This window comes from Vigna unguiculata, chromosome 11 (genome assembly GCF_004118075.2).
Source record: "Vigna unguiculata cultivar IT97K-499-35 chromosome 11, ASM411807v1, whole genome shotgun sequence".
Classification (NCBI taxonomy): domain Eukaryota; kingdom Viridiplantae; phylum Streptophyta; class Magnoliopsida; order Fabales; family Fabaceae; genus Vigna; species Vigna unguiculata.
This window is the reverse complement of record NC_040289.1, coordinates 22680263-22752351: the sequence shown is the minus strand read 5'-3', so window position 1 is coordinate 22752351 and position 72089 is coordinate 22680263. Positions and strand designations below refer to the sequence as shown.

At 35.1% G+C, this 72089-nt stretch overlaps 1 long non-coding RNA gene and 2 pseudogenes across 1 annotated transcript; 1 reads left to right on the top strand and 2 right to left on the bottom strand.

Moving 5' to 3' along the window:
* Window positions 1-8565: 8565 nt before the first annotated feature.
* LOC114170262 lies at window positions 8566-9773 on the bottom strand (annotated as a pseudogene).
* Window positions 9774-33314: 23541 nt separating this feature from the next.
* LOC114169798 lies at window positions 33315-46840 on the bottom strand. The gene is made up of 3 exons (XR_003601007.1): window positions 46721-46840; window positions 46543-46614; window positions 33315-33652 (listed from the first exon to the last, which is right to left on the bottom strand). It is a non-coding gene; the product is annotated as an uncharacterized LOC114169798 (long non-coding RNA).
* Window positions 43894-59577, top strand: LOC114169796 (annotated as a pseudogene).
* Window positions 59578-72089: the final 12512 nt, after the last annotated feature.

Sequence of the window (72089 nt, the reverse complement as noted above, 5' to 3'; positions counted from 1 at the left end):
TACTTGTTTTCCTTTTTGACATGCATCACATAGTTTATCTTTTTCAAACTTTATTTTTGGTAATCCAATTACTAATTCTTTGGAAATTAGTTTGTTTAATTGTTGCATGTTAATATGAGCAGCTCGTTTATGCCATAACCAAGGATTTTCTTCTTTAACAACCAAACAAGTTATATCACTAGATGATGCAGTATCAAGATCAATCAAGTAAATATTATTGTGTCTCATACCTTTTAATGCTACTTCTTTGGAGTCCTTTTGATGAATAGTGCAGTAGTCACTCTCAAATATTACTTTGAGTCCTTTATCACATAATTGGCTTATACTGAGAAGATTGTGTTTTAGTCCTTCCACATACAGTACATCCTTGATCTCCAAAGTATTTCCTCCACCTACATCACCCGTTCCAAGTATCTTTCCTTTGTTGTTATCCCCATAAGTGACAAATCCTTGTTCCTTCTTTTTAAAGTTCTTAAACTTCTTTTTATCTCCAGTCATGTGTCTTGAACACCCACTGTCAAGATACCACATTGATCTTCTGGATTTAGAAGTCATCTGCAAAAAAAGGAAACAATTCATTTAGGTCCCCAACAACTTGTTTGGGTCCTTGGGGTTAGAAAAAAAATATCTACTTATGAACAGGAACCCAAATATATTTCTTATTAGGAACACCAAGATGTTTGATATTGCATTTGTTTGAAGTATGACCCTTTTTCATGCAATAAAAACATGTAGTAGTACATGCATATGTATTTCTAGAATGATATGTTCCTTTTTCTATCCAAACTCTACGAGTTCTTTTAGTCTTATTTTTAAAACTATGATTATGAGCATGCTTGGTCCTATTTGGATTTTTCTTGATTTTAAACTTTTCACAATTTTTATGTTCTAAAGCATCTTCGAGATGTTTTTCCAAAATACATATATCAAACATGTAACTTTTGCATGAAGCACATTCAACAGTTTCTTTATTTTCTAAATTTGAAATTTTATCTTTCAAAAATTCTTCTTCTTCAAGAGATTTTTCAATTTTACTTTGCAAATCTTTAAAATCAGATTTTAACTTTTTATGAGCAGTATCCAATTTACTAGATTTAATAAGCAGTTGTTGAAAGGCGTCATACAAATCATCATAATCATTTTCGTGGCAAGTAGAATTTACCTCACTATCGGAATCATCATGATTGGCCATCAGACATAGATTTGCTTCTTCAATTTCAGAATCGCTAGAATTTGATGAACTTGAGGCATTGTCTTCCCAAGCTATATATGCTTTCTTTTTGAAGAATTTTCTACCCTTCTTTTCTTCATTTTTCTTTGAATTTGGGCAGTCAGCTTTGACGTGTCCAGATTCTCCACATCCATAGCATTTGAAATTTGAGGATGATCCTTGATTATCCTTCTTGTTGCTCTTGAATTGATTTTTATCTTTGGCCTTCATGAATTTTGTAAACTTCTTAATCATGAGACTCAGATTTTCATCATCATCTGAATCTTCTTCTTCCTTTTGTCGTTTGCCTTTAACCACTTCGGTTTTAAAGGCTATGTTCTTCTTTCTTCCAATATCTTCTTCATCATTTAATCTGCCTAGTTCAAGCTCATGTTCTCTTAGTTTTCCAAACAGAGCCGCCATCGTCATTGTTGCAAGATTTTGTGACTCCGTGATGGCTGTCACCTTAGGCTGCCAAGTCCTGTTCAAGGATTTAAGAATTTTTATATTTAATTCATCAGTGTCAAAAGTTTTACCTAGACCTTTGAGATGATTGACAATATGTGTGAATCATTTCTGCACATCGTATATAGTTTCTCCTTGCTGCATCCGAAACATTTCGTATTCTTGGATCAAGGAGTTCTTGCGTGCTCTTTTTACATCGTCTGTTCCTTCATGGGTTACACGCAATATTTCCCACATTTCTTGTGCACTGGTGCATACTGAGATCCTGTAAAACTCATCTAGGGTTAAGGCAGATGAAATTATATTTCTAGCTTTTACATCATATTGGGCTTTTCTATTTTCGTCTGCTGTCCATTGCGAGAATGGCTTTGGTTCCTGCACATCATCTACAATATTAACAGGAACAAATGGACCATTTAAAACAGCATCCCAAATACCCCTATCAACAGATTCCAGAAAAATTTGCATCCTAACTTTCCAGAAAGGATAATTTTCACTAGTAAATAGAGGAGGTCTGTTGATAGATGCACCCTCGGCAAAGGTTTGATTTTGTCCCACCATTTTCGAAAATTTTGAATAACTATCAAAGCAAGCTCTGATACCAATTGTTGGTATCGCGCAGCGGAATGTTTGAGCGTGCGAACAAAACCAAGAGGGGGGTGAATTGGTTTTTGAATAATGAAATTAATACTTTAAAATTTTTCCAAAATTTATCAAGTAGATCAATAAATAATTTCTTTATAACAAAATAATGGATGAAATAAAGAGATAGAGAAGAAGATTGAACACAAGTATTTATACTGGTTCGGATCAAAAGACCCTACGTCCAGTTGTTAATCTCTTAAAAATAAGATTAACTAAATCACTAACAAGTAACAGATTTACAATCAGATATTTAGAGTGTAAGGAAAGAAAACACCTCTCTTGAATCACACAAGAGATGAACACCTTTCTCTAAATCACACAGAGAACCTTGACCTTAGCTTTCCTAGCAACAGCAGCAGCACTCAATCTCCTAGAACACCTCTCAGGAAAAGTTATCGCTCTACCCACACTAGGTTTTTCAAAGCTTCAATTGAGAACACTTCAGAGAACTCTCTTGCAGTCACAGCACTAGTACTCTAGCTTCTCAAAAAGGTGATTGAGAAGTAACTCTGAAGTTCCTTAAAATAGGGGTTCCAGAAATTAGGTCAAAAAGCTGAACAGTCGCGCCCAACAGACCAGGATAATCGATTATCACTAGTGATAATCGATTATTCCAGTGTGGTTTATGAAAAACAAATTTTTGAGCAGATAATCGATTATCAGAAGAAATAATCGATTATTCCAGTGCTTTCTTAAAAAAAGTTGTTCAACTCAGGATAATCGATTATTCCAGGTGATAATCGATTATCATTTTGATATTTCGAGAAATACTAGAATTTACTTGTACAATACTGCTTCTAACTTAATCTAATTACAATTTACAAGATAGCTTTAAACATTATAACATGTAGTCTTCAAATTGTCTTCCAGATGGCTTTCAGGCTTCATTTATCATCATCAAAATCTTGCTTCAGCATTTAGACTTGTATTGCTTTTGCCAACAGTGATAGCGTTTCCTTGTCGAGTCTGGGTAGTGAGCAGTCAGGGGGGAATTGAAGTAGTCAGTTAACTAGTAGTGATAGGGAGCAACCGAGAGGTGTAGGGAGGATCCTAATGGAGATAATGGTTCATGTTAGGGAAGATCCGCCATAAGAGTTGGCGGAAAGCAACTGGCCGGTGAAAGCAGGATGTGAATGGTTTGCGATGGATGTCCGAACACAATACTCTATATCCTGGTAGTAGCGGCTGTTGAAGTCGTGACTGAATTGTACTCCCATATTTGAGAGGGCGCCCGAAGGGACATTGTGCCATCGGAGAGGGTTAATGTTGTCGAATGTGTATGTCACGACCGAGAGGGAGTTGCTGAGGAGTCCTTATATATATATATATATATATATATATATATATATATATATATATATATATATATATATATATATATATATATATGTGTGTGTGTGTGTGTCATTTTTCGCACTGCATATCAGGCTACCGTTTGATGAGTTTACCATGAGGGTGTTACGGTTGCTGAACGTCGCTCCTACTCAGCTGCATCCGAACAGTTGTGCGGGTTTATTTGTAAAGTGTTACTTTGTGCCCCACGGTGGGCGCCAATTGTTCTTGCAGAGAACAAATAAGAGATGTCAGATACAAATATCACCTTACCTCAATCCGCAATCTGCTGGTACTTTAGCTTGGACCCATGAGGGGTTACCTGCGGAGAAGACTCCAACGATGAAGTCAGCCAACAAATACTTAACAAGTCAAATCTCGTGATTAAGGCATTAATGAATGCGTATCTTTAATTGCTGGGTCCATACATATTTATAGATCATTAATTATGTTTGACCATGTCATGGGTTGGGGGTTGCAGGTGGGTCTGGGCGTAGGCCAGGCCCTTTGGTTTGATAATTGTTGGCTCTAGAGGTCTTGCTTGTAGTACCTTAAGTCTAGAATAGTTGACAGGTTCTCGTTTTATCTTCTAATGTAGGCGTCTTGGGCCGCTTACGCCTACTTGATTGATTCATCTGATATCTATTTGCATGTTTTGCGGGAATTCATGTAGACAGGTTTCATCGTGTAGTTGAATGGGACCGCGTAGGTGCGGTACACAATACCTCATGTCTTTTGGTTTAGATAGATTTGATTCATCCACTTTCACATTAACAAAGTTTTTCCTTTTTATTGATTATAAGTTTCTTATTAACTAGAAATCTGTCAATCATGATGGAAAAGGTAGTGGCATTCATTTTTCCTTGACACCTTATCCTGCACTACATGATGTGAATTATATGAACCGCCCTCATAATGTGAAGATGTTTCGTACTTAAACCTTAAACCAACCCTGTTTAGGGAGATGATTTAAGCGCGATACATCTATGAATAAACTTGATATTCTCTAACTTGTATCATTTTGAAATAACAGTATGAAACCATCTATATTTGTTCCTAAGCTTACCATCTTTTATGTTGGCACTGTGAATGTGTTTGATGATATCACTTCTGAAAAGGTATTTTCTGTCATGTTTTGCTACATAATGAACCAAATAATTTAGATGAAGAGGAGCATATATCTCATTGACCATTTTTCTTTAGACTCAAGCAATCATGTTGATGGCTAGCATATTAGTTGCTTCTAATGTGACAGTGCCTAATGTTCATGCACTCAGACATAGTAAACCCATACCACTCTTCAAGTCCTTTATCCGTTTCTTCACATAGTAGTGCAAAGTCAGGGAGTGTTTCAAGTATTAGTGATGAATTTCTGACAGCTAAAACATCTGGTGGCACCCCTACTTCTGTTAACAAAGCAAAGACTCCTAAAGTAGTAAACACAAACACCATGCTAGCATTAGGTATGGTAGCTTCTTACTGCTCAATGTATCTTTAGTTCTTCACATACTTGTTCATTTGGGGTAAGATAAATTTACTTTATAGTTAAGAAAAAATATTTGTTTTTGATCATTGCAAGTGTTTATACTCAGTGTTTAAACAAGACATAAAGGAAGTCTTCCAAAAAGGTTCTCAAAGAATGGGACAGATTGAACACCTAACTACACAACAACATCACCTTCTACCTAATCATGATCAAGCGGTGCTTCCTTATTTGCTCACGCCAATAATGGTGATCACCGCAAAAAGAAAAGCCAAACAATCACAAAACAGAAATAGAAGGGTAAGCTAGCGTATTTAAACATTCATACATAATTATAAATACACAAGTACATCACCCAAGAAGTACATACATGGACAAAACAACATCAACTCATAAAATCATATTCAATTTAAACACCCAACTGACTCTTGACTAGATTATCTGGATTATGCACTTGGTATAAAATTCTATGGAAGTATGCACCTATGTTGATTTCTAAACTCTGCAGAGTCTAATCGCAAGGGGTTATCACCCAATCAATCAAAAGGTTAGTCCCAAAGTGTCTCAGGCTAAAACACCTCCTGAGACTAGGACCTCCTGCCCCCACACCACGTAATCACTCTACTGTATGTGAGTGTGACTGATTATTAGAGTTCAGAATACCTTCATGATATAGATATCTCTTATATCAAGACATACACTAACCACACCATTACCAAGAATTTCCCTTGAAACTCTTTCATTATCCACATTCCACGTGCTATCTCAAAATCATTTCCATCACATACTAAGTACTTCAAGTACAGACTTAAAACACCACGTAACATATGGATAACATCATACTACATACCTTTAGGATACAATTAGTCTTTCACAGAAACAATCAAGCAACTAAAACAATTTTGAACCAGTCTCGCTCAAGCTATATAAGTCCTTGCTCAGGTGAAAGGTGTTCTTTCGCTCAAGGGAGATATTCTCGCATGGGCGATAACTCAAACAGTGGCCATTGTGAAAATCTACGAGTTCTCGTTAAGCGAGAACTTCTCAACTGAGCAAGATTGCTCTTGCTCAAAACTGAAGCTCCTCACCTAAGCTACTACTCAAACAAAGGTAAGGATGGGTTTTCTGCTATTCTCACTTAGGCGAGAGCTGCTCGCTTGGACGAGAATGACAGACTTCCCACCCACTCACGCATGCAAACCCAAAAATTCAAAACCAAATAACAAAAGTTTATTTCCACACAATCACACACATCAATAAGCATTTTAAAATACGATTCACAACAAAAATAGGCCAAACACTTCAAAAGTTTTTTATTTAAATCCTAGCTTCCCTTACCTCAAAAATTTTACTACTCTTGATGGGAAGAAAGCTCTAGGTGGAGATGAACACCAAAACCCCGAAACATCCTAGTGAGCTAAAATACAAGAGCATATGGAGACGAAAATTAGGCTCTAAACAAGACCCCAAAATAGAACAAACACTATAGAACTGGAAAAGAAAAAGGATGAAGGTTTGAAGTATTAGACTTACACCGAGATTAAATACGTTTGGTCAGTTCTGAGGAGGATTCCATAATAGCCCTTGCCCAGCTGATGAGTTCATATTTATGCCCTCATTTGATATTTAATAATGGAATTTTAATCAATTTTTGTACTGAAAAGATTTATTTAATTGTGATTTCTTATAATTGGGCTTATTGAGCGTGAGATACAAAAAGATGTTAAAAATCGCTTTTTAGTTGCATAAATGTTCTTTGGATGTTTTGAAGTGTGTTAGTGTAGCTACAACTAAGTTGAACTCATTGAGGTGTGGAAATAAATTGCTTAAACCTTCATGACACCTTAAAGATAAATCCAAGAATAGGAAATTATCAAAATCACAAAAATCCAAATCAAGCATTGCATTAAGACGACAAGAAAAGCTTGAAAAAGTGAGAAGTTTGGCTAAGCCAAGAAGAGGGAACGAGCAACAAAAATTGAAACTTGTGATTTTCTCTATCTTTTTCCAGAAGAAGGGCTTTTTGATAATTCATAAATATCTATGACAAAAGATAATTTGGCAAAATATATCTTTAGATATTTTATTTGATATTTTTAAATAATTATCTTATTTAATTATATCATAAAATATCAAAAGATAATAACTACCAAACCTTTTTAAATATGGCAAGATCTTCTTCAATCTTTTTAGATCTCCATAAAGAACAAATATATCTTGAAGATATTGTATTATTTAGACGATAATTGGAGGATATTATAAGAGGGGTATAATTGGAAATTGGATAGAAATTAAGTTGTTGAATAATTAATTAAAGATTTTTTATTCCTTATTTCATTTGATTAGCTTTTTTGTATAGTTTTTTATAAGAACTGATTTGTTATAAATCAATTCCGTGTTTGTTGGAAGACGACTTAGGATTACTTTACCCTTTCTATTTTCTTGACTATTATCTTAGTAATACTAAAACTTCTAGAGTTTAGTAGTATTAATTTGATCACGTCAACGACAGCGTTATCACCCTCCTCTATTTTCAAGAGAAGAGAGGAGTGAGTTGTTTCTGGGTTGAGGGGAAAGTTGAGAGAAAAGGTAAAAAGGGGAGCTGAAAGGGTTGGGGAAAAAGTGGACAAGTGGACTACCCTCCTTTTTATTTTACTGAAACACAAATAGTTCTTAAAAAAATAAAAAGAAATGAATTTTACAAGTAATGTTACTATTATTATTATAATTAATATTTCTCCTATTATTATTATTATTATTAATTATCCATAAGATTTAATAACAAATGAAAATAGAAAGGTTAAGGGTGTGGTTAAAGAAACACTTAATTAAATTTGGTCTTGACTTAATATTGTCTCTTCCTATTTTCATTATATGTTGCTTTTATTAGCAACGTTTTCCTTGGTTTCTTTCTTTACAACAGTAAATAATACAGTAAATAATACTCTAGAGTTATTTTTTTTATTCATTTCACTGTGTTACTTTATTTTCATTATTTCTATCACTACAGATACCTCATTTAGTTTTTGGTTGTTGCAAAGATCTAATAACTCTACCACTTTGCTGGTGGTATTGTTGGTATAAAATTGTGCATATATAAAAACTTAGAGCAAAAGGAAGATAATTTGGGTTTTTAGTTTATGTTTTTCTTACGGTGTCGAGTGCATTCACAAACATTTAAAGATTGACGAGTTTGTGTTGTAATAGTTAGAAAATATAAAGACTCATATCCATGCCTCTAAATACTCTTTAAAAATTCTCTAAATCATTCAACGACTATTAAATAAAAATTGACAGCAGATCTGGTACACAAGAGACTATCTATCACAAAGTTGACCAAACATGGTGTAACTTTTGGTGTAATAAACTAAAGGACCAATTTGGTTAAAAAAGAGAAACCTTAAGGAAACAAAAATAAAACTAGTAAAACTTAAAAGGAACACACCGAAACTTGCTGTTAAACAAAATTCAATATTGTATATCCTAGATAAATGTGAACATAACAAAATTTTATAATTAAAAACAATTGTACCTTGTTATTGGACAGTATTTTTTGTAGATCCTTGCAGCTCCACACTCTGCTCCAATTTCTTGGCTCTTTAGGTGATATTTCACGAACAATAGACTGGCCCAAATCGATCAACAAGCGATGCATTTTAATTATCCCGTCCTCAATGATCAAGAGTGATTTATTTGTGAGAACTTGCAAGCCATAGTCGGTATAAAATCCACGAAAATTTAGAATTTCTACTGCATCTTCCACTTTATAATTATGGAGAAAGCAAGAAATGTCTAGAAATATTTCCTTGTTTGTAGAATCCAACGCTTCAAAACTTATTCCCAGCACATCCATAATCTTTTTACTTTTATTTTCTCTTAGCATAGCTAATGCACTTCTCCATTGTGATACAGTTAGACCAAATAATGTTGAACCCAATATTTCAAGTGCTAAAGGATGACCTTGAACATGCCATAGTACCTCATTTGTCATCTTTTCATAATCACTCATAATAATATTAGCTTTGAAAGCATGTCTACAAAATAATTGAAGGGCCTCTTCTTTCTGTAGTGGTTGAACTTGGTGAACCTTATCTACTCCATGTATCCTCAATATTTGTTCATCCCTAGAAATTATGATGATTATGCTCCCTCTACCAAGACAATCACGTAACATAGTGTCTCGATTCCCACTAAAAACCTTTAATTGTTCAACTTCATCAACATTATCGAGAACTATGAGTGCCTTTTTACGTTGTAGCCTTTTCCATATCAAATAAGTTCCTCAGAAACATTGCAAATCTCTTCATATTTTTCATTTAGAGAACAAGAAAGCAATTGCTTTTGTACACCTAATGTACTAGAATCTCCATATATCTGGTTCACATCATCGATATAACAAGTAAAATCATATTGATGACAGATTCTTTCATATAAAGCACGAACAAGAGTTGTCTTTCCTACTCCATCCATTCCACTGATTCCAAAAACTCTAACTTCATTACTTGACTCCGAATATAAGAGTTTTTCTAATTCTTCAACACGAAATTCCATCCCAACTAGATTATCATTTAGAAGACTAGAAAATTTATGACCCAATATATCTGTCACCATTTGAACAATTACTTCAATCCCTTTCATTCTGCCCCATTTTCGCAAGACAGCCCCTTCCCCTCACACATTCTTCTCTCTTTTCAGAGCTCTGCTAGGTTTTGAGCTAGTTCCTCCGCTGGGAGATCGAACTCTACCGGGTAAGTAGAACTCTAGACCCTTGTTCCTTTTACATTTCTTATTCTGTTTGGAAACTCTGTTTCCGTTGTGACCTCAGCAAGGAATATCAGCTTCGTCCTCCTTGGTCGTTTTTCCAGTTCCGCAAGTTGCCACGTTCCGTGGTGCTCTTCTTCTAGTGTTGGCACGGATTTGCTAGCATTTTCCAGGTAAGGGAAGCTAGGGTTTATGTTTTTAAAGTTATTTTTCCAATTTTTGGTCTATTTGTATGGTTGTGATGCTTGAATGAGGTTGTTGGTCGAATAAAAATGTATGGTGTGCAAGTATGTTTGATTGATGTGGCGCTACTCTTTGTTTGCACTGCACACTTTTTGTAAAATGAAGGTTCCTACTACCTTAACCGTTGGATCGAGCTGAAATTTTAACATTTGATCCTTAACACATAGTTCTTGACTGTGCCTGGTCGGATTTTGAATCGGAGCTTTGTAGCGAGAGCAGTTTTAATCGCAAGATCACTGTAGTTTGGTTGTTGACAACACTGCACACTTTTCGTAAAGTGAAGGTTTCTACTTCGATAACCGTTGGATCGAGCTGATAGTTTAACAAGTGATCCTTAACACATAGTTATTGACTTTGACTGTTCTGATCTTGAATCGGAGCTCTGTAGTGAGAGCAATTTTTATTGCAAGATCACTGTAGTTTAGTTGTTGACAACATTGACCTTTGTTGCTTGTTTGGTGCATAACTTTCTTTATAGTTATTCAATTAAATTAGGTCTTGTTTCATTTGGTTCTTGATTCAATCATATTTAATTTGAATATAAATACAAAATTTTTGGAGCTTTACACAAGCTGCAATTTTATTTCTAAAATCGCAAAATCGTTTGCATCATGTGTTGTTAAGTTGGATTGCTATGTTAAAGCATGAGATGAGTGAATATACATGAGTAAAATGGTTTATGGGTTGTGAATGATGAGTTTGGCATGATCTTTGCGTGTAATGAGTATGGGATGGTTGGTTATAAAAGTGACATGGAATTGGTATGAGCAATAATGTTATATTGATTGATGGAATAAGATGTTGGTGTGGTCAAGACGTAATTCCACGATAGTTTCGTGGTGGTGCCTCATTGGTTAGGGCGTAATTCCATGAATCTCTAGGTGAGATCTCTTGGTGGTGCCTCATTTGGTTAGGACGTAATTCCATGACCCCTGTTAGTGGGCGTTCATGGTGGTGCCTCATTTCTATAATTTAGTAACGATTCAAGGTAAGGATTGCATCCTGACACTCTAAAGAGTCAGTTAGTCTCACATAAAGCGTACTAACTCAAGTGCAAGCATCCGCTGAATCCGACTAATTATATGTATCCAGATAAGTCATGTCTTGAGTCTTAGTGTATTGGTTACGAGTCATCACATGTTTGGTTGAGGTATCAAATTGCATGTAATGGTATGATAAATCATTTTCTACATTGGCTTACCCTTTCTGCTTGTTGTATGTTCTGTGTGTGTGATTTTCTCTTTTTGCGATGATCATCAATTTATTGATGCGAGCAGATGCGAGAACTCCTCGGGGTCAACAGGGTAATGGAGATTCCGCTGCCTAGTTCATCTTGGATCAGATCCTACTTGTTTGAGTTTCCTTTAGGGTTGTAGCCCATGTACTGCTAACTTCTTTAGCCATTTATTTTGAGTATTGTTCAACTTTTATTTTGTCTAGTCATTGGCATTGTGGTGTGCCTTAGACTTTTCTCAATGTATCTGGGATTTTTGTAAGGTGTGATATTTATACTCCATTACTTTGCTTCTTATGTTATTCTGTGTGACATTTCTTTTAATTAAGGTAATTAATTAAATGGGGTGTTACATTTATAGTATCTGAGCAATTCGTCCTTAGGACAACCTAAGGGTTGTGGATTTGTCATGTCTCTCGGTTTTGAATATTCGATTTTAGTTGAGTTTGTCGATGAAACCAAAAGTTTTAAGAACAAAAAAATGTCTTGATGAAGTAATGAAGGTGCACACTCATGACTAGATTAATGGTGGTTTTCCTTTCTTAATTCTAATGGTTTGGGGAAAGAAGGGGGACAAACAAAAGGTTTGGTTGTCTGTAGGTGAGGAAGTGTCATTTCGTATGTTCTAGTTTGTCTTGTTACGCCTTTGTGCTTTTTGTCTGGTGTCTATAGAGATAAGGGAATGCAGATCCAATTTCAACTTGGCCTGCTCACCTTTACAAGTGTTGCTAAGACGAATTCTTGCCTCAAGGATAGGAAATTGATGTATGATGTATATCGTCGAGCAAGGAAAGCTAAGTTTTGGGTTAATAGACTAGAGGAGATGCTAGGGTTCATAAAACAACATTTGGTCAGAGGGAGCTTCCAAGATAGGTTTTTGGAAACAGATACTACAAGTTTTTCAGAATGAGTCGAGCTCAAAAGGTTAAAATAATGGAAGATGTCAGTGCATGCAAGTGTAACATCGTTTGAGGAAACCAACTTGATTCTACATTCTGGCAATGTTGAGATTCGGAACTATGTGGATACACAATGTTAGGAGAGGTGTCATCGGATATAGCCATATGGCCATATCTAGTGCTTTCTTAGATTGGTGGAAGAAGCGAAGTTTGCAAATCCTAGGTTGTAGAAAGTGGTGAGATTGCTTAGCAGTGAGAAAGCTAAGAAAGGAGAAGGTCATGAAGTGCAAAAAGACGACAAATCTCTAGTAGAAGGCTGAGATGGATAAGAGTTTACAGATCAGTCAGGTAAGATGATGTTTCCTAAGTAGGGAGAAAAACAATTTGTGGATAGGAAAGAAGTGGCACAAAGGTTCCATACCAGGGTCAATAATCAGAGGGTGATGAATGATCTTTTCAAATTTTTATTAGGAGGTTTCAAGGAAAAGTAGTTCCCATGAGTAGAACATTTGACCTAGGATATATGGTGGAAGGTTTCGCGTACCAAAAGGAGAGAAAAATCTTTAAACGATTCTTGTATGGAAGGACGACCCAGTTGATGTCGAAGCGCAATGACGGGGGAAATGAAAAGAAAAGTTTTGAGTTGTGGACATGGTGTCTACAATGGGTAATGCTAAGGTGGTTAACACGAATACTTTCATTCAAAGATGCAGATTATGAAGGTGATGCTTGGACTAAGGGTCAGTTTTTCTTGGGGTCATATACCTCTTGGTGTCGCCAGTATTATGAACAAGTCAGGGTCATATGCAAAAGGGAGTAAGAATTAAAACAATGGTTTCGCAACAGTTATAATCAAGTAAAGACTGCTCAAGTCTGTGGTTTGCCCTATGGTGATCAAAGGATTCAAATTCAAGTTAATTCGAATTGTTCCCTTGGTAAGGGTGGAATATAACATCAAGGATGAATTGGTTGTTTTCCAAATCTCATTCCTATTGGATGTGATACCCAACGAAGTGATGTTTTTCGATTCAAGGAGACAAGTTAGTAGTTTTGTATCAAGTGAGGGACGAGTTAAAAGCTGGAGACATAGTGTCGTGCGAATCAGAGGATTTTAACAAAGGCAAGGGAAGATTAGACACAAAGGATCTCAACTATGGAAAAGTTTCTAAATGTGGCTTAAAAACAGGTACTGGAATTTCCACCAAGGAAGGGATGGTGTTCACTAAAGCGTTGGTTTTTGAACCAGATCAATGCAATATATTTCCCAATTAGATATTCATGCTTAGAGTGTGAAGTAAAAGGAGTAGGTAAAGAGTTGTTAAGGATGTAATGACATGGACTCAGTAGGATAACCTGATTATCTACAAGTTTGGTAAATCTTAGGGGAGAGGTAGTGGTAGGATAGACTGTTCAAAGGAAAATATTGGATAAGGGAAGATTGACTTTACGATCCTATGGTTTTAAAGAGTGGAAATATGATGAACGTAAGAAATTTCAAATAGGTTGACGGTATCATCAAGGTTTAGCGGCAAGTTTCCCAAGTGCAAAGAGAGTCTTCAAAATGTTCAAGAAGTGTATTGACTAAGGTTGGAGTGGCTAGTAGGACATATGGTTCTAAATAGGGTGGGTACGATGTTGAGAAAATGGGAGTTTAAAGGGTTTTGAAAGTTTCATCGATGTTTTAGAGGAAGGTTTCTTAGTGATGATTGCTTCCTCGTCATGGTAGACATGAAAGGAGCATCATGTTGAGTAAACAAATAAGTGACTTTGTTTGTGGATCAGAGTAGTGCAGCAGAATGGTGACAAGTGATGCTTATGAATAGTAAGAGGTGCTTGTGAAGAACTATCTTATTCACAACCTAGAGGTTACTACGGTAGTCAATCCTTTCAAAAACAGCGAAGGTATCTTTCTTATGAGTATTAGTTAAGGGTGTTCAATGATCATTCAAGGTTGGAATCGTGGAGTTACTCCGAGGAAGTTGGCAAGAGAAGTAGGAGATGCTTTGAGTTATGATTTCAATTTAGGGTGCCAACCTGAAAGTAAGAAAGTAAGAGTAGGTGCTTAGCCAAAGAAGGAAACTCAAGATCTGGGTTTGACGAGGTGAGAGTAAGGAGTTGGTGGAGAAGTAAGTGTCTGAGTTGGGAGGAGAAGATGTGAAGAGATTTCATTGGTCTAGTCATTCGACTAGGACGGGCGAGTTTCTCAAAAAGGGTTGGGAAAAAGCCGAATTGGGCAATCTTATTTTGAGGTGTATCGTAGAGTTGCTTGGTACGAACCAAACTAGAAAATTGAAATCAAGGAAAGTTATGGTTATAAGGTTTTCGTGGAATGATGGTTGCAATTTGAAGGACCAAAATGAAGTTAGGATGCCAGAATGAATATGGTGGTTGAAACAGTTGAAAGTCTTAAAGTGGAAATGGAATAACTCAATAGTGAACTTTGTTCCCTTGGTTGAAGCCAACAAAGGAAGAAAGATGTATGGGTGTCTCTATACATAAAAGTGGTCGAGATTGTTGAGGGTGGGGCTGTAGGCCAGACCTCAAGAGTGATCTAGTCGACAGAGGGATGCTTAAAGGAAAGAACAAGGTGATGCGAAGAGATAATTAACATGCTTTAGTTTGAGACTTGAAGTCATTTGAGAAGTTAGTAAAAATTTACAAGGGTAGTGGAGAGCATATGGTAAGGGAGTCAGTATATCAGATACAAGTTGGTTGGGCAGGTATGAAGGAGCATTCCAATTTTATGGTTGGAGGTTGGGAGTTGCTTCGAGAGTAGTGACTAAACCAACCTACACATTTGAACACATATCGCTTAGCACAGAGGCTGATTTTCTAGTGACTATAGGTGTCAGAGTTATTTTATCAGTCATGTCTAAGTGGTGGTTGTTAGAGAAAATGAGTAAAACGTAGTTTTCTTCCTACCTTGTGGGTGAATTTTCGAGGTCGAAAATTTTTGTTGTAGGGTAGAGTGTAAGACCCACTTATTTTCTACCCTAAAAGTTTATGGGCCTTGCCCCATCCGTTGGGCCTAAGGCTGGGCCATAGCGTGTCCAAAACCCCTAAACCAGCCCTAACCCTCTCATTCTGCCCTATTTTCGCAAGACAGTCCCTTCCCCTTACACACTCTTCTCTTTTTTCTGAGCTCTGCTAGGGTTTGAGCTAGTTCCTCCGTTGGGTGATCGAACTCTACTTCCGGGTAAGTAGAACTCTAGACCCTTGTTCCTTTTACGTTTCCTATTCAGTTTGGAAACTCTATTTTTGTTGTGACCTCAGTTGGGAATATCAGTTTCATCCTCCTTGGTCGTTTTTCCAATTCCGCAAGCTACCACGTTCCGTGGTGCTCTTCTTCGAGTGTTAACACAAATTTGCTAGCGTTTTTCAGGTAATGGAAGCTAGGGTTTATGTTTTTAAAGTTATTTTGCCGATTTTTGGTCTGTTTGTATGGTTGTGATGCTTGAATGAGGTTGTTGGTCGAATAAAATGTATGGTGTGTGAGTATTTTTTATTGATGTGGCGCTACTCTTTTTCTGCACTACACACTTTTCGTAAAATGAATACTCCTACTATGTTAACCGTTGGAATCATAACTCTGTAGTAAGAGCCGTTTTTATCGCAAGGTCACTGTAGGTTGGTTATTGACAACATTGCACACTTTTCGTAAAATGAAGGTTTCTATTTCGTTAACCTTTTGATCGAGTTGATATTTTAACAGCTTATCCTTAACACAAAGTTATTGACTTTGACTGGTTCGATTTTGAATCGGAGCTCTATAGTGAGAGCAGTTTCTATCACAAGATAACTGTAGTTTGGTTGTTGACTGCATTGACCTTTGTTGCTTGTTTGGTGCATAACTTTCGTTATAGTTATTCAATTAAGTTGGTTCTTGTTTCATTTGGTTCTTGATTCAATCATATTTAATTTGAATATAAATACAAAATTTTTGGAGCTTTACACAAGCTGCAGTTTTATTTCTAAAATCGGAAAATCGTTTGCATAATGTGTTGTTAAGTTGGATTGCTATGTTAAAGCATGTGATGAGTGAATATGCATGAGTAAATGAGTTTATGGATTGTGAATGATGAGTTTGGCATGATGTTGGCGTGTAATGAGTATGGGATGGTTGGTTATAAAAGTGACATGGAATTGGTATGAGTAATAATGTTATATTGATTGATGGAACATGATGTTGGTGTGGTCAGAACGTAATTCCATGAATCTCTAGGTGAGATCTCTTGGTGGTGGCTCATTTGGTCAGGACGTAATTCCATGAATCTCTAGGTGAGATCTCATGGTGGTGCCTCATTTATATAATTTAGTAAGTATTCAAGGTGAGGATTGCATCCTAGGACTCTAAAGAGTCAATTAGTCTCACGTAGAGCGTACTGACTAAAGTGGTGAGAGTAGAAGGAGGCTCAGAACACTTTAAGGCTAACCTTGTGCGTGGGGGGATGAAACACGGTAACAATTAGCCCGGTAGAGTAGTAAAGGCCACCACAAGTGCAACCATCCGCCAAATCTGACTAATTATATGTATCCATAATTGTGTCTTGAGTCTTAGTGTATTGGTTACGAGTCATCACATGTTTGGTTGAGGTATGAATCTTTGGATATCAAATTTCATGTAATGGTATGATAAATCATTTTCTACACTGGCTTACCCTTTCTGCTTGTTGTATGTTCTGTGTGTGTGGTTTTCTCTTTTTGCAATGATCATCAATTTATTGATTGAGAAGATACGAGAACTCCTCGGTGTCAACAAGGTAATGGAGATTTTGCTGCCTAGTTCATCTTGGATCAGATCCTGCTTGTTTGAGTTTCCTTTAGAGTTGTAGCCCATGTACTACCAAGTTCTTTGGCCATTTATTTTGAGTAAAGTTCAACTTTTATTTTGTCTAGTCAATGGCATCATGGTGTGCCTTAGACTTTTCTCTATGTATATGGAATTTTTGTAAGGAGTGATATTTATACTCCATGACTTCACTTCTTATGTTATTCTGTGTGACATTTATTTTAATTAAGGTAATTAAATAAATAGGGTGTTACATTTTCTATTAACCGTTTTTTCCATAACTCCCTTAAGTTCTTTGCCTCCCATAACTCCTCATCTAAGTTAGTCGGAAGATAACTTGAAATTTTTGCCTCACCAACTGATAGGGCAAACAGTAGGTACAAAAACATTCAAGACATATTCTGACAATGTGGTAGAAGACGACCAACACTCTATAGCAATTGAGGGCCTTTCGAGAGAACTTCACTCTCCCCAATTCCTTTCCTCCTTTACACTACCAGCTAACCCTCAACAAACTACACGAAGACTATTTATAATAGTCTGCTACACATGAAAACATCTCAAGAGGTTATAACGGACACAATTATTTTTTTCTCCTTTTATACACTATTCCAAACCTATCAATACTTCTCCCATGAAGATATATTCACATTGTTCTCAAGGTGAAATTCTTGAAATTCTTTATTGAGAGAAGCACCAAATTCCCAGCGATTCTCAAGGTCGGGAAGTTGATGCCATTTAAGACAACATAGGAGGCAAAGTCTGGGATGCTGACATTGCAGTGACTGCATGCTTGAGTAATGACACATGGAAAACTGGATGGATGCGATTGTATTCAGGGAGGAGCAACTTATAAGCAACTTGACCAATTCGTTCTAGAATATGATAAGGGCCATAAAACGAGGACTTTACTTCTCATTAATTAGGTTTCCTTACTAAAGATTTGAACTTGTGCGGTGGATCTTTAGAAAAACTCAATCTCTTACTTGATAAGTCACCTTTCTTCTGTATTTGTTGGTTGATGTTTGTTTTGTTCTTATGCCTTGCATAAATTGCATAGACAAATTTTTGCCTATGAAGAGGTAAGTTATTTGATTATGGTCCATGTTCATATGTAAATAAGTTGTGGTATTGTTTTATTGTTGTAGTTGTTGGGAGTTTTAAGCCTGAAAATTTGATGTTGTGCACATGATGTTAGAGTTGAATGTTGTGAATTTATATGTCAAATTGGTAGGTGCTGGATATTTTGGTGCAAGGTGGGTTTATGCTATGAAGGATTTTTGGTAAGTTTATTCTTAGGCGAAGTAAGCATGTGTATATATGGTTTTTGTGATTGTAAGAATTTATGCAAGATGTGTCTACTTGTGCATGAGGATATTGGTAAAAGAAGTATTTCGATGTGTGTATTTTATTCCGAGATGGTAATGGAAAGTTTAGAATTTTTGTGTGCATGTTTATGGTTGTCGGACTGTGTGAAACAGGTACCTTATGCGTCAAATCGATGTTTCTCATTAATTTTTTTCACAACGTTGAGCGCTAAGCATTGGACCCTAGTGTTGAACGTTCTGTTTTACGAGGCATTAGGCGTTGAGTGCTAGTTTTGGACATTGGGCGGTGGGTTTACGAGACATTCGACGTTGAGCATTGGGTTTTCAGACACTGAGCGGTGGGTTTACTATTTTGCTAGGTTTTAATGATATTGAAGGTGCTAAGGTGATAGTACATGTATATTATGGATGTCGTGATATTCTATGACGAATGTATGACATGATATGATGAAGATGTGTGGTTACTCATATGGTGATGTGATTATATGTAGCATGATATGATGTCATTGCATGATGAGTTTAGGTATGTTGATCTTGTGATAAGATGTGGTTTGTATGTGTATTCATATGTGATAGGACAATATGAATTCTTTGATAACCGTTAAACAAGGATAATTCTTTTATCTAAAAGGGTTTGTTGAGTTAGGGTAAAAGGGTTTCTTTCGCTCATAAATCTTTAGCATGAGCTTAACAAGAGTGCTTTTACCCAAGCTTTTGTTGAGTAGATAGAGTTGTTGCTTGTAAATCTATGGAAAGCAGGCGAAAGATCCTTTCAAGAGGTGTTGTTGTGCAGGAATGGTAGAGCGGTTGGTTATGGGAGAATGTTTTATATTACTTGGTGATAATATGTTGATGATTACATGTTGTGATGTGGGAACATGTGGTAGTTGTTATTTAGTTGAGGTCATGAATAGATTGTGATAATGCTAGATGAGTTGTATATATATATATATATATATATATATATATATATATATATATATATATATATATATATATATATATATATATATATATATATATATATATATATATTCTATGTGATCTTTTACATGGTTAGCTTACTATTGTATGTTTGTGGTTGTGATACCAAATGTAATATCCTAGGCGGATATTACTTAACAAAAGAAATTTATAATTAAAAATAAATTCAAAACATATTTATTATTCCCTAAACACGGGAAATTATAAATTCACAATGGTGGTAAATTTAAAATAAGTTGTAAACAATTTATTACAAGTTCGAAATCCAAAGTCAACTAGTAATTAAAAATTACATGTTTATAAATCATGTCTTTTATAAAACCCCAACCTTTACCCCCGGATTTCATCTCGATGTCGAACCACCACCACCTAGATTATCACCTGCTTCCGTGTGACACGCATGAACACATCCTGTTATGAACCTTCCCGTTCATAACATCCTCAAGTGTGAGCACGGAACATACGAATACACCAAACTAATGTATGCTTGGCCACTTTCAAACACCAGTTCACCAAACTCTGTTGCTTCAAGATGGGGCCAACAACCCTCAAGATACACTAGTATCCACCACTTCAAGCAACACAACACACTTGGCCATGTTCACAAATTTAGTGCCAATCCAACCACATCAGCTAATCATCTGCAGCTTCACCAATTTAATACGAGACAAAAATCTTCAAAAATCTTCACCGAGTCATTTTCGTAAACACCTTGTATGCATTATTAACTCTGCTTTACTCAACTCCAATCAACACAGTTCAATTCTCTACTGCGGCGCATCTACCAAAACCTCCAATCAAAGATGAAATTGTTTTAGCAACCAACTTGTGAGGTTTAGAAACCCACAACTGAACCAAGAACAACTACTCGTGGCAATTCACAACCACCAAAGACCACAGAATGGCCGCTAGGACAAAGTAATTTTGAATACCACAAAATTGCGCCGCTATGGATAAACAAGCACTTCTAATCACCAATCCAAAAGCAAGCCAGACGAAGAGTTACGAATATGACCCACAACGTAAAGATGAACGAGAATACAACCGTAGAAAAACCAAAACAATAGGAAAATTCGAAACGAATACAAAAATCCGAAATGAGGAGGTTCCAAGATAAGTGAGGAAGATCCGCCACTCTGAATCGGAGATTCAAAGATATGGATCGGTGGTTCTGAGAAGAACCTCGAGACTTGAGAGAAAACTCACTTTTTCATAAAACTCAAATCTTAATACAAATGTTTCTCACAAGGGCTTATATACTATGGGCCAAAACACCAAAAGGCCTAACATAACTAAAGGTCCAGTAAAGCCCAAACATAAACATTACAAAAATTATAAGAGTTCATATTCTACGATTTAAAGCTAATATGAGATCTCTTTGAAGGTCTTGGGCATGATCCCATAAACTGCTATGAAATCCTTGTGACGATCCTTAAAGGTCTTGGAGATGCTCTCTTTCTATTTAATGCAACTATCCCTTTCGTGCTTATGTTTTTGTTAATCTCTCTTGGTTTGGGAAGAGAAGAAAGAATGGTGTTGCATGTAAGACCCAAGAAAATTAAATAAATAATAAATATTTAATTAATAATAATTATGGATTAGAGGTACCTCTTAGAGAATTATATTGCCAAGTCTTAAAAAGGATCAATGATATCTTAAGTTGTTAAGCGTGTGAGGTGGTGTTAAGAGGACTTGGGTTCAAGTCCTGTGTATGCCATTAGTGTGTCTATTTAATTATTTAATTATTTTGCATGTGTGCATGACCGTGGAGTGTGATAATATAATCATAAATGTGCACAAATTATCATGAAACATGGATTGGTTTGTTAGTTATGCATATGCTTGGTAATTGGGTCTTGGTGGTGAAATTTTGAGAGCTCTAAACCTGACCTAAAGCATTGAAGTAGAGGCAAAAGGAGATCATTAACTAAGCAAGATAAGGGGAGTTACACTTATATGTTTATTCAATGAATTATATGTTTTACATGCGTACATGAGCTTGGGGTGCAAAATTCCACTCAAAATTTTCTAGGTTTTCGCGTTTCAACCCAGAAACTGCCTGGCAGTATTCTTGGCCCGCTAATTATTAAAAAATGATGTCTTAAATTACTTTTTTGAGATAACTTCAATATATGTGGAAGAAATGACTTAATTTCTGATACTTTAAAATCTCAGTCGTACTTTTCTACTATAAACCATAGCATACTCATTACATTCACAAGCTTTCATTAATTTGACAAGACAACATACCAAATATTTGTAGGATAAAAATAATAAAACAATTTTACTTTCGCGCCATTACATTGTTTATAGAAAATGAAGTTACTTCATCCATATATAACTAGAAAAAAAATTATGCTTGCAAGTTATTTTTTGTTGATATTAATTAATAGTAAATCGTTAAATAATATATTTTACTTCATTATTGACTTTATTGAGTTGTGTTACCTAATTCTCTCATGTATTTCATTATTTTATTATAGTTACATTTACTAGATATTAATTATCAAAGATATGATTAAACATGTCGTCCTACGTTTCTTCTACAAATGCAAGATAAAAAAGAAACATGTTGTTAAAACAGAGGAATATGAACAACAAAAATCTAGAACAATGCTCGAGTATAATCAGCAACCAAGCTAAAAGAAGAATGTTCACCCCACTTTCTGATGTTAAAACAAGACAAAGAGAAATCGCTTGACAATTAGATAATGGTTTTGTTTTAGAATTCAAACAAGACAAAACAAAGCACAAACATATCAAGTGTCTGTTTCAACAATTTGAGGTAGACGGTTAAACTATGATAGAGTCTGAAAGACTATCATTTGTTAGGAACAACCAATCAAAGCTAAGAGTGGATAAGTACAACAATCTTCGTCAACCAACTTCCACTACAGAGCAAGAAGGATCAAACAAAGGGAGAAAAGTTGTCTTACCCTCGACTTTTGTTAGAAGCACTAGATTAATGAATCAACTATATTTTGATGGAATGACTATTTGTAGTCATGTTGTTTTTTCATATCTATTTGTAACTTTTACATGCAATCCCAAATGGTCTGAAACAAGAAGGGTACTATCTAATCTGAATTCGACAGCATCTGATAGGCATCTGATAGGCCAGACATAATCTCAAGGCTTTTTAGAATTAAATTTGATCAATTATTTTCATACCTAACCAAGAATCACTTGATTGGCAGGGTTATTGCATGTAAGTATATATCCACATTCTATTATTATGAGTTAATTATTTTGTATATGTATAACTTAATTGTTTTTTACTTTCAGATATGCATACAATTGAATTCCAAAAACATGGTTTACCACATGCAAATCTACTATTGTTTCTCCACCCCAATAGCAAATATCCAACAGTAGATGACAGTGATAGGGAAATATCAACTGAAATACCATTCCCTATAGAGAACCCAAAGTTACACAAATACGTGAAAGAACATATGATTCATGGCCCATGTGGAATAGCAAATAATTCACTACCGTGCATGAAAAATGGTAAATGTTCACGGTTTTATCCTAAAAAATTTCAAGTCAAAACTACTATTTTTGAAGATGGTTTTCCTCACTACCATAGGAGGGGTAATTCCATAACTGTTATAAAGAATGATATTTCTTTAGACAACTGTTTTGTTGTTCCATACAACCTGAAGTTCTTACTTAAATATCAAGCTCATATAAATGTTTAATGGTGTAATAGAAGTACTTCTATCAAGTACTTATTCAAATTCATCAACAAAGATTATGATAGGATTACAACAACCATAGTCAATAATGATAATGAATCTTCTACATTACATGACCATGTAGATGAAATCAAACAATATCTCGATTGTAGAGATATATCTCCAAGTGAAGCATGTTGGAGAATATTTTCATTTCCCATTCATGGAAGGAATCCAACTATAGAAAGACTATTTTTCCATCTTCTTGGAGAGCAGTTTGTCTACTTCAAGGATAATGATCATATTGAGGATATAATAGGGAAAACACCTATTGTCGAATCCATGTTCACAAGTTGGGTGGAATGCAACAAAATACATGAAGAGGACAAAAGTTTAACTTATCCACAAATTGTTTCCAAGTTTGTATATGTCAAAAAAGATAGATCACGGAAACCAAGGAAAATGGGAAACACAATTGGAAGACTAATACGAGTGAATGCTAACAGTAGTGAAAGGCCCATTGTGTAACGAAGATATTAGGATAGTCAAAAATAAAGTCTACCCAACTTTTAGAGATGCCTGTGAGGTATCCAGATTCTTAGCAGATGATAATGAATATATAGAAGTAATTAAAGAAGCAAAAGATTGGGGATCTGGACAATTTCTAAGGAAAGTATTTGTAACCATGTTATTTTCTAACAGTCTAAATAGTCCACATCAAGTATGGGAAAAAATTGGGATTGGTTGTCTGATGGAATACTATACAGAGAAAGAATAATAGATGGCAATCCAGGTACAAACTAACTTTCATAGTAAATCATTTATTTATTATGAAATTGTGTGTTAATAAATTCAAATATCATTAATGCAGAACTACAACTAAGCAATGGGATCATGAAAAATTTAACTTTGTGGGAAATCAAGTAGCTTCTACAAAGTAATAGAAGAACCTTGAAACAGTTTAAATCTATGCCTTATCCTGATGGATTCGTTACAACGCATTATGGCAATAGATTGATATACTCTGAACTTGATTATAATGTTAGGGAAGAATATAATTTATTCCAAAGGAACTTCAATTACATGACAAGTAAATCGTTCTTATCCACATGATTTTGATCATAGTATTACTAACTAATCACTATAATTGTACATGTGAACAGAAGAAGATATTTGAAAAGATCAACAAGGAATTGATAAACAACATATGAGGAATGTTCTTTTTGTACGGCTATGGGGGAACAAGAAAAACATTCATGTGGAACAACATACGATCACACGGGAAAATTGTACTAACAATTGCATCAAGCGGCATAACATCTCTTTTAGAATTTCAATTCCTAGACTAGAAAATTCAATTTGTGGCATCAAATAGGGTTCTAATGCTGCACAACTATTAAAACAAGCTCATCTTATAATATGGGATGAAGCCCCAATGGGACACAAATTTTGTTTTGAAGTTTTAGATAGAACTCCGAATGACATAATGAAAGACCAAACAAAATGTAATCCAATTTTTGGAGGAAAAGTTATATTCTTTAGTAGTGACTTTAGACAAATTCTACCAATCGTTCCTAGAGAAACTCGATCAGACATTGTCCATGCCACCATTAATGCATCATACATCTGGGACCATTGTTAGGTTTTAACATTAACAAAGAATATACGATTATTACAATCAGCATTACAAACATCTACAACATCAGAAATTCAAGAGTTCTTAGATTGGATAGTTAAAGTTAGAGATGAAAAGTTATGCGAACCAAATGATGGAGTTCTTGATATTGAAATTCCACCAGAATTCTTGATTTCAGAATCCAATGATCCCATTGAAGCAATAGTGTCATCCACATACCTTTAGCTACTTCAAAACTACACAAATGAAAATTATTTGAAGACAAAAGTAATATTAGCCAGCACGATTAAAACAGTGGATGAAATCAATGAATATGTATTATCCTTGATTCTTGATATATACGTTCATATTTTACCTACTTCTATATATATATATATATATATATATATATATATATATATATATATATATATATATATATATATATATATATATATATATACACATATATATATATATATATATATATATATATATATATATGTATATATATATATATATATGTATATATATATATATACATATATATATATACACGTATATGTACGTATATGTATATGTATATGTACATATATGTATATATATATATATACATATATGTATATATATATATATATATACATATATGTATATATATATATATACATGTCATACCAATCCTAACTATTATAAATATTATTATACAGGGGAAGTCTAAAATATCTTAGTGCAGACTTAATAGATGAATATGAAAAATTAGCAAGTGATGATATAAATTTCATTACTTCAGAATTTTTAAATTCATTGGCTACCTCAGGAGTGCCCAATCATAATATAAAACTGAAGATTGGAGCACCTATAATAATTTTGAGAAACTTAGATCAATCAAAGGATTTATGCAAGGGAACCAAATTAATTATCACAAGAATGGAAAATCATGTCATTGTTGCAAGGGTTATTACAGGAAACAAAAATGGAAATAAGGTATAATACCACGAATGTCTATGTCACCATCCTAGTCTCCATGGCCATTAAAGCTAATAAGAAGCCAATTTCTAGTTATGTTATCTTATGTCATGACTATAAACAAATCTCAAGGGCAATCCTTAGGTTTTGTTAGATTATTGTAACATCACTAATGGAAATTACTTAATTAAATAAATAGATAAATAATAATTGAAAACAATACGACGAAATTTTATTAACGCCCAAACGCGGGAAAAATTTAAAACATTGTTCAGCGCCCAAAACTTAACACAAGCTAAACAATAAAGTAAAATACAAGTTTCCGAAATCCAACAAAATGCATAAAACCATAATAAAATTCCTAGCTCAAATCCCAAGCTAGTCCCTCTCTCCGTCTCATGCATCAACAACATCACCTGTAGCATCAACTGCTCCCGTGTAAGGAAATACACGATCATCGCCAAGCACAAACAGAAAGGGTGAGCTTATGAAAAAAAAAAAACATATAACTTAAAAAAATAAAATCAATACACCTAACTGATCCCTTCAAGTTAGTTCTTGGCCAAGTCCCTAATTCTCCAAGGCTTCTCAACCTTCCAATCATATAACATAGTTAGCCTTGGACTCAGGACTTTATGATGCTCACACGAACCTTCACGTTCGTGGTCTTGCTTCTATGAACCTCCTCGCTCGTAGTCCTACTCTACGGACCTACCCACCAGTAGTCCAACACACGTGATCCACCAGTTACATACCTCCCCGCACGCAACAACTCTCAAGTGTGAGCATGGAACATACGAACCTACCTCGCTCGTATCCCCACACGAGAGTAACTGGATATGAACCTCCCCGCTCATATCATCACGTGTTCACCACCATCCATGGACCTTTATGGCACAGCATCCCATGATCCAAGTTCGCATCAATGCGTACAAACAACACACACAAACTATAGTAATCTGGCTTAGGCTATAAGCCTTAGCTCAAGTGACCAGGCATGTCTCACTTAAGCTAAACCTTCTCGCCTAAGTGAGCGTGCTACAATGGCTCACAACGAAGTCTCGCTAAGCAAGCCTTTTCTCGCTTAAGCAGAACATAAAACCTTCTACGATTTCTCGCTTAAGCGCGAACCACTCGCTTGAGTGAGTTGCTCCGTCGTCCAAAATAGGGCTCTCCGCCTAAGCGAGGTGCTCAAGCAGAACCACAAAGTATTCACAAGTTCTCACCTAAGCGAGACACGCTCGCCTAAGCAAGATACTCGAATACCACCAGACTCGAGTTTATGCTATTTTCGCCTAGGCGAGCCTTGCTCGCTTGAGCGAGAATAGTAGGCATTCTCCCTGACCTGCACGCAGACACCAACATAAATGCCCAAATTCCACATTCAACATTACCAAAGCAATTCATCACACATCACCAGTATTATGAACATGACATAGACCCTAAATTGGCCCCAAATGCGAAATTGAATCATAACCCACATATAGTGCAGAAACCCTCATTCCTATTTTGCTCTTTCCAAAAGGTTTAACTCTCCTCTCAGCCCAAACTCAATTTCCCCTATGATTTTCGTCCTCCTCATAGCCCTCTAGGTTTTCGGTCTCCAAAATCCCTATATTTGTTTTCTTTTGCCTTTTTATTATGGCCCTTAATTATGGTTAATGGCCAAAAACGAAAATTTAATATTACTCATGTAGTTAATTGCTATTCAAGTTCATTGCGGCTATTGTCTAGTCCTTATGGCTGCCACTATTTGCAGCTAGGGTTTTCTCTACCCTGTCATATTGACACTAAAAAATAAAATTAGCAAAAAGAAAGTTAAATTCGTTCTTAACAAGGCTTGAACCCACAACCATTCAATAACAAGCAATTGAACAACCAATTCAACCAATCATATTTCATGATAATTCCTATAATTTTAGGATTACATTATCACTACTCACCTTCAATCATAACCTTAAAACAATTCACAAAATAAAACATCATGCAATTGACATAAATAGGACTCGAACCCAAGTCCTCTCACACAATTAAGTACTCTCAACCACTTAAACTAGTACTTTTCCACTTCACAACAATTAATATTAAATGTCATAAAGGCTTCTACTACCCGCATTGATTAAATAATTATTTATTTAATTATTTAAATTTTCTCGGGTCTTACAATTATACTTACCAACTCCAATCTTTAGCCATGGACAATTGTATGTTGTTGTTTCTAGGGTTCAAAGTAAATCATGATTAAAGATCTTAATCCATGATAATGAAAAAAGACATCTAACTTCTACAACAAATGTTGTATTCAAAGAAGTGTTCCAAAATGTATAACATATTTGAACTCTCTTAACTTCAAAATTTCAATATTCCATGATTATTTATTAGATACAATTTTCTATATTTGTTCTAACTATATATAATCAATAAATAATAACCCTATATGTGTGCTTCACCTATGAACATTATCTTTGCATAACAATGTTAAATAATAATTCCTCCTGAAAAATCATATCGAACAATAAAATATCTCAAAAAAATAAATATAAACAATGTTAAAAAGAATATTTCAAAAAATAAATATAAACATTTCATTCAATTTAAAAAAGAATCCCAGGAAATTAAAATTAATTACACAATAGAAAAACAAAAATAACACTTACTTGCAAAATTCCAACCAAAATCAAATTAAGAAACTACGGTTTCTTCATAACTTACGTACAAAGCAACGATATTCTCCCTTGCCCACCTTCCCTACTAAGCCATTCTAATCTCACAAACCATGCATTATATTCTTACCAAAAAAGCACCCTTATCATTTAAAATAGGACCAACCAACACCCCAACAAACACAATAATTGTAAATAAATGATTTTTGGACCCCACTAATAAATTATGTTTTTCTATCTACACCTCCATAATTCAATTATAACTTTGTCTAACTGAATCCAGACACCAATAACTTTGACACGTACATATATTCAATTTTCATTTTTTTTATAAAGAAAACAATTTTAACATAATGCAATTTCTCCAAACCCCAATCAACACAAGATACCTAACCTACACAACAACTTCATCGACCCAATTTTTTTTACATGTTAACTAATGACACTACTAAAATCATTTTTTTAAGTATGTCATGTATTGTTCTTACCAAATAATAACACCATCAATATGTTTTAATTAAAAAAAAGTAATTAAAAATACACAACATTTGTCATTAATACATAAACCATTATAAGTGTGAAATAATTACAATTAAATTCAATTATAAATAACGAACAAAATAAATAATACATGAAACGTACGTACTCATAGTAATCAAATTCAATTCTTTAATGTATTCATTTGATTTAAATAACTATATTTTTCCTAATATTATAATACTTAAATGAATTTTATATAATAACTTACATTTTTTGACATTCTTATAATGCTTATTCTATGATTCTCAACATTCATTACTATAAAACATTGTTCAAAGCAAGATAAAAAATAAAAGAATATAAATTATACAGACATTTTATAAAAATTAACATATGTTTCACATATAGTACTTATTAAACCATAAAAGCCATAATAATATCATTAATATATGGTCTCCACTTCAAATACTACACACATTTTCATAATTGCAAGGGGAAAATAAACAAACATTCCCATAGCAAAACAACACAATCTTCTGACTACAGACAATTACAAACATTCTAAACTTTGTTAACATGGATAATCTTTCCATACTCTTTACCAACCTCAAACTTTATGGAATCCACCGCAACTAATAAATTATCCTTCACGAATCTTTTCCATCCAAAGTTGAGATAACATTCGGTTGGAGTTCTTCCAGGCCATCTGATTGAGCATGGCAATACATTGCATTCCCAACACACAGTAGGTAATTCTTCCTTGACTTCGAAAATGCAGTAGCAACAAAGCACGATTTCAGGTACTGAAATTGAAAAAAAAATAGTTAATCAACCAAGCATTACAATATAACACAAACACAAATTTCCAAAAATACAATTAATAGACAAAGACAATTACCAATGAGGAACCTTCAACGTCATAAGAACTTAATTATTTAATCAATGAAACATCACTATCATTCTCGATGGTGTTTATAGGATAATTCACAACACCAAAAGAAGATCATGTACCACCAACATAATCCAACTCCATACCTTCTAAAGAAAATATTGTAAGACCCATGAAAAATTAATTAATTAAGTAAGTAATTAATCAATAAATGCGGGTAGTGGGAGCCTTTATGACATTAAATTTTGACATGTATGATGTGGAAAAGTACTAGCTCAATTGGTTGGGAGTACTTTGATTGTGTGAGAGGACTTGGGTTCGAGTCCTATGTATGCCAATTATGTGTTGTTTGATTTACTATTACTTTTAATAATATGATTGATCATGTGGAGTGATAATGTAACTTTATATTTATAGGAATTGTAATGAAACATAAATTGGTTGAATGGTTGGGCATTGAATTGGCATTGGCATGACTACGGGTTCAAACCTTGGTGAACCCAAATTTAACTCTATTTTTGCTAAAAAAATTAGTGTAGCGGGAATATGAAAGGGTAGAGAAAACCCTAGCACAGGTTAGGGGAGTTGAACCCGTAAATTGTATGTTTTGATAATATTGCATGATTTGGATGATTCTATGCCATGAATTTCGTGCTGCATATGAGGTGAATTAGGGGTTTGGGTGTTTTGGTATTGTTTTATTGAAATTCTGACGCAAATGTATGAATGTGATGGGCTTATGCACTATATATGTTGTTATTGTGCAAACTTGGAATTTTTGAGGACCATATTGTGTCTAAGTTATGTTCATATGTTTGTTGCATTGTTTTCAAATGATTGGTATGAATTGGAGTGTGATTTGGGCACGTTTGTTGGAGCTTGCGTGCGTAACCAATGTAAGAGTCTGCAATTCTTGCTGAAGCGAGTCAAGCTCGCCTAGACAAGATTAGCAGAGACTCGAACATTGTCTCTGCTCGAGCATCTCGCTTAGGCGGAGGATTCTGGTTTTGGGCGATAGGCCATCTCGCTTAGGCGAGTGTGCCTCGCCTAAGCAACAACTCGTGAGTGTTGGGTGTTTTTATTTGGGCATCTCGCCTAGGCGCGAAGCCCTGTTGTGGGCGAAAGAGTGTCTCGCTCAGGCGAGAGTCCCTCGCCTAGTCGAGAATTCGAGGAATGATTTGATGTTTTGTATAACTCGCCGTCTAGGCGATAGATTTGAATTCTGAGAAAAAGGTGGTCTCGCCCAAGCGAGTAAGGCTCGCCTAAGCGAGAGTTCGAGGTTTGTTTTGTTCGAGGTTCTCGCTCAAGCGAGGTAACCTAGCTTAAGCGAGGTAGGCTTGGGTGCTTAGGCGAAGGCTTCAAGGTTAAGCGATGGAGATATTGTGTGTTTCAAGGCAATCAATTATGTTGTATTGGATTGGTTGGTGTTTGAATTGTTATGCGTGGTCTATAAGGCTTCTAAGATATCTCAAAGGTGAGCTTGCTAGTATTCCTTGAGTTGTGGCTTGAAACGTGATGGAGCTTGGTGGAAACATGAAGTTCCAAATGCAGCGGAAATGATGGAGGAAGCATGGAAGAGTGGAAGGCAAGTTTGTAGGCTCTTGCTTGTAATGGATAGGTGAAAGGGTGAGTGATTTAGAGGTAGCTCTAGCTTAGGAAGGGGGCTAGAGGTAAAGAGAGTAAGCTCTCTAAAAGATGACTCTCAAGTGGCAATAGTGAGGAGTGTTCTCAACTCAAAGTGTCTATTGCATAAAAAATCAAGAGTGAGTACAATGCTGAAAAATTAAGGCTTTTATACTCAAGCCATTACACATGAGGAATCTTGACCCTTGGATGAGAAGGAGAAAGCATCTTGGCCTTTGATGCTAGCTTGGAGAAGAAGGCTTGATCTTGGCCATTGCATGATGCCTTAGAAAAGAAGGAAGCATTTCTAACCCTTGAATGCTTTGGATCCATGAGGTGTAGGAAGAAGTGTTGACTTCCACTTAGTCCACCTTGGCTGTTTTGATAGCTCATGGCCAAATCTCCTATTGGGCTTAGTCAAGCCCAATTTTATCAATTCAACTACTCATTGTTTGACTTATTATTCTAGAAAGCAAAGCCTAAACAATGGGCCAATATTATTGCTATTCTATTGTTCTTTGAGACACCTCTTCAAATCTTCACATCTTCTTTGGCTCATGTGAAGAGTATGAGAAGTCTATGTAGGTTTGGGCCATCTTGAATGAAGCCCAATTTGATCTTTTTTAGCATGCCCCTTGTTATTGGGCCTCTTGATGGGCTTGGGCTTGAAGGTGCATGATGGCCATGGATCGGGCCTTTAGCATGATTTGGGCCTAGGTATTGCCCAAGCTATAAGCCTTGTTGGGATAACATCAGAACGTATCCCTTGAGTTGTGGCTCGGGATAGGGGTTAAGCACGTGGCATTCTCTAAGTTGTGGCTCAGAATGACGTCCCTTGAGTTGTGGCTCGGGATACCGGATGAACACAAGGAACTCTTAAGTTGTGGCTCGGGTTGGCGAGTGTTACCGGTGTGAGTGTGCTGGTTGTGGCTAGTACGGATGGGTCTAGATAGATTGCTCTCCTCAGTAAATAGCTGACGAGTTTGGTAGTCTTGGGACGTTACATACTATGTTGGTATTGGGAACTCCACTTGGCGTTACGGTGTGTGATTCGTAGCATGGTTTCCCGCATATGCTCTATCGGTTGTGGTCGATAGGTATGGTAGCAAGACATCTTGAGGTACTCACAAGAAGATGTAGAACACAGTCAACATGGTTGTGGCCATGTGGAAGGAAATGATGAGATTCCTTTGATGTTTCTGGATATCAAATCATGGTTGTGGCCATGTGAGATCAAAGGGTGGTTTTTCCTTTGATGTGCTTATGATATCAAAACATGGTTATGGCCATGTGGAATGCAGGAAGGGAATTTTCCTTGGTATAATTATTTGGATATATAATTGTTTTATTTACATATGATTGTTTGATATTAGTTCACCCTATCTGCTTGTGTTTGGTGATGATCGTGTATACGGTACACGGGAGTAGATGGTATTACAGGTGGTTCTGGTGAGGCTTAGCAACGGAGCGGGGATAGCTTGGAAGTTTTGATATGTTATGATTTGGAAATATATTGTAATCGTTTTATTACTCAACTTTTGGATATTATATTAGTGATTATAATTATGGTTGTTGGAATATATTTGATATAATAAAAGATTTAAATTTCCTGCGTTTTTGGGAAATGGTGTTTATTAAATGAATTTATTTATATTTTCTTTATGATATTAATTAAATTCATAATATCTGGGTAGGATGTTACAAATATCCTATACAAGAACACATTCTCTGAAACATAGTTCAAATGTAACTAAACTTCATTCGTCAGATTATAGTACTTAATCATATCTTCAACAACACCACTTAAATGAAGTCTACCACTAGGGTTTACAAAATACTGAAACTTAAACCTTTTCATAGTAGGATCAATCAATTCCATCTCCCTACCATTTAGAATCTTCTTCTCCCATAATATGTAAAAAAATGCATCCAGTTTGATAAGTAATTATATTCATATCAAACAAATACACGTAATAGGAAAAAGTCAATAAATATCAATTACAAAAACTAACCTTTGTTGGACATAACTTCACCCTCAATGAAGACAAAAATCAAGACCATACCAAATTTTCCTCAACAACAACAACACTTGCTAAGCAGGGATATCGTATTTCATCCCAACCCATATTAAAAATCCTTAATCGGAAATATCAATCTCCCCAAAATAGAGTACATATATAATGCACGTCATCTAGATCATAGAACTCTTCAAAATCAAACGATATACAAAACAATTTGTTACTAATCAACCCTTCCTCAAACTCCATATAAAAAACATTCACCATTGGATCTGTAAAGTAGTTCATCCCAAATGACAATTTTGATCCCCATTCAACCATAAAACCTTCTTCGAAAGCTAGATATTCCTAAACACATTTACACACAAAGATCATTAGAAATAAATTACATGCAATCAAAGATATAAAATTTATTATCCAAAACAAAATTTATAAGGTATAAAAATACCATAATAGTAAGTGCAATCAAAATCAAGCACAAAACCGCATCACAAAACAAACGAATGAACGACATAAACAACACCATTAAGTAAAATGAAGAAGGATTTTAGGTTACTTCACCAGGATGTAATAAGGAAATTGAATTCTGAAATAGATTCGTGAAACTATTTCTATCACTCGAAGAAGAAGACATATTCCTTTCCAGAAAAGGATTAACTTTTCTTTATTATACCCAAAAAATAGAACCAAGGATTGAAGGTAAAAACACACACAACTTTGTACTCTATTCAAAACCCCTTCTAAAAAATGCTTTTACACACTATGTATAACCTGACAAATAAACTTTTACATAACCCAAAAACTTTATTCTGACATCCGAAAAGACATTTTGCATCAGTTGTTACAGGGATATTTTACATTTCATTTCCAAAACAATAAAGCAATACTAAAATAATAATTACATAATAAGGCTACCTAATAATCATATATTAACTGATTAAATAATTATATATATATATATATATATATATATATATATATAAAGTTACTTAATAATTTAAACGATGATAAGGATGAGATGGGTGTTACAGATAAGTGGTGTTGATTTGATTGCTTCAACTACAACAAATTTGATAATGATGTTGTTGACACGACGAAAATTAACACTACTAAATTATAATAACTTCAGTATTGCTAAGTTAGTAGTTAACAAATTAGATAGGGTTAAGATAACCAAAGTTGTTTCCCAACAAACACGAAATTGATTCTTAATAAATTAGTCCTTGTAAAGGCAATACAAAAGGGTTAGTCAAATAAAATAAAAATGATAGAAGAAGGTAAAGATAAAAAAATAAATAAGATATTAGATTATAAATTAATAAAAGAAATAAAGAAATAAAATTGAAAAGATATAAAAGATGTAAAAACAATTACAAAGAATATCTATAGGTTATTACTCAATTGATTATTATCCTAGATTTTCACATCAATCAATGTAAAGCCTAATTAATTTGTTAACATTCATATTTTTAACCAAACTACAGTCTCAATTAACAATAAAAAGTTTTAGATTATCCACAGTGAATTCAACCAAAGTACAGTCTCAATTAAATTTTACTATGCCTAATCATGTTTATTCCTTTGTGTCCTCGCCAAATAAAAGGCTTAATCACTCAAAGTAAAGTCTAGACTAATTCTAGTTAAAATGATTAACTTTAATCAAAGTAAAGTCTCAGTTATTGGTAAAAACTTATTTAATCACATGAAAGCTTCTAAATTATTAGCTTTAATCAAAGCAAAGTCTCAATTGAATTTAAAAACCCTTAAACTTATATGACTAGCATGCATATAGATTTAAACACTTCACTAAAGCTAGAATGTAAAATCTTTACTTTTTATTTGATTTAGAAACAAAAGACATAGATAAATTGAAACCAAAACAATAATAAAGAGAACAAATAAATTATTTTAATCTAACATCATAATACATAATGAAATTCAAGTGGAACAAATCTTAGAAGCTTAACACGCCATGGAATGTAGAAATAACATTAAAATATAAAATAATGGAGGGCAAGATGTGATTAAGTCCCTTAACAGGTTCCTAAGCTCTGAACTTCAATTTTTTGCTTCCCCTTGCTGGTCTCTTCTATAGAACTTGATTAGGTTTTGGGTCTGACTTTTCTATTGATTAAATATACTTTCTTCACATATCTTTTAAATAATAATAAATATAATTTATCTTTGTTGTGCTTATAAATATCAAAAAGGATTTGGAGACATTTAGCTAGTTTTAAAAATATTTGGCAAATATTGTTTATTGATATTTACTGATATAATTAAATAAATAAATATTTAAAAATATCTGATAAATAATCAAAAACTAATTTTTGCACTAATTTCCCAATTCTACCCTTGTAATTACACAATCCAAATTTGTATTCAAAGATATCAATATTTGCATCTTAGCCCCTCTTGCTTTTTCCATTTTACCAGACTTAGATACCCTTTGAATTTTTTACCAAACTTTGACCATTTGACTCGTTGACTGTCTAATGAGGGATTGCCACGTGGCAGCTCCTCTTTCTCTCAAAATGAGAATTTTCTTCCATTAGGTTAGAGTTGGTTTCTATACCGTGTAAAAATTAGTGCAATAGTGTCATTTCCACTTCTTTTAATTTAATAAAAGCTATTAACTTTAACTAATGCATTTAAATTGATAGTGTTTTACTTCTCTTTTTTTACTGTTGTAAAAGCCCTATTCGAATGAAATAGTGTTTTGTAGTTGTTTTTCGTTTCAAAGTTTCAGGTAACTATTTTGTTCTTCTGCTTATTAAAAATCTAAAATTAAAGCTTAAATAAGATCATAAATATGCATTTATCAATAGGGATGGGTTTTATGGATGGTATGGGGATATAGACAAGGTAGATATGTACATACTTATCCCCACCCCCATACCCAATTGAAAAACTTGAATATTACCCCAACCTATAACTGTACCCAATCAACGTGAGGATTTCCATTGAAACAAGGACGAGTCTAGGCAATACCCAAAGAGTATGTTTATTTGTCGTCCGTAATACACAATGTTAGTCACATCATAACAAAATGGTGTGTTAGAAAGGCATAATTGAACCTTAATAGATATGGTTGAAAATATGTTTAGTAATTCATATTTACATGTATTATTGTGGATGTATGCTTTAAAGAATGCCATATATTTTTTCAACAAGGTTCCTAGTAAAGTTGTTCAAATGAATTTTTTTAAGTTATGAACTAGTAGGAAACCCAATTTGAGAAACATGCATGTTTGGGGTTGTTAGGCAGAAGTAAGAATATTCAATTCACAAGAAAAAAAATTGGATGCAAGAACAATCAGTGGATACTTCATTAGTTATCCAAAAAAATCAAAACATGGGAAAGAAGGACAAACAAATTGTTAGAGAATGTTCACAACCTGTTCTTAGCCTTAGTGATAGGGGGTTAAGACAAGCCTTGAAAGAAAGACCACAACATGACTATAGACTAGGTTAAGAGTTTCTACAAGACGATGTCCTTGGTGAATCATTTGTATTTGAAGCAATTGTTGTGCTCAAAAAGACGAGTAAGGAAAGAACAATTAGTGAACAACTTGATGAATTCAACAAGTTGATCCTTGATTTGGAGAATATTTATGTGCATATAGATAGTTAGGACTAGACATTGTTGTGATTGTGTTCATCGCTTATCGTTTTTTTTAGATTACCGAACTAATTAATAATTGAATCATAACTAAATTTACTAGCTTTCTTTTTCGATGTAAATAGCACATTATCTGCAAAATATTCATCTTGCATTTTTTTAATGTGCATAAATTGATTAAAAAGTATTCACAAGTTTTTGTTTCATTGTTATGCAATGAGCAACCATATTGTCCTATTTTCATCTTCACCATTAGTTTCTCTTTTATAACTTTTAAAAAGTGAATTTATTATAAGATTAAAATTAAGTTATCATAATCTAATAAAAATTTGAAAGACATACTTGTTAAAGAAAACAATGATAAACAAGTCACAATTAAAAGTTGACCATGAAAAACCATATAATACAATAGTTTTTCTTCTATATTCTTAAAAAACAATATACAAAAGGGTCATGAGATAAAAAATAGTGTTAAATATTAAACTAATATTTCATTTTCAAGTAAGACAAGAGAGAATTACCTTCTTTTCTTCAACAATAAAAGAGAAGGTATGAAAAAAATGAGGGACAAAATAATGAGCTTTATAAAATACAATGAGAGAGAAAATAAAATATATCTTCATAATTTTTGTTTCTTTATTATATTTGATTTTATATTTGTTTATTTATTAATATTAAATGTTATACTTTATAAAAGAAATAAAAAAAGATCTAATTTATTTTTTATTAATTTTTAATATACTATTATCTAATTTAAAAAAATACATATAGTTTAAAGAATTTAAAAGTATATATAAGTTAAAAAAATTTAAAGTACATATAATTTGAAAAAAATTCAAAAACTTTTGGGGCAATGGCTCTCTATACCCCTTATATCCTCTGCCAGTGCTTCGAAAGGAATTGGTTTGAAGTCATCATTTCTTTCTCCCAAAATTTGATCTTTGGTATGGGATGAAACAAATCTCCATTTCTTCATAATGGTATGATTTAGTGGGGGTTAACTTCATCTAATTTTTTTCTTCTTTTAATACTTGTACTACATCAATAGATGAATATACATTTGTTCTTTTCCCTCTTGACTTGGAAATCTACAAATATGCAAAGTAATCTTCAAGATCTTATAGTTTCCTATCAGTCTAAGAAAAAAATCTTCCAATTTTACATTTACTTTAAGGTAACAGTTGTATTAAAAATATTATCAAAAAGATTTGATTATATTTATATAAATATTTATGGTATTAATTAATAACGCATGCCACTATAGAAAATGTTTCATTTCGACCTCCAAAGGAAAAAAACCGACACTAACAGTTCATTAGCTTTTGGATTGCATAGACCAAAAACTCACCCTCCAAGTAAAAGTTATGACATTTTTCATTGATTAGGAAGACAAATTTTACTAGTGTTTGCGTGACCATGCTTACACTAACTTTTGTACTAGGTATAAGTACTGATTTGATTTCCTAATCTCTTTTTTTGTTCAATTTGGTGCCCATATTTTTTATTGGTTCAATTTTGTATCTCAATTATTTAAAAGGGTTCAGTTTGGTTATCTCCGTTAAGTTGGAGTTAATACTGTGTACAGGACACCGTGTCCACCTACGTACAAAATAAGACTCAACGATCTCTCTTTTATTATTGGAACCAAAACCATGTGAAACAAACTTATAAAAGGATCAAATATCCCTTCCAATCCAACTTTCAACCAAACAACATATACATTAGGCAAAGGAGATTCATACATATATGATTTTTCTTCTTTGACAAATTCATTATAGTTGATCCTTTTAAACTATTACATGTCAGAATGGAGAAACTTGAAACAATATATACATTAGGCAGGGATTGATGTGAGGAACTTGACATTGAAAAAATGCAATGAAGAAACCAATTTGAACTAATACAAAACCTCATATTAGTGATTGAAATTAGGGTTTATGAGTATTTGAAACTTCAAAACAAAATGAATTTGAAATGACTTCAAAGAAAAATAACTTCCGGAAGAGAAAATCATATTACAAATTGAAGAAAATGACTTACGCAGGAAAATAACTATTAATGTGTAATGCAAATTCTAGAAGAATCTAAAAAATCTTAAGACAAAAATATTGAAATGTAACGAAAGTTCTAGAACAAAGTAGAAAAGCCTAAGATAGAAAGAAAATATCAAAAACATTCTACATAGGAAAAAACTAGAACATTCCACATAAGTTTTAGCTAGCACTTTCTAGAATAGTCTATAGGTCTATAAATACTCATGTACTCTACCATTTGATATATGACAAGAACTAAGACCACATCTAACACACCACTCACTACTACAACTATATACTCCTTCCAACTACAACTTTCACATTCTACTATCTCCATAATTTTCTCTATCCCAACAACTATTCTTTTTACAACCTCAAAATACTATCAATAACTTCCGGAGAGAGAAGATGGCTTTTGAGGAGAAGAGAAAAAACTTTGAAGAAAAAGAGAAGATAAGATGCTGGTGAAGAATGCATAGCTTCTGACCATAAAAGAAAATGTTTTAAAGGAAAATAGGAGTGCAGAGGAGAAGTGAAGGTGGCTTTCGAAAAAATCTGTATGCATCTGCTCCACCTTTTGATATTACTCATCCACGGGTTTACTATCCACAATGAAATATCATATTAGATGATACATCAGGTTTTAAACCGAGGAGAAATATCCTATAAACTGACGAGAAATATCATATAATTTTTTTTTCTTTAAATATAGCATCGTTTCATTATAACTGACTCTATTTAACTGTCACTAAAAAGTATTTTTCAGCTAGTAACAAGAATGACAACCATATCATGAATTTGGAAACAATGAAAAGAGACAGAATGTAGTCACAAGCTCAACAACCTCAAGCATTATTTTTAGTTTTATAATTTCAGCAAATGCAAGGAAAAAAGCCTTGAAGAGAGAACCTACCGAAACAAGGTCAGAGGAAGACATTGCAATGAGAAAACTGAAAAAATCAAGACAAAACCTCAGAAAAATCAAAAACTTGTCTCTTGGAACACTGAAAAAATCTGAACCATAATGGGTTAGATATTCTGCTTTTTTATGGGACTGAGTTTAAATGTTTGGACCCTTCTTTTGGTTTCAGCTACTTGTCCATGATTACATAGTCGAAAATGCATGAATGGTCCTTTCTTGTGCAATTGTGAGAGTGGATGAATGGAATTTATCAGGCAACATCATTGTCCAAATGAAAAAGAATAGGATTAGGTTTAAATTTGTTAGTATTTTGAGGTTGTGAAGGGGATAGTTGAAGGGATAGAGAAAATGTGTAGATAGTAGAGTGTGAAAGTAGTAGTTGGAGAAGTGTATCTTGTAGTTGAGAGTAGTTGTATTGGATGTTATGTTATTTGTTCTTCATGTTGCAAATGGTAGGATACATGGGGTATTTATAGACCCATAGATTATTCTAGAAACTTCTAGCTAGAACTTGAGCAAATAGTTCTAGATTTTTCTACATAGAGAATGTTCTTGATTTTTCTTTCTATCCTAAGCTTTTCTCCAATACTCTAAAAGTTTCATTACATTTCAATAACTCTATCTTAGATTTTTCTAGATTGTTCTAGAATTTGCATTATACTTTAATACTCCTCCTTGATGCAAATTCGGTAACTCCAAGCATAGCGCGTAGTAGTTCAAACCTTGGCTTTGGTAAGGCCTTTGTGAAAATATCTGCAATTTGATCTTTTGTCGTGCAGTACTTTTTGCGACCAATCTGGCCTTGTGCTTTTGTATAGTTCCATCAGGATTGAACTTTGTTTTATATACCCATTTCACTCCAATGATGTCTTTTCCTTGAGGACAGTTTACGAGCTCCCAAGTGTTATTCTTCTCAATCATTTTAACCTCTTCTTCCATAGCCTTGACCTATACTTCTTGCTTTGATGCTTCCTCATAGAAGTTAGGCTCAATCATGGCCATATTGCAAGTTTCGTATATGTCTACCAAAGATCTTACTCGTCTTGGAGTGGACTCTAGTGAAGAATCTTCTAATGGAGGTGGAGAAGGCGTACCTGAAGCTTCTACCTCTTCTTGAATTTCTTCTTGATATTGTTGCACTGGGACTAAAGTGCTGCTTTTAACAACTTTTTCTTCTTCCCAATTCCAAGAAGCATTTTCATCAATTTCAACATCTCGACTAATGACGAGCTTTTTTGTTTGTAGGTTGTAAACTCGATAGCCTTTTGATTGTGTGCTATATCCCAAGAATATTCCTCGTATAGTCTTGTCTTCAAGCTTGTGCCTCCTTTGATCAGGAACATGTATGTAGCAGATAGATCCAAATACTCGTAGGTGTTTGGCTGATGGCTTTCTTCCACTCCAAGCTTCAATAGGAGTCTTGTCTTTGACTTCCTTAGTTGGACATCTGTTTAAAATGTAAACTGCAGTGTAGACTGCTTCAGCCCAAAAAGTGTTAGGCATACCTTTCTCTTTTAGCATTGATCTTGCCATCTCCATGACTGTGCGATTTTTTCTTTCTGACACACTGTTTTGTTGTGGAGTATATGCGACTGTGAGTTGTCTCTCTATGCCTTCATCTTCGCAGAATTTGTCAAACTCGCGAGATGTATACTCCTTTCCACGATCACTTCTAAGTACTTTTATTTGTTTTCCACTTTGCTTCTCAACAAGGGTCTTGAATTTCTTGAATATTCCAAAGACTTCTGACTTTGCCTTTAAGAAATAGACCCATGTCATTCTAGAGAAGTCATCAATGAAGAGGATGAAATACCTATTTTTGTGATGTGAAGGCGTCCTCATTGGTTCGCAAACATCAGTACGGATCAACTCTAGTAAGTCTTTTGCTCTCCATGCTTTGTCGGTTGAGAATGGTAATCGATGTTGTTTACCAAGGAGACATCCTTCGCATGATTCATTATTCTCCTTTAAGCATGGAAGATCTCTCATCATGTTTTTCTTATATAGAAGCTTTAAGGCATATGTGTTGAAGTGGCCAAATCTCCTATGCCAAAGCCACGAGTCATCAACTTCTGCCTTCATGGCAATATTAATTCCAGGTTTGAAGCTTATGGGAAAGCTTCTATTTCTCTTCTCCATTTTTACTTGGCCAATTTCTATCTTTCTACTGTCATAAATTTTGCATGTATCTTTCTCAAAGTGGAGAGAATATCCATTCTCCATCATTTGACCAATACTTAAAAGATTCTCTTTAAGATTGGGAACTAGTAAAACATCCTTGATGAATTTCGTACCTTTCTTTGTCTCCACCATGACAGTTCCTTTGCCTTGAGACTCCACTGTGGCACCGTTTCCTAGTCGAACTTTGGCATTGACAGATTTATCAATGTCTTTGAAGATGCTTTGATCTTTGGCCATGTGATTGCTGCATCCACTATCCAAGTACCAACTTTCTCCTCCGTTAGGAGATTCTTGATTGGCATGAAATAAGCGTTGCTCCTGATTATGTTCTTCAGCAAAGTTTGCTTGATGCTTATTTTTATTACGACAATACTTCTCTACATGGCCAAATTTCTTGCAGTACTGACATTGAGGTTTTCCATGATGCGAACAATCTTTTTCCATGTGACTTGTCTTTTTACGTATGCCACATGGGGGATATTTTCCTTGACGAGTCATAGGGAAGCTTCTAGAATTTTCTTTATTTCTAGAAATTTCTCCTCTACTTTTATTTCCTTCATATTCTTTATTCTGAGACCGTAATTTTAGTTCTGATTGAAAGGCATTTTCGACTGAGTCTTCTTCATGCCTTTTCAATCTTTGTTCATAAGCTTTAAGAGAGCCCATTAGTTGTGTTACTGATAATGTGGCCAAATCGTTTGCTTGTTCAATCGCGGTTACGATTGCATCATATTTTTGGGGAATAGAAATTAAAATTTTCTCAACGATTTTTTTGTCAAGAATAGTTTCCCTATAGGCTTTCATCTGACTAACTATTTCCTTTATTCTAGAATAGTAGTCTTTAATGGTCTCAGATTCTTTCATTCTTATTAATTCAAACTCTCGTCTTAGAGAATGAAGTTTAACAATGCGTACCCCATCACTTCCTTGAAACTCTTCTTGTATTGTGTTCCCAGCTTGCTTTGCACTTGTGGCACCTATTATTCTTGGAAAGATTGTGTCATCAACTCCTTCTTCTGAGCTGTAGTAAGAGTGGAAGTGTCTTCTGGAATAGTGAATCCCTCTTCTATAATGTCCCATAAGTCTTGGGAGCGAAAGAATGTCTTCATTTTGACACTCCAAAAATCATAATTTTCTCCTGTGAAAATAGGTACTGGAATTGATGATGTTTGATTGGTAGTGACTATAGGATGAGAAAATATTTTGGAAGTAGTATAGAATGGAGTTCTAATTTTTTTTGAAGTAGTTGAAAAATTTATCTACGCCCAGTAGATAATCGAACGTAGCTCTGGTACCACTGTTAGTATTTTGAGGTTGTGAAGGGGATAATTGAGGGGATAGAAAAAATGTGTAGATAGTAGAGTGTGAGAGTAGTAGTTGGAGAAGTGTATCTTGTAGTTGAGAGTAGTTGTATTGGATGTTGTGTTATTTGTTCTTCATGATGCAAATGGTAGGATACATGGGGTATTTATAGACCCATAGATTATTCTAGAAACTTCTAGCTAGAACTTGAGCAAATAGTTCTAGATTTTTCTACATAAAGAATGTTCTTGACTTTTCTTTCTATCCTAAGCTTTTCTCCAATACTCTAGAAGTTTCATTACATTTCAATAACTCTATCTTAAATTTTTCTAGATTGTTCTAGAATTTGCATTATACTTTAATAAGATTAAAAATCCATAACATTACTTTTGACATTTGACATAGGTACGGGTTGAAATTTGAGGGGTACAGTAAGCAATTGCCTTAAATTATTCTCTTGGTTGAACATATAATTGTTCATAGCTTTTAATAAAGTATACTCAACCGAAAGCAAAAGGGAAGTCATGGATGGGAATTAAAAATTGATGAACGCAATTACGAGGAACAAAGTGGGAGAAATTTCCAAGAAAAGACCAACTCAACGCCCACAAGACTCTTGTCAATTTATATTTCTTCAATTGTTTGTCCATACTTCACATCTTAACTGCTCAGTCACCAAGTTTGCTTCCACTTTTGTTACTTGCAATGCCTTCTAAGGCCATCATTCAATGCAGTTCTTCTTCATCGTCTCAAGTCACAAGAATATATGATGTGTTTGTGAGTTTCCGAGGTGAAGACACTCGCAACAACTTCACTGATTTTCTCTTCCAGGCTCTTCGTAGAAAAGGTTTTGATGCCTTCAAAGACGATGCGGATCTCAGGGAAGGTGAATCCATAGCACCGGAACTGCAACAAGCCATTGAAGGGTCTCGCGTTTTCATCGTGGTCTTCTCTAAGAACTATGCTTCCTCAACTTGGTGCTTGCGTGAACTTGCACACATTTGCTATTTGGTTGAAACACCAGGAAGACATGTTCTACCTATTTTTTATGATGTGGATCCATCAAATGTGCGAAAACAGAGTGGCTATTACGAGAAACCCTTTGTCGAATTCGAAGAAAGATTTAGAGAAGATAATGAATGGATGGAGGAAGTGCAGAGATGGAGAGAAGCTCTCACACAAGTTGCCAATCTCAGTGGCTGGGACATTAGAAATAGGTAAGCAATCTTCTCTCATTTATTGATATATCTAAATTTACTTCGTATAATGAAGACTATAAAAGGTGCACTTAGCTATTCATACCATAGATATATATTTTATCTTCTAAGAAACTTCTTGCTCATGGCTTTCTTGAATTGATATCCTAGAAGAAGTAACATAATAATCTATTGGTTCTCTAGGATGATGATTACTTCACATTTCTTATTTTTATTAAAATGGCAGGCCACAATATGAAGTGATTGAAGTAATTGTTCAAAAGGTGACAGATATATTGGGTCATAAATTTTCAAGTCTTCCGAATGATGATCTAGTTGGGATGGAATTTCGTGTTGAGGAATTAGAAAAACTCTTATATTCGGAGTCAAGTAATGAAGTTAGAGTTTTTGGAATCAGTGGAATGGATGGAGTAGGAAAGACAACTCTTGTTCGTGCTTTATATGAAAGAATTCGTCATCAATATGATTTTACTTGTTATACTGATGATGTGAACCAGATATATGGAGATTCTAGTACATTAGGTGTACAAAAGCAATTGCTTTCTTGTTCTCTAAATGAAAAATATGAAGAGATTTGCAATGTTTCTGAGGAACTTATTTGATATGGAAAAGGCTACAACGTAAAAAGGCACTCATAGTTCTCGATAATGTTGATGAAGTTGAACAGTTAAAGGTTTTTAGTGGGAATCGAGACACTATGTTACGTGATTGTCTTGGTAGAGGGAGCATAATCATCATAATTTCTAGGGATGAACAAATATTGAGGATACATGGAGTAGATAAGGTTCACCAAGTTCAACCACTACAGAAAGAAGAGGCCCTTCAATTATTTTGTAGACATGCTTTCAAAGCTAATATTATTATGAGTGATTATGAAAAGATGACAAATGAGGTACTATGGCATGTTCAAGGTCATCCTTTAGCACTTGAAATATTGGGTTCAACATTATTTGGTCTAACTGTATCACAATGGAGAAGTGCATTAGCTATGCTAAGAGAAAATAAAAGTAAAAAGATTATGGATGTGCTGGGAATAAGTTTTGAAGCGTTGGATTCTACAAACAAGGAAATATTTCTAGACATTTCTTGCTTTCTCCATAATTATAAAGTGGAAGATGCAGTAGAAATTCTAAATTTTCGTGGATTTTATACCGACTATGGCTTGCAAGTTCTCACAAATAAATCACTCTTGATCATTGAGGACGGGATAATTAAAATGCATCGCTTGTTGATCGATTTGGGCCAGTCTATTGTTCGTGAAATATCACCTAAAGAGCCAAGAAATTGGAGCAGAGTGTGGAGCTGCAAGGATCTACAAAAAATACTGTCCAATAACAAGGTACAATTGTTTTTAATTATAAAATTTTGTTATGTTCACATTTATCTAGGATATACAATATTGAATTTTGTTTAACAGCAAGTTTCGGTGTGTTCCTTTTAAGTTTTACTAGTTTTATTTTTGTTTCCTTAAGGTTTCTCTTTTTTAACCAAATTGGTCCTTTAGTTTATTACACCAAGTTTGGTCAACTTGATGATAAATAGTCTCTTGGTGTACCAAATTGATAAAAAGTGTGGTCTGCGTCAGGTCTGGCTCAAGTTAGGAGCCCTCACTCAGGCGAGAGGAGTGCTCTCGCTCAAGCTGTAGGCTCTTGCTTAGGTGAGACCGCGAACAGACACCCTAGGAGATTTTGCGAACGCTCGCTTAGGCGAGGCCATCTCGCCTAAGCGAGATGGTCTTTCGCTCAAAAACTCAGTTTTTCCGCCTAGGTGAGATAAGCTCGCTCAGGCGAAAATAGCAATTCTCTCTCACTGTTCCACGCCTGCAGAGCCAGATATTCATCCAAAATAGCAACTAATGCATACTCATTTCATCGTGAACACCGCACAAGCACCAAAAATGCAAAACAAAACCAAATCTAGGCAAAATTGAATTTAAAATATGAAACCCTAGCTTCCCTTACCTGGAAAGAGCGAGCAGAGTTCTTTGACACTTAAGCAAATGAGTACAACAGCTCCCGAAGCAAATTCGTAAGCTGAAAAACAACAGAACAAATTCAAAATGGGTTACCATGGAAACCCTAGTTAGAATTATAATGACAGAGCTCGAAATAAAGAAAGTACGGTGGAGAATCAACTTACGTGGACTGAAAAATGGAGTTGAGCTATTGCGAAGACGAGTAAGACCCAAACCCTATCAGAGCTTCTGTGGAGACAAAAGGAAAGAGTAAGAGCACTGATTTTGGAAGTGAGTGCAGAATAAGGGTGTTTGACTGCTTTAGTGGTCTTGGCACCCTATGGACTATCCTTAGGCCCATCTACTTAGGATGAGCCCTTACAACTTAGGACAAAAAAGCAAAGCAATAAAGTGGGCCTTACACACATGACTCGAGATACAAAAGCTTTCGTTAATATGAAATCCTCATTTTCCTCGCAAGTTAAATTAGGCAATGGAAAGTAAAGGGAAATAGAAGACAAAGACAACATTGGAGTTACAAAATAGCAAGGAGATAAGGTAATTCGTGACACTCTTTGTGTACAAACACTAGATGAAAATATGTTGAACATTGGACAACTTTTGAAACACGGGTATACTTTTGGAATTGAGAATCGAGAGTGAAGAGTTTTTTATTCAGAGGACAAATTGTTCCTACGGTTAAAATGAAAAATAAGATAAGCTTTCCACCTTCTCTTTATTATGAGAAAGAAAACTCAACTTGTTGGCTAGAGAAAACGGTGACTCTTGTCCATGACACGAGACTTAGGTAGTTAAATTACAGTGATCTTATGTCCTTTTGAGAAAACATAAGTTCTTGTTGTTTGAGAAAGAACCGCCTAAAGAATTTTTTTCCCCTTAAGGATGTTAATACAACAATATGCAAGCTGAACAAAAGTCTGAAGAAAGCTTGAACTTGGGTGACGTCAAATTGGATATGTAGAGTTTACAATTTGAAGACGAAGGAGGTGATAATCAATCAAAATGTCATATTTAATGAGAAAGACGTCTTGGAATTGGTTGAAAGAAAAGGTGGGAGGAGAAAATAATTTCATCAACTATTTTGAAGCAAAGTTCAACACTTGAAAACGAGGAATATGAAAATAAACAATTAGCCCCAAATATAACAAGTTCCTCATCCTCTCATCAAATGCCTATAAATGTACGCAATTACTTATAAATGTGCTAACGTTTTCGTTCAACTTTTCAATGTTGTAGCCAGCAGAAAATCTGGAAGCCGTAGTTCTTAGTGAGTTGGAATACTTTAAAACAGCCTTGAGCGCAGATGGGTTTTCAAACATGAGGCATCTTAAGTTGCTCAAGATCAATCTTGTCGACTTTTCCGGAAGCCTGGACTATCTTCCTAGTGAATTAGGATATCTATGTTGGCCTTATTATCCTTTTAAGTCTTTGCCACCTCGTTTTCTACCATACAAGCTTGTTTCGTTGTCCCTGGTTTATAGCAAAATCAAACAATTATGGGAAGATACAAAGGTACAGTTACATATTATTCTTTTCTGTTTTTTAAATGAACAATCAATGTATTTATGTTTTTCTGTTTGAAGAATAATATATCAGAAGTCATTTTTATGATTGTTTTGAAAAAACGATGTATAGATAGTTATGGACTGATATATATTTACATGCCTTTTTGAGAGCTGTAACAAGACAGATAGATAGATGCAACCAGTACTAGTATGCATGTCAACATAGAAAATAAAGAAACAAAAGAAAGATAAATGTCATTATTGACTTTGTTTCCTTTTATTGGCCTTTCAGCCTTTACACAATTTGAAGCGTTTGGATCTCTCTTTTTCAGAAGACCTAATCAAGACGCCAGATTTAGGGGAGGCCATAAATCTTGAGTGGCTAAGTCTGAGAAGATGTACAAAAATAAGGGAGATCCATCCATCCATTGGTCTTCTAAGAAAACTTTTTTATGTGAATTTGGAAGGCTGCAAAAGTCTTATAAAGTTGCCAAATTTTGAAGAGACCCAAAATCTTGAAATACTAGATCTTGAGAGATGTATAAAACTAGAGAAGATCCATCCATCCATTGGTCTTATAAGAAAACTGACATTTTTGAACTTGAAAGACTGCGAAAGTCTTACCATGTTACCACATTTTAGAGATGACCTAAATCTTGAAATACTAAATCTCCAAGGATGTATGAAGCTGAGGCAGATCAATCCCTCCATTCACCATCTAAAAAAGCTTGCCATTTTGAATTTCGAAGGCTGCAAAAGGCTAGTATGCTTGCCCAACACCATATTATGCCTCAGTTCTCTCAGTTATCTGAATGTCTCGGCCTGTTCAAATCTGTCTTATATCCAGATATTAGAAGAAGCAAGGGATGAAGGTCATTTGAAGAGGCCTTGTGTAGGTGAAGCTTCTGTAAGATCATCCATCATGAAAAGGTGGTTTAAGTGGCCTTTATACTTGTTGCATCCAAGAACACATAAAGATTCAGTTAGCCACTTGTTGCCTTCTCCCAATTTCTCATGCATGCGTGAACTTGATCTAAGTTTCTGCGCTTTACTTGAAATTCCTGATGTTGTTGGAAATTTATACAGCTTAGAAAGGCTAAATTTAAGTGGAAATAGTTTTTCTAAACTACCACACCTCAAGGAGCTTTCCAAACTGTATCATTTAGTTTTAAGGCATTGCGAGCAATTGAAATATTTGCCTGAGCTCCCTTCACAAACTTACTTGTCATCAGTAATTTACAAACGGCCATGGACAACAACAGAATCTCCAGTATGGGTAAACGCACCAGCAAAACCACCTATAAATTTTATACCCTCAGGTATAGAAGTTTTGAATTGCCCAAAGTTAGTGGAGATTGAAAGGGAACGCTGCACTGAAATGACTGTTTCATGGATGATACAAATACTTCAGGTCTGTAGGCTCCTTCTATCTCTTTCTCTATTTTTTGTGTCTATAAATTGAAGGAACTAACATAGTTTTGTCTTTGGTACCAGGCGCAACGCCGCGTAAATCCGTTGTCCATACCAATAGAACCACTTTTTTCAAGTATTATTCCTGGAAGTGAAATACCACGGTTGTTCAACCACCAGAATGAGTGTAGCATGTCAATAAGCAGTCATGCATCTCCCTTTGGGCATGACTATATGGCTGGTGTGTTTTGTGTAGTATTCAGAGCTCGGTGTAAAAGGGGGATTGTTTCACCAATGTGTCATCCAATAGCAAAAGGAAGGTATAATGGTAGTAAGATTCCAATGGTTCTTGATGATGATCTAGCCATCAAGGACAATTATTCAGATTACATGTGGATAGTCTTTTTGGATGAATATGAATTCAGTCGATATCAGGACTCACCTTTGTATGATGAAATAGTTGCATTAGTCGGGAATGATTTTGATATTGATGTGAAGAAATGCGGGTATCGTCTGATATATGATCTGGATCTAGAATTATCAAACTTAGCAATGATGCATGGTGGAAATTTGTCGGCCTTGAAGAACGAGCATTTGGCAATTGAAAAAAACAAGTAGCAACACTACATTTGCACTGCAGTTCGTTCACAAATAAGAGTTGAAGGTATGGACGACTACTGAAACAAGTCTTTTTCATATTATTTGGTTTCTAAAATTTTGATAGTCTTATTGGCCAATTTTACTATAGCAACTTCAATGGGGCAGTGAGCAATTTAATGATTTGTCGTTCACTCAGCTTTAGATGCTTCCAAACCCTCAACTTTAGTTTTCCATAATAACGTTCTTCATCTGACCCTATAGGATCATTCTGTTGGTATGCATGTCGTTAGGTTTTGATGAAGGTAGAACTTTAGGGATTCCAAAGCATAACTAGAATCCAAAGAAATATATTGATTTGAAAAAAGATTACTAAAATTGTGTAATTGAAATTTCAACGTGTCCTACTCTGTTTAGAGTTTGCTTTCTTTAGAGTTTGCTTATTTATAGAAATGCCTTGCACCCACTAAATATAATTGCCATAAAGAAAAAAAAAATAACATATTTCATAATTAAACAGATGGATAATCAGAATTAATTCTGATTGATAACCAAAACTAAATTTGATTGGCTTCCTATGACTTCCTTATTATCTCCCTATGTCAATTACCCTGCCTCCAAAAAATCCTTGTCCTCAAGGATTAAAACAGGGATACTTCTTCAAATCATAAACGAACTCTCAAGAAACATTTTCTGTAAGATCCACTTATTTTTTTGTCCTAAAAGTTTAAGGGCCTTGCCCCATCTGTTAGGCATAAGACTGGTCCATAGGGTGTCTAAAACCCTTAAACCAGCCCTAACCCTCTCATTCTGCCCCATTTTCGCAAGACAGCCCCTTCCCCTCACACATTCTTCTCTCTTTACAGAGCTCTGCTAAGTTTTGAGCTAGTTCCTCCGTTGGATGATCGAACTCTACTTCCGGGTAAGTAGAACTCTAGACCCTTGTTCCTTTTACGTTTCCTATTCTGTTTGGAAACTCTGTTTCCACTGTGACCTCAGCTGGGAATATCAGTTTCGTCCTCCTTGGTCGTTTTTCCAGTTTTGCAAGCTACCACGTTCTTTGGTGCTCTTCTTCGAGTGTTGGCACGGATTTGCTAGCGTTTTCCAGGTAAGGGAAGCTAGGGTTTATGTTTTAAAAGTTATTTTGCCGATTTTTTTTTCTGTTTGTATAGCTGTGATGCTTGAATGAGGTTGTTGGTCGAATAACATGTATGGAGTGCGAGTACGTTTAATTGATGTGGCGCTACTCTTTTTCTACACTGCACACTTTTCGTAAAATGAAGGTTCCTACTACGTTAACCGTTGGATCGAGCTGCAATTTTAACAACTGATCCTTAACACATAGTTATTGACTTTGACCGGTCGGATTTGGAATCGGACCTCTGTAGTGAGAGCTATTTTTATCGCAAGGTCACTGTAGTTTGGTTGTTGACAGCACTGCACACTTTTCGTAAAATGAACATTTATACTTCATTAACCGTTTGATCGAGTTGATATTTTTATAGCTGATACTTAGCACAAAGTTATTGACTTTGACCGGTACGATCTTGAATTGGAACTCTGTAGTGAGAGCAGTTTCTATCGCCAGATAACTGTAGTTTGGTTATTGACTACATTGACCTTTGTTGCTTGTTTGGTGCATAACTTTCTTTATAGTTATTCAATTAAGTTGGTTCTTGTTTCATTTGGTTCTTGATACAATCATATTTAATTTGAATATAAATACAAAATTTTTGGAGCTTTACACAAGCTGCAGTTTTATTTCTAAAATCCAAAAATCGTTTGCATAAGTTGGATTGCTATGTTAAAACATGAGATGAGTGAATATGCATGAGTAAAATGGTTTATCGATTGTGAATGATGAGTTTGGCATGATCTTGGCGTGTAATGAGTATGGGATAGTTGGTATAAAAGTGACATGGAATTGATATGAGTAATAATGTTATATTGATTGATGGAACATGATGTTGGTGTGGTCAGGACGTAATTCCACGATAGTTTCGTGGTGGTGCCTCATTGGTCAGGGCATAATTCCATGAATCTCTAGGTGAGATCTCTAGGTGGTGCCTCATTTGGTCAGGACGTAATTCCATGACCCCTGTTAGTGGGAGTTCATGGTGGTGTCTCATTTATATAATTTAGTAAGGATTCAAGGTAAGGATTGTATCCTAACACTCTAAAGAGTCAGTTAGTATCACGTAGAGCGTACTGACTAAAGTGGTGAGAGTAACAGAGGCCTGGAACACTTTAAGGCTATCCTTGTGCGTGGGGGGATGAAACACGGTAACAATTAGCTCGGTAGAGTAGTAAAGGCCACCACAAGTGCAAGCATCTGCTGAATCCGACTAATTATATGTATCCATATAAGTCGTGTCTTGAGTCTTAGTGTATTGGTTGCGAGTCATCACATGTTTGGTTGAGGTATGAATCTTTGGATATCAAATTGCATGTAATGGTATGATAAATAATTTTCTACACTAACTTACCCTTTCTGCTTGTTGTATGTTCTGTGTGTGTGGTTTTCTCTTTTTGCGATGATCATCAATTTATTAATGTGAGCAGATGTGAGAACTCCTCGAGGTCAACAGGGTAATGGAGATTTCGCTACCTAGTTCATCTTGGATCAGATCCTACTTGTCTGAGTTTCCTTTAGAGTTGTAGCCCATGTACTGCTAAGTTCTTTGGCCATTTATTTTGAGTACTGTTCAACTTTGATTTTGTCTAGTCAATGGCATCGTCGTGTGCCTTAGACTTTTCTCTATGTATATGGGATTTTTTTAAGGAGTGATATTTATACTCCATGACTTCGCTTCTTATGTTATTATGTGTGACATTTATTTTAATTAAGGTAATTAAATAAATGGGGTGTTACATTTTCTATTAATTGTTGTTTCCACTTAACTAGCACCTTAGTGACAACTTTGTTGTCTTTCTTAACAATTGTCTGTCCAAGATTCCCTCAAGTTCTTTGCCTCCCATAACTCCTCATTTGAGTCAGTCGGAAGATAACTTGAAATTGTTGCCTCACCAACTGATAGGGCAAACAGTAGGTACAAAAACATTCAAGACATATTCTGACAATGTGGTAGAAGATGACCAACACTCTACAGCAATTGAGGGCCTTTTGAGAACCTCACTCTCCACAATTCCTTTCCTCCTTTACACTACCAGCTAACCCTCAACAAACTAAGTGAAGACTATTTATAATAGTCTGCTACACATGAAAACATCTCAAGAGGTTATAACGGACACAATTATTTTTTCCTCCTTTTATACATTATTCCAAACCTATCAATACTTCGCCCATGAAGATATATTCACCTTGTCCTCAAGGTGAAATTCTGCAAATTCTTTGTTGAGAGAAGCACCAAATTACCAGCTACTCTCAAGGTTGGGAAGTTGATGCCATTTAAGAAGAACTTCTAATTCACCACTAGGATTGATGCGAGTGTCCAATAACTTCTCAGGAGTTACTGCCAGGATATAGTTTTCAGACAACATAGGAGGCAAAGGCTAGGATGCTGACATTGTAGTGACTACAGGCTTGAGTAATGAAACATGGAAAACTGGATGGATGCGATTGTGTTTAGGGAGGAGCAACTTATAGGCAACTTGACCTATTCATTCTAGAATATGATAAGGGCCATAAAAGGAGGACTTTACTTCTCATTAATTAGGTTTCCTAACTAAATATTTGAACTTGTGCAGTGGTTCTTTAGAAAAACTCAATCTCTTACTTGTAAGTCACCTTTCTTCTGTATTTGTTGGTTGAAGTTTGTTTTGTTCTTATGCCTTGCATAAATTGAATAGACAATTTTTTTCCTATGAAGAGGTAAGTTATTTGATTGTGGTCCATGTTCATGTGTAAATAAGTTGTGGTATTGTTTTATTGTTGTAGTTGTTGGGTGTTTTAAGCCTAAAAATTTGATGTTGTGCACATGACGTTAGAGTTGAATGTTGTGAATTTATATGTCAAATTGGTAAGTGCAGGATATTTTGGTGCAAGGTGGGTTTATGCTATGAAGGATTTTTGGTAAGTTTATTCTTAGGCGAAGTAAGCATGTGTATATATGATTTTTGTGATTGTAAGAATTTATGCAAGATGTGTCTACTTGTGCATGAGGATATTGGTAAAAGAAGTATTTCGATGTGTGTATTTTATTTCGAGAGATAAGTATATGGTAATGGAAAGTTTAGAATTTTTGTATGCATGTTTTTGGTTGTTGGACTGTGTGAAACATGTACCTTATGCGTCAAATCGATGTTTCTCTTTTTTTTTTTGCGCAACGTTGAGCGCTAAGCATTGGCCCCTAGTGGTGAACGTTCTGTTTTACGAGGCATTAAGCATTGAGTGCTAGTTTTGGACACTGAGCGGTGGGTTTACAAGACGTTCAACGTTGAGCATAGGGTTTTTGGACACTGAGTGGTGGGTTTACTATTTTGCTAGGTCTGAATGATATTGAAGGTCCTAAGGTGATAGTACATGTATATTATGGATGTCGTGATATTCTATGACGAATGTATGACATGATATGATGATGATGTGTGGTTACTCATATAGTGATGTGGTTATATGTAGCATGATATGATGTCATTGCATGATGAGTTGAGGTATGTTGATCTTGTGAGAAGATGTGGTTTGTATGTGTATTCATATGTGATAGGACAATATGAATTCTTTGATAATCGCTAAACAAGGATAGTTCTTTGATCCAAAAGGGTTTGTTGAGTTAGGGTAAAAGGGTTTCTTTCGCTCATAAATCTTTAGCATGAGCTTAACAAGAGTGCTTTTACCCAAGGTTTTGTTGAGCAGATAGAGTTGTTGCTTGTAAATCTATGGAAAGCGGGCGAAAGATCGTTTCAAGAGGTGTTGTTGTGCATGAATGGTAGAGCGGTTGGTTATGGGAGAATGTTTGATATTACTTGGTGATAATATGTTGATGATTACATGTTGTGATGTGGGAACATGTGGTAGTTGTTATCTTGGTTGAGGTCATAAATAGATTGTGATAATGCTAGATAAGTTATATATATATATATATATATATATATATATATATATATATATATATATATATATATATTCTATGTGATCTTTTACATGGTTAGCTTACTATTGTATGTTTGTGGTTATGATACCAAATGTAATATCCTAGGCGGATATTACTTAACAAAAGAAATTTATAATTGAAAATAAATTCAAACATAAAAATTATTCCCTTAACGCGAGAAATTATAAATTTACAATGGTGGTATATATAAAATAAGTTGTAAACAATTTATTACAAGTTCGAAATCCAAAGTCAACTAGTAAATAAAAATTACATGTTCATAAATCATATGTCTTTTATAAAACCCCAAGCTCTACCCCTGACTTCATCTCGATGTCGAACCACCACCACCTAGATTATCACATGCTTCCGTGTGACACGCATGAACACATCCTGTTATGAACCTTCCCGTTCATAACATCCTCAAGTGTGAGCACGGAACATACGAACCTCGCCGATCGTATCCCCACACAAGAGTACATACAATACGAACCTTCCCATTCGTATTAATAATGCATTCCCAACTCCATTACGAACCTCCCCGCTCGTAATTCATCCAAGCATATCCTAAACGAAGACCCTCGACACAACACATGCAAAACCAACCACAAACGTACCATGCCACTATACTATCACCTAGCGCAGCCTAAGCGTTGCCAAGACAAGTTGCAACGCAAATCGCGTGGCAGCCCAACTAGTTTCGTTAAGAGCTGAGTTATTGGCTTCGCTCTCGCTTGGTGGTTCCACTATGCCGCCAGGTATCATGCCTCACAGACCTTCCTTATGCCTAACCATCGCTTGGCAGTCTCCCTCGTGCAGCCACGTGCTATACCAGTAAATTGAATTTACTGTTTTTTAGTTCCTTAAACAATGTCCAAGGCACCCATTCACACCAAACATGCATCCAGAATATCAAGTTTAATATGATTCGATGGCACTATCACACACCATGTAATTTCACACACATGTATTCACCAATTTATCTTGTACTATAAGGCGGATAAGACTGGCACAAACTCAATACCCGGCCTTAGCCGCTAAGGCAAAACACTTGGACCTAACTACTAACTTATATTACTAATATGAACAAGCTTAGACATATAATTATATGAAAGAACAACGTGTACATAGCGAATAAAGACATATCGGTAAAAGCTGCATATCCCAAACTTAGGATATGACAAGTTGAAACCTCGAGTCAAATAACAAACATGAAGCCTAGGCTTGGGTCAGGCCCATATGAGCCCAATAAGGAGCCAACCCATAAGCATAGTAAAACATAATTAATGCTCTATAAATACAGGTGGACACCTGCAATTAAAGGTATTTAATTCATTAATACTGAAAACTGAGATTTGACATTGAGAGTTTTTGTTGACTTGATTGTTGGAGTCCTTTTTGCAGGTAAACTCTAAAATGTTCCACTCGGTAAAAGGATGTGAAGACAAGTCGAATAAAGCTGAAGAGTACTCATCCAAGAGATTCCAAGGTTGGGGTAAGATAAGATTTAAGTCTAATAATATTCTATTATTGTTTCTGCAAGAACATATCTCATGTTTATACTTGAATTGCACCAAAAATCAACCATGCACATAAGGAATTCAAAATCGGCAACTAACATTGCATCCCAAAATCAGGCCAAGCCATACACTTACATGTAATAACCCCTACAATAGTTACTTTATTTCAATACCCCATACCCAATCAGGTTTAACACCATCGCACATTCATATTTCATGCCTCTAAGTTATATTTACACATGCATTCAACATATGATTCATTTTAAAACATGAATTCCTCATATCACAAATCACTAATACCCATAAAGTACTCCAAAACAGAAAATCACAATGCATACAATTCATTTACTACATAACTCAGCCCACGTATAAACCTTTCTCCCTTACTCACTTCTAAAAATCCCTTCTATGTGTATCACCACTTTTATACCCATTCCCCATATAAGAACAATGCATTCAATTTATATCCTCACAATCCCGAATTCAAAAGGAAACATTCATTAAAATCTATCGCACGCCAAACACAATAAAACACAACCCCCAATTGTGCACCATGCGTCGCCCGACGATGCGTTCATACCGCCAAGCAGTGCATTAGGACCCATGGCAGAATCCAGAATTTCGCACATGTGAGAAATCACAAAACCCCAAAAGGCTCCACCCAAACATATAATTTGCCACAAAATTCATGTTCCAAAAATTCATACATGTTATTATAACCCACACGAACGCAAAATCACTATGATTGCAACCTGGTTATCAGTCCCCCATTTTTGTGTTTCTCAAATGAACTGCCTGGCGGTGATGAATTCCTGCCAGGCAGCGCGAATCTGTTCAGCTTAATTTTGATAATCTGTGAGGTCTGGAGTGATTCTGACCGAATAGGGAGCTAGATTCAATTGTTTGGTGATGAATTGATATGAAAATTCATTGAGTTTAGGGTGATTATGGACTCGATTCGATAAAATAGTGCATATGTGGCTTAGGGTTGACATGTTTAAGGCTTAAATGTTGTGAGTTCAATTGGTGGTGAGTTCTAGTGAAAGATTGGTAACCATTGAGTAGGGTCTATGCGTTAGTCCAAATGAAGGGTAATTCTCGTGGGGTCTGGAATAAATGGTTCGGCATAAAACCAACTCGAGAGGTTGGGAGGTTTTGTAGGTTGAAGCATTTCTGGGAAAACCAGAAACTGTGGGTACCACCTAGCAGCATAGGGCTTGCCACCAGGTGTCATCGCAGAGATAGCCATTGTGAGTGGCTGAGGGACTTTTGCTGGTGCTGAGATTTTTAGGGAAAATCAGGTTCTTGATAAAGGCAGGGTTGGGTGCAGTAATTGGATATGAGAATTGGTGATGATATGTGGGATTGGAAGTATGAATGCGATGAGTTGAATGAGGGGAAAATGTCACTTGGTACAGTAAGGGCTGCAGTTAGAGTGGGAAATAAGTGTTGTGCAATTTGTTGTGGTATCGGTTACATTAATAGGAGATAATGTGGGATTGTATGACTAATTGAAATGTGCCATAGTTGGTAGCATGTGATATATATAGGGCTAGACTATGATTGGTAGACCATAGGAAGTCTTGTATAGGCTTAGCTAATAATGGGATAAATAAAAAATAGGGTAGTTGCGTGAAGCTAACAGTGGTCTATTTGGATTAGTAAGACTGTACTTAAATAAGTATATTGAGTTGCAAACATAGGTGGGAGAACCTAATTAGTCTTGAGAACCTTGGTATTAGGTGACTTGTTGGTGACTGAAAATGATTAATTGGAAAAGTTCACTTTTAGTTGGATTAGGATAGAGTACAATCTGTCACGAAGCCAAACCAGAATTGAGGAAAAAACCAGTAGTGCGCGATTACTGGTATGTCGCCTAGCGGTGAGCTAGGCTCCGCCAGGCGAAAGTGTCAGAACAGAGAGGTCTGGAGATTCGTGGCACTGGCGGCAGGGATAATTTCGCCAAGCGGTAAATGCCAAAACAAAGAGTAACTGGTATGGTTGCGCTTAGCGGTGAGAGGAGGTCCGCCAGGTGGTATCTGCAGCTTTGAGTGGTTTTGAGGCGCTTGGCGCCTGGCAGTACGCGTCCCCTGCCAGGTGGTTTGGAAGCGGGTAGCGCTTGGCGACACGTGTCCCCCACCAGACGATTTTGCTACTGCAACCTTGGGTTGTTAGTTCTGTAGGCGTGATCTACAAGGCTTTTAGTCATGCTTGCAAGGTGGGATTGCTGGTGTTCCTTGAGTTGTGGATCAGAACGTATCCCAGGAGTTGTGGCTCGGGATAGGGGTTAAAGCATGTGGTATTCCTTGAGTGGTGGCTCAGAATAACATCTCTTGAGTTGTGGCTCGAGATGGCGGATGAACATGAGGAACTCTTGGGTTGTGGCTCGGGTTGACGAGTGTTGCCGGTGTGAGTGTGCTGGTTGTGGCCAGTACGGATGGGTCCAGATAGATTACCCTCCTCAGTAGTTGACTGACGAGTTTGGTAGTCTTGGGACGTTCCGAACTAGATTCATATTTGGAAACTCCACCTGGTGTTATGATGTATGATCCGTAACATGGTTTCCTTCACGTGCTTTATCGGTTGTGGCCAATAGGTATGGCAGTAAGTCATCTTGAAGTAATCACTAGAAGATGTAGAACACGAATCACCTGGTGGTCGCCAGGTGGTATGAATTAAAAGGATGTGTTATTATATTGATGTGTTGTATATATGTATACAATTTTTATATGCTTTATCTATTAAGTTCACCCTATCTGCTTGTGTTTTGCGATGATCGTGTGCGCTGTACACGTGAGCAGATGATGTTGATGCAGGTGGTGCTGGTGAGACATAGCCACGGAGCGGAGATAGCATGGGGAGCTTTTTATATATTTTATGTTTTGGAAATAAGTTGTAAACTCTTATGAGATGTTTTTGGATTATTCCACTTTTGTAATTATGGATTTTGGTTTTATCATTGAAATTTATAAGTTTAAATTTCTCACACTTTTGAGAAATGAGGTATTATTATTAAATGCGATGTATCTATTATTTTATCTATTTTATTTACTTAAATCTATAATATCCTGACTTTAGGTTGGCTTTAGGTTATGTTAATCTTTTGATCAATAAGTCAACCCAAAGTCAAGGTCAACAAGTCAACTTAAAAATAGTCAACAAAGCCAACTTAATGGAATTCAAATTAAGGAAAATTAAACCAAAGGAAGGGATCAAGGAACTCCCTTTCTTCTAAGTATGTGTCATGGGCAATCATCCTTGGTAGGGATCAATCATTCATCATCATCCCCTCTTTGGAGAGAATTTGACATCAAATTCTTGAAGTCCTTGTTGATGGAGCTTGACTTGAGTTGATGAGAATTTTTCTCCATCTTTAATGATTTCATCCCTAGTCTTAGAGATGCCCTCTTTCTATTTAATGCAACTATCCCTTTCGTACTTGTGTTTTTGTTCATCTCTCTTGGGTTTGGAAGAGAAGGAAGAATGGTGTTGCATGTAGACCCAGGAAAGTTAAATAAATAATAAATATTTAATTAATAATAATTGTGGATTGGAGGTACCTCTTAGAGAATTATATTGCGAAGTCTTAAAAAGGAGCAATGATATCTTAAGTTGTTAAGCGTGTGTGGTGGTGTTAAGAGGACTTGGGTTCAAGTCCTGTGTATGCCATTAGTGTGTTAATTTAATTATTTAATTGTCTTGCATCTGTGCGTGACCGTGGAGTGTGATAATTTAATCGTAAATGTGCATTAATTATCATGAAATAGGGATTGGTTTGTTGGTTATGCATATGCTTGGTAATTGGGTCTGGGTGGTGAAATTTTGAGAGCTCTAAACCTGACCTAAAGCATTGAGGTAGAGGCAAAAGGAGATCACTAACTAAGCAAGATGGAAGTAAGGGGAGTTACATTTATATGTTTATTAAATGAATTATATGTTTTACATGTGTACATGAGCTCGGGGTGCCTAATTCCACTCAAAATTTTCTGGGTTTTCGCGTTTCAGCCTAGAAATTGCCTGGCAGTATTCTTAGCCCGCTAATTATTATAAAATGACGTCTTAAAATACTTTTTTGAGATAACTTCAATGTATGTGGAAGAAATGACTTAATTTCTGATACTTTAAAATATTAGTCATACTTTTCTACTATAAACCATAGCATACTCATTACATTCACAAGCTTTCATTAATTTGATAAGACAACATACCAAATATTTGTAGGATAAAAATATTAAAACAAATTTACTTTCGCGCCATTACATTGTTTATAGAAAATGAAGTTATTTCATCCATATATAACTAGAAAAAAAAATTATTTTTGCAAGTTCTTTTTTTGTTGATATTAATTAATAGTAAATTGTTAAATACTATATTTTACTTCATTGTTGACTTTATTGAGTTGTGTTACCTAATTCTCTCATGTATTTCATTATTTTATTATAGTTACATTTACTAGATATTAATTATCAAAGATATGATTGAACATGTCCTCCAACGTTTCTTCTGCAAATGCAAGATAAAAAAGAAATATGTTGTTAAAATAGAGGATTATGAACAACAAAAATCTAGAACAATGCTTGAGTATAATCAGCAACCAAGTTAAAAGAAGAATGTTCACCCCACTTTCTGATGTTAAAACAAGACATAGAAATCACTTGACAATTAGATAATGGTTCTGTTTTAGAATTCAAACAAGACAAAACAAAGCACAAACATTACTAAGATCTAAGAGTTTGTTTCAACAATTTGTGGTACACGGTTATACTATGATAGAGTCTGAAAGATTATCATTTCTTAGGAACAACCAATCAAAGCTAAGAGTTGTCATTTTAAGTACAACAATCTTCGTCAACCAAATTCCACTACAAAGCAAGAATGATCAAACAAGGGGAGAAAAGTTGTGTTACCCTCGACTTTTGTTGGAAGCACTAGATTGAATCAACTATATTTTGATGGAATGACTATTTGCAGTAATGTTGTTTTTTCATATCTATTTGTAACTTTTACATGCAATCCCAAGTGGTCTGAAATAAGAAGGGTACTATCTAATCTGAATTCGACAGCATCTGATAGGCATCTGATAGGCCAGACATAATCTCAAGGCTCTTAAGAATTAAATTTGATCAATTACTTTCATACCTAACCAAGAATCACTTGATTGGCAGGGTTATTGCATGTAAGTATATATCCACATTCTATTATTATGAGTTAATTATTTTGTATATGTATAACTTAATTGTTTTTTACTTTCATATATGCATACAATTGAATTCCAAAAACATGGTCTACCACATGCAAATCTACTATTGTTTCTACACCCTAATAGCAAATATCCAACAGTAGATGACATTGATAGGAAAATATCAATTGAAATACCATGTCCTATAGAGAACCCAAAGTTACACCAATACGTGAAAGAACATATGATTCATGGCCCATGTGGAATAGCAAACAATTCACTACCATGCATGAAAAATGGTAAATGCTCACGGTTTTATCCTGAAAAATTTCAAGTTAGAACTACTATTTTTGAAGATGGTTTTCCTCAGTACCATAGGAGAGGTAATTCCATAATTGTTATAAAGAATGATATTTCTTTAGACAACTGTTTTGTTGTTCCATACAACCCCAAGTTGTTACTTAAATATCAAGCTCATATAAATGTTTAATGGTGTAATAGAAGTACTTCTATCAAGTACTTATTCAAATATATCAAGAAAGATTATGACAGGATTACAACAACCATAGTCAATAATGATAATGAATCTTCTATATTACATGACCATGTAGATGAAATCAAACAATATCTCGATTGTAGAGATATATCTCCAAGTGAAGCATGTTGGAGAATATTTTCATTTCCCATTCATGGAAGGAATCCAACTGTAGAAAGACTATTTTTTATCTTCTTGGAGAGCAGTTTGTCTACTTCAAGGATGATGATCATATTGAGGATATAATAGGGAAAACACCTATTGTCGAATCCATGTTCACAAGTTGGGTGGAATGCAACAAAATACATGTAGAGGACAAAAGTTTAGCTTATCCACAAATTGTTTCCAAGTTTGTATATGTCAAAAAAGATAGATCACGGAAACCAAGGAAAATGGGAAACACAATTTGAAGACTAATACGAGTGAATGCTAACAGTAGTGAAGGCCCATTGTGTTACGAAGATATTAGGATAGTCAAAAATAAAGTCTACCCAACTTTTAGAGATGCCTGTAAGGCACATGGATTCTTAGCAGATGATAATGAATATATAGAAACAATTAAAGAAGCAAAAGATTGGGGATCTGGACAGTTTCTAAGGAAACTATTTGTAACCATGTTTTTTTCTAACAGTCTAAATAGTCCACATCAAGTATGGGAAAAAGTTGGGATTGGTTGTCTGATGGAATACTATACAGAGAAAGAATAATAGATGGCAATCCAGGTACAAACTAACTTTCATAGTAAATCATTTATTTATTGTGAAATTGTGTGTTGATAAATTCAAATATCATTAATGCAGAACTACAACTAAGCAATGGGATCATGAAAAATTTAACTTTGTGGGAAATCAAATAGCTTCTACAAAGTAATAGAAGAACCTTGAAACAGTTTAAATCTATGCCTTATCCCGATTGATTCGTTACAACGCATTATGGCAATAGATTGATATACTTTGAAATTGATTATAATGTTAGAGAAGAATATAATCTATTCCAAAGGAACTTCAATTACATGACAAGTAAATCGTTCTTATCCACATGATTTTGATCATAGTATTACTAACTAACCACTATAATTGTACAGGTGAACAGAAGAAGATATTTGAAAAGATCAACAAGGTATTGATGAACAACATATGAGGAATGTTCTTTTTGTACGGCTATAGGGAACAAGCAAAACATTCATGTGGAAAAACATTATCTTCAACATTACGATCACACGGGAAAATTGTACTAACAATTGCATCAAGCGGCATAATATATCTTTTATTACCTGAAGGAAGAACAACACAATCTAAATTTATAATTCCAATTCCTAGACTACAAAATTCAATTTGCGACATCAAATAGGGTTCTGATGCTCCACAACTATTAAAACAAGCTCATCTTATAATATGGGATGAATCCCCAATGGGACACAAATTTTGTTTTGAAGCTTTAGACAGAACTCTGAATGACATAATGAAAGACCAGACAAAATGTAATCCAATTTTTAGAGGAAAAGTTATATTCTTTAGTAGTGACTTTAGACAAATTCTACCAATCATTCATAGAGGAACTCGATCAGACATTGTCCATGCAACCATTAATGCATCATAACTCTGGGACCATTGTTAGGTTTTAACATTAACAAAGAATATGCGATTATTACAATCAGCATTACAAACATCTACAACATCAGAAATTCAAAATTTCTTAGATTGGATAGTTAAATTTGTAGATGAAAAGTTATGTGAACCAAATGATGGAGTTGTTGATATTGAAATTCCATCAGAAAAGTTATGCGAACCAAATGATGGAGTTGTTAATATTGAAATTCCACTAGAATTCTCACTACAACAAAAATTGATATTACCGACGGTCAAAATCTGTCGATAATGGTCAAAATCCATCGCTAAATAACCATTACTGACGGATTATTGATGGTCAAAAATTCGTCAGTAAAATGTTTGTCGGTAATATTTTACCGACAGAAATCATGTTGTCGGTAAAATCTGTAGGTAATTACCGACCGAAAAATCTATCGGTAATTACCTACTGAAAAATCTGTCAGTAATTACCAAAAAATTCGTCGGTAAATTTGTTGCACTGTTCATCTTCTTCTTCTTCTCCACCTTCTCCTTCTTCTTCTCCTTCTTCTTTTTCTTCTTCTCCTTCTTTTACTCCTTCTCCTTCTTTTACTCCTTCTCCTTCTTCTTCTTCTTCTTCTTCTTCTTCTTCTTCTTCTTCTTCTTCTTCTTCTTCTTCTTCTTCTTCTTCTTCTTCTTCTTCTTCTTCTTCTTCTTCTTCTTCTTCTTCTTCTTCTTCTTCTTCTTCTTCTTCTTCTTCTCATCTTCTTATAAGGTGAGGTTTGGGCGGAAAAATTCCCGCTCTTATCGATGGATTTTACCGATGGATTTTAAGTTATGTAAGTACCGACAAATTTACCGACAAAAAAATCCCCGCTCTTATCGATGGATTTTACTGATGGATTTTAAGTTATGTAAGTACCGACAAATTTACCGACAAAAAAATCCGTCGGTAACTCAAAATTGGGCGGGAAATTTTTTGCTTCTTTTACCGACGTATTTTTACGTTGGTAAATTTGTCGGTAAAAAAAATTGAATTACCGACGAATTTACGTTGACTTTTTTCGTATTTAGGCGGGAAATTTCCCGCTTCTTTTACTGACGGAGAAATTCGTCGGTAAATTTGTCCATAAAAAAAATTGAATTACTGACGAATTTTTCTATCGATAAGTGAAATTTATGATTTTTTCGTCGGTAATTAAAATTTGAGAATTCGTCGGTAAAATCTGTCGACAATTCAAATTTACCGACGAAAATGTCCATCGATAAAGTTCTGTCGGTAAAATTTCGTCGGTAATTTCAATTTTTTTTGTAGTATCTTGATTTTAGAATCCAATGATCTCATTGAAGCAACAATGTCATCCACATTCCCTTAGCTACTTCAAAACTACACAAATGAATATTATTTAAAGAGAAAAGTAATATGAGCCAGCACGATCGAGACATTGGATGAAATCAATGAATATGTATTATCCTTTATTCTTGATATATAAGTTCATATTTTACCTACTTCTATCAAAATATATATATATATATATATATATATATATATATATATATATATATATATATATATATATATGTCATATCAATCCTAACTATTATAAATATTATTATACAGGGGAAGTAAAAACTATCTTAGTGCAGACTTAATAGATGAATCTGAAAAATCAGCAAGTGATAATATAGATTTCATTATTTCAGAATTTCTAAATTCATTAGCTACCTCAGGAGTGCCCAGTCATAATATAAAACTGAAGATTGGAGCACCTATAATACTTTTGAGAAACTTAGATCTATCAAGGGGTTTATGCAAGGGAACCAAATTAATTATCACAAGAATGGAAAATCATGTCATTGCTGCAAGGGTTATTACAGGAAACAAAAATGGAAATAAGGTATACATACCACGAATGTCTATGTCACCATCCTAGTCTCCATGGCCATTAAAGCTAATAAGAAGCCAATTTCAAGTTATGTTATCTTATGTCATGACTATAAACAAATCTCAAGGGCAATCCTTAGGTTTTGTGAAATTATTGTAACATCACTAATGGAAATTACTTAATTAAATAACTAGATAAATAATAATTGAAAACAATACGACGAAATTTTATTAATTCCCAAATGTGGGAAAAATTTAAAACATTCACCAGTGCAGAAAAGTGTTTTTGCCGCGGTTATTTTGGTCATTTGGCCTCGGTTTAAGACCCGAGGCATATCTAGCAGAGGTAAAAAAGTCCACCTTTTTGCCTCGGTTCTTACCCGAGGCATATCTCATCATTACTGCCTCGGTTCTGATACCAACCGAGGCATAAAATACGTTAAAAATTAAAAAAATAAAATTCGAAATGGCTGAAACCTGCAAGAACAAAAACAAGCAAAAATACAACTTTGCCAGTTCGCAAAACCTCAACACCTTGCACGTCCAAAATCTCGTGCCAACAACCATTACATCAACCATTATGTGAAGTTCACCTGCACCAAAACGTGAGGAAACACAGCAAGACGAACCCCAACCCTATAGGAAAAACACCCAAGAAAATGGATTCAAATCGCAAAATGAAAACGCAAAAAATACCCCAATGTGCGGACGAAGGTAAGCTGTTGTTCTCGTCGGAGGAGGCGCAATGCCGGCAGCAAGTGGAGAAGGTCGGCATGGCGGTGGATCTGGGATGGTGGGTCGCGAGACTGAACAGTGAAGATGCATCTGCAGTGGTGGCGGAACGGCGTGGAGGCACAAATTTTTGAAGGTAGAAGATGCATCTACAGTGTAGCGGATTTGGGTTTTTAAAACCTAATTGGGCTTACTGCCTCGGTTGATTCAAAACCGAGGCATATACTCACGCAAAAAAAAATCAGCCACGTGGAAAAATTCTAGCATTGATAGGCCTCGGGTGAAACAACCCGCTGCAGTAAACCATTATTTGCCTCGGTTTAGTGGGACCCGAGGCATAAAACTGTCCAATTATTTTCGAATTTTAAAAAAAAACGGGAAAGTGTGAGTTTCTGGCAGCGTTACTGCCTCGGTTGAATTTATAACCGAGGCATAAACATTCATAGGCCTCGGTTGTTTGGTTAACCGAGGCATAAAAGTTGTTCGAAATCACAAAAATGCCACCGCGTCCTTATCTACCTCGTTTGTGGAAGAACCGAGGCATATAGGGCGCTGTCTAAACATGAAACTGCACTAGTGATTGTTCAGCACCCAAAACTTATCACAAGCTAAACAATAAATTAAAATAAAAGTTTTCGAAATCCAACAAAATGCATAAAACCATAATAAAATTCCTAGCTCAAATCCCAAGCTAGCCCCTCTCTCCGATCATGCATCAGCAGCATCACCTGTAGCATCAACTGCTATCGTAAGGAAATACACGATCATCGCCAAACACAAATAGAAAAGGTGAGCTTATGAAAAATAAAAAAACATATAACTTAACAAAATAAAATCAAGCATATCCCTTCAAGTTAGTTCTTGGCCAAGTCCCTAATTCCCCAAGGCTTCTCAACCTTCCAATCACATAACATAGTTAGCCTTGGACTCCAGATTTGTGATGCTCACACGAACCTGCCCGTTCATGGTCCTACTTCTACAAACCTCCCCGCTCGTAGTCCTACTCTACGGATCTATCCGCCGGTAGTCCAACACACGTGATCCACCAGCTACATACCTCCATGCACGCAACATCTCTCAAGTGTGAGCACGGAACATAGAAACCTACCTCGCTCGTATCCCCACACGAGAGTAACTGGATATGAACCTCCTCGCTCATATCATCACGTGTTCACCACCATCCATGAACCTACCCGCTTATGGCACAACATCCCCTGATCCAAGTTCGCATCAATGCGTACAAACAACACACACAAACTGCAGTAATCTCGCTGAGGCTAGAAGCCTTAGCTCAAGCGACCAGGCCTGTCTCGCTTAAACTAAACCTTCTCGCCCGAGCGAGCGTGCTACAGTGGCTCACAACGAAGTCTCGCTTAAGCGAGCCTTTTCTCGCTTTTCTCGCTAAGGCGAGATCGCCCTTCGTCGAAGACCAAAACGCTCGCCTAGGCGGCGAGTTAAGTAGAACATAAAACCTTCTACGATTTCTTGCATAAGCGCGAACCACTCACCTTAGCGAGTTGCTCCGTCGCCCAAAATAGGGTTTTCCGCCTGAGGGAGGTGCTCAAGCAAAACCACAAAGTATTCACAAGTTCTCGCCTAAGCGAGACACGCTCGCCTGAGCGAGATACTCGAATACCACCAGACTCGAGTTTCTACTATTTTCGCCTAGGCGAGCCTTACTCGATTGAGCGAGAATAGCAGACACCAACACAAATGCCCAAATTCCACATTCAACATTACCAAAGCAATTCATCACGTAGCACCAGTATTATGAACATGACTTAGACGCTAAATTGGCCTCAAATGTGAAATTGAATCATAACCCACATACAGTGTAGAAATCCTCATTACTTTCATACAATCCCATAAGGGTTTACTTATACCACATCAAAACAATCAAAGCTCAATCCAATCACATAGAGCACAAAAATTTTATGGTGAAGATATGTTTATTCATGCATAATACAGAGTACATGAATTTATTACAATCATGTAAATACATACAAAAAGAACTCCCCTAACCTGGAAATCCTTGCTCCAATCAGTCTTCTAACCATAGCCAGGACACTCTTTTGCTTTTTCCAAAAGGTTTAACCTCTAGGTTTTTAGTCTCCAAAACCCCTCTATTTGCTTTCTTTTGCCAAACCCCTCTACTTGCTTTCTTTTGCCTTTTTATTATGGCCCTTAATTATGGTTAATGGCCAAAAACGAAAATTTAATATTACTCATGTAGTTAATTGCTATTCAAGTTCATTGCGGCTATTGTCTAGTCCTTATGGCTGCCACTATTTGCAGCTAGGGTTTTCTCTACCCTTTCATATTGACACTAAAAAATAAAATTATCAAAAAAAGAGTTAAATTCGTTCTTAACAAGGTTTGAACCCACAACCATTCAATCATAAGCAATTGAACAACCAATTCAACCAATCATATTTTGTGATAATTCCTATAATTTTAGGATTACATTATCACTACTCACCTTCAATCATAACCTTAAAACAATGCACAAAATAAAACATCATACAATTGACATACATAGGACTCAAACCCAAGTCCTCTCACACAGTTAAGTACTCTCAACCATTTGAGCTAATACTTTTCCACATCACAACAATTAATATTAAATGCCATAAAGGCTTCTACTACCCACGTTGATTAAATAATTATTTATTTAATTATTTAAATTTTCTCGGGTCTTATAATGCTTATTCTATGATTCTCAACATTCATTACTATAAAACATTGTTCAAAGCAAGATAAAAAATAAAAGAAAATAAATTATACAAACATTTTATAAAAAATTAACATATGTTTCACATATAGTACTTATCAAACCACAAAAGCCATAATAATATCATTAATATATGGTCTCCACTTCAAATACTACGCACGTTTTCATAATTGCAAGGGGAAAATAAACAAACATTCCCATAGCAAAACAACACAATCTTCTGTCTACAGACAATTACAAACATTCTAAACTTTGTTAACATGGATAATCTTTCCATACTCTTTACCAACCTAAAACTTTATGGAAGCCACCACAACTAATAAATTATCCTTCACAAATCTTTTCCATTCAAAGTTGAGATAACATTCGTTTGGAGTTCTTCCAGACCATCTGATTGAGCATGGCCAATACATTGCATTCCCGACACAGAGTAAGTAATTCTTCCTTGACTTCGAAAATGTAGTAGCAACAAAGCACGATTTCAAGTACTAAAATTGAAAAAAAAAATCAGTTAATCAACCAAACATTACAATATAACACAAACATAAATTTCCAAAAATACAATTAAAAGACAATGACAATTACCAATGAGGAACATTCAACATCATAAGAACTTAATTGTTTAATCAATGAAACATCACTATCATTCTCGATGGTGTTTGTAGGATAATTCACAACACCAGAAGAAGATCATGTACCATCAACATAATCCAACTCCATACCTTCTAAAGAAAATATTGTAAGACCCGTGAAAAATTAATTAATTAATAAATGTGAGTAGTGGGAGCCTTTATGGCATTAAATTCTGACTTGTATGATGTGGAAAAGTACTAACTCAATTGGTTGGGGGTACTTTGATTGTGTGAGAGGACTTGAGTTCAAGTCCTATGTATGCCAATTATGTGTTGTTTGATTTACTATTATTTTTAATAATGTGATTGATCATGTGGAGTGATAAGGTAACTTTATATTTATAGGAATTGTCACGAAACATGAATTGGTTGAATGGTTGGGCATTGGCATGAGTATGGGTTTAAACCTTGGTGAACCCAAATTTAACTCTATTTTTGCTAAAAAATTAATGTGGCAGGAATATGAAAGGGTAGAGAAAACCTTGGCAGAAGGGGCAGCCAAGAGGGGCTGAAAAACAATTAATAATGGACTTAAGTTAAGAGTGAATTAGAGGAGGCTAATTAAAATGGTGATAAGGCAAGTGTTAAGACTTTGAAAAGTGTACCAAGTCGCGCAAATAGTAACTGGTAAGACTGGGATATCGTTTCCCAAGAGACTCGTGTATACTAAATAATTGCGTAATTAGTAACTAATTTAAACTAATGAATAAATCCATAATTTGGGTTTTTGTATGCAAGAAAGTAAATATTTCATAAACAAGTAAAATTGAACTTGGATATTTAAAGACTCTAGAAAATGGTAAAGACTAGAAATGCAATGAATTGATATTGTTGGAGTTAGACTTCACCTACTTCACTCTCATGTATATTAAACAATAAAACTTTTCTCCATTAATTACTAATGTCAAACCACAAGTCTACTAAAACCCTAATCCCTTAGTTGAATGAGCCTAGGTTTCCTTATTTAGAGCCAATTTCTTGAAGCCCTAAATAAACAAACTCGCTTTACAAATTAGGGTTTAAGAAAACTAATGGGTCAAGTTTCATTCCTAGATACAAGTTCCATTAGGTATCTTGTTCCAATTCTAGGTTTCAAGAGATATTTTTCAATACCTAATGACCCAAATATCATGCAATGAATGATTAAAACAAAGCAAGCTTTAAGTACATAAACAAGGATATTAGCAATCAATGGAAGAAGCATATATATATTCAAACCATTCAAAAATACATGAAAGTTCAGTGGCTACATCTAACCCCAACAAAAATGGGTTTAGCTTTCCATTGTCATGGAGAGCTCAAGCTTACAAAATGAAAGTGGAAGAGGGAGGAGATACAAAAAGGAAGAAAGGGTAGTTCCCACTAGCCCTAACAGACCTCCAAGTGCTCCAAAACGCATTGCTTGAGCTCCAAAATGTCCAAGATAAGTTTCCCCTCGCGAAAGTAGAAGAAAAACGGCCAACTTGACACATCAACGAACATTGGCGCCAGGCGAAAGCCTCTTATCGCCAGGTGCTAGCGAACAAACAGTGAGCAAAGTTTCCAGCTACCACCCTGCGGTGTCCAGGTCCCACCAGGCGGTGAGCAGTAGTGGCGCCTGGCTAGCGCTTGTTTGGAGCTTGGCGGTGACGGCCTCTTGCGCCTGGCACTGCCTTTGTGTCGCTAGGCGCTTCCTGTTTACATTTTTGCTCTTCTCCTTCCTGTTTCGGGTTACTCATTTGTCTGGACTTTTGGAACAAAGCTTCCAATCTATAAATAGACACAAAAATGAGGATTAGTGGTATATTTAGATCAATGTAACCCAAAATGTATTTATTTACAAAAGTAAGGTAAAATTGATGATTAAGTAGGTTAAAAGCTTTGGAAGAGATGATTTTGCTAATAAAATATAGTTTGGATCATGGTAAAAGTTAACATCATCAACAAGCCATTGGTGACCAAAGGAACCTTCCAATTTTAAAAGTTAAGTAAGGAAATTCCAGGTTAGGGGAGTTAAACCCATAAATTGTATGTTTGGATAATATTGCATGATTTTGATGATTCTATGCCATGAATTTCATGCTGCATATGAGGTGAATTAGGAGTTTGGGTGTTTTAGTATTGTTTTATTGAAATTCTTACGCAAATGTATGAATATAATGGGCTTATGCACTGTATATGTTGTTATTGTGCAAACTTGGACTTTTTT